The sequence below is a fragment of the Hemibagrus wyckioides genome, linkage group LG09 (genome assembly GCF_019097595.1).
Source record: "Hemibagrus wyckioides isolate EC202008001 linkage group LG09, SWU_Hwy_1.0, whole genome shotgun sequence".
Classification (NCBI taxonomy): Eukaryota; Metazoa; Chordata; class Actinopteri; order Siluriformes; family Bagridae; genus Hemibagrus; species Hemibagrus wyckioides.
This window is the reverse complement of record NC_080718.1, coordinates 13,726,239-13,787,158: the sequence shown is the minus strand read 5'-3', so window position 1 is coordinate 13,787,158 and position 60,920 is coordinate 13,726,239. Positions and strand designations below refer to the sequence as shown.

The 60,920-nt window shown below is 39.0% G+C and overlaps 2 protein-coding genes across 2 annotated transcripts; both read left to right on the top strand.

Annotated features, from left to right (window-relative positions):
- Positions 1–19,285: 19,285 nt before the first annotated feature.
- crip2 (cysteine-rich protein 2) lies at positions 19,286–33,807 on the top strand. Its single transcript, XM_058400101.1, has 8 exons — positions 19,286–19,443; positions 25,555–25,649; positions 29,907–29,964; positions 31,207–31,341; positions 31,545–31,613; positions 31,705–31,799; positions 32,339–32,396; positions 32,693–33,807. The coding sequence occupies exons 1-8, from the start codon at positions 19,401–19,403 to the stop codon at positions 32,758–32,760; spliced, it is 621 nt and encodes a 206-aa protein (XP_058256084.1). The 5' UTR covers positions 19,286–19,400; the 3' UTR covers positions 32,761–33,807.
- Positions 33,808–55,450: 21,643 nt separating this feature from the next.
- Positions 55,451–59,528, top strand: crip1 (cysteine-rich protein 1). Its single transcript, XM_058399742.1, has 5 exons — positions 55,451–55,615; positions 58,149–58,243; positions 58,450–58,507; positions 58,939–59,004; positions 59,169–59,528. The coding sequence occupies exons 1-4, from the start codon at positions 55,576–55,578 to the stop codon at positions 58,977–58,979; spliced, it is 234 nt and encodes a 77-aa protein (XP_058255725.1). The 5' UTR covers positions 55,451–55,575; the 3' UTR covers positions 58,980–59,004; positions 59,169–59,528.
- Positions 59,529–60,920: the final 1,392 nt, after the last annotated feature.

Genomic DNA, 60,920 nt, shown 5'->3' with positions numbered 1-60,920 from the left:
AAGTTTCCAGTGCCAATGAAAACACAGCAAAAATAAAACAGTGTGACATTTGACTACTATTTTTTTATGCTGCATAAACCTATCATAACCATTCTACTACAGGAAATAAATCAACTCATTAGACTTGGTTGTGTACAAATGAGCTCAACAATCCAAACCCTAAATGAAAATTATTTTTCCTCTTCTGCATAAACCTTTTTTCTCCATTCCACTCCTCATCACTGTCCTTACTGTCAGATATGATTTGCCTAACATTCCAATTCTTCTCTTGCTTTCCATCAAACAACTTGATGTCCATTTTTCTGGTACAATGTGTTATAAGAAGTAAAATTAAATAAAAAAAAAAAAAAAGAAATATTTTTATATTATGCATAAATACTTCTGATGACATCAAAACACATTGTCAGCAAAAACTTCCTTAAAAACTACCCCTTATCACACAACATTGCCTTGAGGCAACAAAAAGAAAAACTTATTTTCTCAACATGCAAAGTACCAAAAAAACATTAAACCATGACCTCAATGCTTTCATGCATGCACATATATTTTTAATTTACCGTTAATGTCATTTTAAATTAGATTACCAAAGTAAATAATCTTCCCTTCATCTCACACCATGTGCTTCTGCGACCATGTGGCAGAAAAGGAAGTCCCACCTTCAAATGATGCTGGATAGTGACCAGGGGCGTATCTAGGATTTGAAAACATCAGGGGCTGAGCCTGAAACATCAGGGGCTACTTAGGGAGAGGGGGTAAGCAAGAATAACACGTTTTGTAAAAGCATTTTTATGTAATATTGTTTAATAATAAACACAAATGAACACAAACAGTATGCAACTTTAGAAACTTTCATTCAATCATTTTTCTGACTCCTCCCATCATTTCAGAGTCTTGCTACTAAAAAAGGAGTTCATTAATTTCATTACCTTTTCTCGCTCACACAGCTGTGCCATGCAATATTATCTCTTTTACAGCTTGTGTGTGTAGCTGTGCCGTGGAGATCCTTTATTATTACTATTATTTTACAATAATCTATATTATACGTGCACCTATTATTTCATCAGAATCAGAATCAGAAAAAGTTTTATTGGCAGGGAAGAAACTGTTAGTGGCATGAGAAGGGTCGGCTGCGATCTTGGCTGCGCGTCTCCGGGTCCTGGAGATGTACAGCTCCTGGAGAGATGGGAGACTGCAGCCGATCACCTTCTCAGCAGAGTGGATGACACGCTGAAGCTTGGCCTTGTCCCTGGCTGTAGCTGCAGCAAACCAGACTGTGATAGAGGATGTGAGGATAGATTCGATGATGGCAGTGTAGAAGTTCACCAGCATCTTCTCCGGGAGAAGATTCCTGATTTATGCTGCCACTACTGTATGAATTATTCTTTGTTTATTTTTTACAGCTTCTCTTCTCTTATTGTTCTCTCATCTTTCATCTGTATTGCTGCTTATATCTTGTCTACTTCATGCTCTTGGTGACTTTTCTATACTATTTCTTTGAGGGTGGAATCATCAGAGACTATCTCCGAGACTTGAGTCAATCACCATACTAGTATTTATAGTGCTGAGAATTCCTTTTCTACTGACAGAACAGCCGAATGATGGAGTCTGTTCTGGCCCATTGTTCACCTAAACCATGTCTGTATTTTAACTTAAATACTGCATTAGTTGAATAATAGAAAGTCATGATGTTCAGAATGTAATATCTTAGCGCTTTAACAGTTTATATTTTATTTAGATCTATCTTGGGCTTATTTAATTTAAGGCTTTTGTACGTCTTGGGTATGGAATAATAATCAAACGGGTCCTATATGTCAGGGGTTTTCAGAATCAGAGACAGTGGGCCTCCTTTTTGACACAACATACATTTGTTAGCCTGCTTTTATCAACTGTGTTAACATTAAATATTAGAAGTTAGACTTTTATCTGAATAATAAGATTGTTGTGTTTTCTGACATTTTTATTGCTGTCCTGCTCAAAGGCTGTAAGGTATTTTAGTCACGTGGTGGGAAAGCGGCGCTGCGCAGACCGACAGGTGTCGGACATTAAAGTATCGCGAGATCGGTTCTATTAGAGCCTATTCTATTAAAGTAGAGCGAGAGCGGAAAATATTCCAACGCACACTCCCGCGGTATTTTGGCGCGAGCGTGTGTGTTCGTGCGGAGAGAGAGAGGTCAGTCAAAATCGTGTACAGTAAACGGTAACAGTGCTCAACTAAAACAATCAACATTTCATTTTTTCGTCTACAGTCCGGTGGCAAAATTCAGGATAAAACATTCGGGGCTAGATTAAAATCATCCGGGGCTCGAGCCCTGAATGAATAGCCCTAGTAACGCCCCTGGCATCACCCCGTTCTGCGTTTTCTGGAAGATTAGCAATGCGAAGATTGTTCAGAGACCGGTCTTCTAGCTCAGAAACGCGGGTTTGTAATTTAGAGGTCAGTGAGGTAGTTTCTCTAATCTGTAGCCTGTCCTCGCATTCAGCGGTTTGGATAATATCGGTGCGCTTGTGCAATAAAGTAAGGGAATTGCTCACCATAGAAACTTCCACCTCAAGGTTACTAAGTTTCTATTGAAAAGAGTCCATATCTTCCCGTATTGCCTTTACATCCACAGAAAGTTCACATAGTGTTCCCCTCATGTCATATATTAGCGCTGCTAAGTCCAAACTTTCCGCAAGTGGTTCGCTAGCATCTGTCACAGGAGTTAGCAGAGTCGGTTCGTCAAATAGCTGTTTCTTGACTTTCTTCTTTGCAAGTTTGGAATGTGGAGATGGAGTAGAAGGAGACAACATCCGCTGTTCTCTTCTCTGTCTACAGCTGGTTGAGCTTTCAAACAAAAAGTATCAAGGATACTTACTTAAAGGATTAAGCTGCCATCTTAGCTGGAGTCCAAACTGAAGTCATTATATCCCTTTCATACATAGTGGTCTCTACAGTGGACAGATATTCAAAAGCAGTTCTCTTGTATGTGCATGGGTTTTGTTGTTATAGTTGCATGTAAGCCAACACAGTGGATGCTTGTGCATCGTTCCATACACTGCCATCTATTGGCCAGTCATGGCAAATGCAGTTTTTTCAACTCAAATCCAAGATGGCCGACAAGAAGCCAGAGATGCCGAGCATCCCAGGAATATCTTGTAAATCCTTCTATAGCAGAACACCCCTGCAGGTAGAAAAAAATATGCTAGCATAAAGCAACATCTAAGGATTCGTATAATTGTTAAAATCTCCTGATATTTATTTTATATATGGAGAAATTTGCAATTAATCATGTGTCCACTAAACTGGGCGCCATGCATCAATGGCTATATTTTAACTGCAATTTATACAATTACTGTAACATAGCTGTTTTTTATAAATCTTGTCTGCCGTGACATTTTTAGTGTAAATCAATTTATAGTTGTTATTAGAATGTAATTAACAGGGTTTTTTTTTAAACAAAAACATTTTTTGCATATTATCTATGTAAAGTTAGCAACAATTAGTGTTTGTAGCGTTCAAGTGCAGGGGGTGATGGGAAGGCCTACAGGATAGTGGAGCATATACCATCTGAGTCAAGTGAGGATGATGTCAGTGGCAGTGATGAAGAAAGGCTGCCAGAAAAACAACGAGAAGGATCAGGATTAGCCAATGCTAGCAGTAGTGACAGCGGATCTGAGGACTCTGAAGGAGCTGTGGGTGGTGAGGTTGCTGAAGATGTTGAGGGTGCTGAGGATGTACCACCAGACAGAGCTCAGGGACAGAAAAGAATCAGAAATGTCTGCAAAACGAAAGACAAATTGAGGGCAACCTGCCTTGTTTTCTAGGGGAGTGGAAGGTGAATGTTGAGGGAACAGAGCCAATAGATTTCTTTATTCATCTATTTCCTGAAGATCTGTTGGATGAAATTGTGCACAATACCAACCTGTATGCACTCCAACATGGAAAAGAAAATTTGGCCCTGTCAACGGAATAAATGAAAATTTTCCTGGGAATAAATATGGTCATTCTGAGGTACATTCACTTTGTTGATAACTATTCACAGGAGCCAGGAAATGCTGACAAGCTGTTCAAAATTAGACCAGTGTTAAATGCACTTGAGAAAACCTTCTGTTTAGCAGTTGATCCTGCAGAATTTCAATCTATTGATGAACAGATATACATATTTGAAATCCTAGAAAACTAGATTCAACATTTGTGTATTGCTTCAAAAAGTTTTAGGATATGTTAAAACACAAGAAATCAATAGATTAGCAGAATTAAAAGGCTTTTATATCATAGTTTTCACACAATATATTATTTTCTACTATTGGTTTGTTAAATACATATTTCTTTGGTTCAAAGGTCAAACGCATGGTGTCCAGCTGTGTGGACATGTTTATAACTTTATGAAAAATAGGTTCATGAAAAAAAGGTTAAATTGCTTTGTTTTATCATACCTAGAGAGGAATAAAAATCAGGTAAAAAATCTTGACTAAGGTTCTCATTATTTATGCATGAAAGGGATATTCTAACATTTTTTAAGGATAAATGGAAGAATTATTTTTTATGAGCTTGTGTGTGTGTGTACAGGTGAGAGGACGGACGGCTCTGATGGAAACAGCGAGAAGGGGCTTAGTGGCATTAGTGAGACTCATCCTGCAAAAAGGAGGAAAGCCCAACAGTCTGGATAAACAGCGGCAGAACGCAGCTCAGTTCACAGCAGCTGGAGGATTCTTGCAGGTAATCTATAATCTATAATCATCTCTAATCTATAATCATCTCTACTGTACAGTTATAAAATTCTGTGCTGGGATTCGCGTTCATATCCCTCTGTATAGACACCTGATTTGTTCTTGTCTTACCCACTGAGTTAGCACTTCCCCCTGTATGTGATGTTCAGGTGTTGTGGGTGTTGTCGGCGTACCAGGCAGATTGGAGTTTGGTGAATCTTAAGAGAAAATCGGCTCTGCACACGTCTGCAGCTGGAGGTCACACTGAGTGCTGCCAGTTTCTGGCACAGAGGGGTGTGTTACAGAGCATCAGATCCTCTTTCTCACTGTCTCTCTCTCTCTCTCTCTCTCTCTCTTTCTCTTTTTGTCTCTCACACACACACACACACTCTGTCTCTCTCTGTCTCTAACTGTGATTAATAAGATCATCTTCTTCACCAGGATGCAGCCCAAAGCTGATAAACAAGGGTGGTTTTGTTCCCTATCAGCTTGCTAAAATACACCGCCACAAGGTGGCGATGTTGGAGCTGCAGAAGGCAGAGTGAGCGTTTACACGGTTCTCCAAACCCAGCGTGATTAATCCCAACCAGCTCTGGGCAGTCAGGCTGCACGACTGGTCAAATGAACATGAAAAAGCGATGAGGAACGCCTTCCAGCTCGCCGAGGAGAGCGACACTCCTGTGGAGAAAGTCTCAATGGAAAAGTTTGTGTATGTCATGCGGGAACATCACACTCCTGTGGACCATGTATGCCTGCAGAAGATCATCGCGGACCACAACAAGAAGCATGACGGCATGATGAAGATCAGCGACTTCTTCACGAGACAGGAGTATCTTGATGAAGAGTTTGTGTTGCCGTCCTATGGGATCAAGTGGAAGAAGAAGAAGATAGGTGGGAAAGGTGGAATGAGCAGGAAAGGGAGTAGGAAAAAAGTGAAGTTTATGGTTCCTCTGCCCATCTCCACCTTTCCTGCTGACATCATGGAGAAAAGACCAGCCCGTGGGCCGCAGAGGCTCACACGCCGCCTGCAGATGGCGCTCAACAGCAAGGCAGACGTCAACAAGGTGTCCAAGGCGGGGAAGCCGGCTTTACTGCTCACCTTCAAGGATGCCAGAGAGTATGAGAACATCTGCATCGAGAGAGTGGAGCCAATCCTAACGAAACAGATCAGGTCTCACTTCCTACTGAACTACTGAAACTTTATCTGCACTGATCACAAAAGATTTATATTTAGGAAAACAGATCTTTCATTATTGTCATTTAAACTCACCAAGAATACCAAAAATACAATTTTACATGTTTTTGCATTTTCACATGTACTTGTATATTCTAGCATTTTTATTACGGATAAATGACATAAATTATTTTTCATGAGCTAGTCTCTGTGTGTATGTGTGTATGTGTATGTGTGTGTGTGTGTACAGGTGACAGGACTGATGGCTCTGATGCCTACTAACCCGCTCATCATCTGTATCTCGACAGGCTGCCTGAGAAGGAGTCTGTGAGCCCCTCATTGGACAGCAACCTTGAGGACTGCTGGATGTGGCCAGTAAAGTTTGAGAAGGGCAGCACTCTTCCTTCCACTCTGCATTACATCCAGACTATGCAGGCCCAAATCGACTGAGTGGGGCCTATTGTCAAGGAACACCTGGAGGCAGCCTAGCGTGAACAACAACGGGTGTATATTTTCTCCGCTCAGCCTCAGGAGTTACAGCCTGGGGACCAAGTGATGCTCCTAGTCACCAACACGACTTGGAAATTCCTGGCTAAGTGACAGAGCCCATACACAGTCCTTGAGAGGATAGGACCTGTAAACTACCGGCTCCAGCAACCAGGTAAGTGGGCAAACACACAACTATACCATATAAATATACAGAAGTGGTTTGCACCGGGTCCAGCTGGTGCAGCATGTGAGCAAGACCCCTCTCAGTATGGTGTAACAGCAGTGGCCATACAGAAGCCCGCTGAGGAAGAAGTGGAATGCATGTTGGAAGAGAGGATCATTAAAGAGTCTACCAGCCCCTGGTCCAGCCCCATTGTGCAGTATGAAAAAGAGTGGTTTCGAAAGTAAGGTAAACCAGAGACCCTGTTGTTGAAAAGGTTGTATTGGGATGAATATCACTGTGTTGAAGTAGATTTGTCACGTTTGAGTGTTAGGCCAGGGAAGCCACACCCATTCACATTGAAGGGGACACATCCGCATGTCTCGTTGTCTACGCACACAGATCTCCCGTGGAAGGAGCTTATTCTATCCATCTTTCTCAGCAAATCACATCGGCCCGTTCCATCTTTCTCATCCAATCCCTGCGCCACAAAGATGGACAGACATAGATGGCCACGCCCGTACCCAATTGAATCTTTCGGGCAGAAGTGACGTTCAGAATTCATATTCACGTGATTCAAAGGTGAGTCAGGTTCATGTGAATCAGTGAATCAGTTTGAGCAGAAACTGCATGTTAATTATTTTGTTTTGGGGACTGAAACAGGAAAATTGCTACTATTCATGCTCGCTGTTGTAATTATTAAAAACTCTCAGTTAAAGCATTGACTCTGATGAACTCCATGTGCTCTTTACAGATGAATGAGAAGAAAAGAAGAAGAACAGCTCGAGCATCTACTCTGAGCACCACATCTGACCAGAGACCGAGGTGTTTCAGGGACATTATGGACCTCGTTCATCGCCTGAGTGATGAGTATGATTGATCTCTGACTCTCAGTAATGTTTTATTCAGTTCATTTACACTTGAATAAATAATTAGATGCTGATTTCCTCTGTGTGTGTTTGTGTGTGTCTATGTGTGTTTATAGGGAATGGAAGGCTGTGACCAGCGGCATGACGAAAAAGGTGAGTGTGAGAATAAGGAATAATGAGCAGGATGTAAATATGAGAATGAGTGGGTTAATCTGGCTAATGAAGAGATGAATCAGTGTATTGTGTAATATTCTCTTGGCTTTATTGATGTGAGAAACAGTTAGATTCAGTGATGTGTGTAAATCTCTACAGTTATTCATTCTTATGTGAACAGTTATGTGTTATGTTTCATTTGGTTGAACACGTTGTCATGTCACTGATCACGTTTCATATTCAAGCTGATTTTTTTTCTTCCAAAGGTCTCAAGGTTGGAGTTTGCTGCTACGTCCACTAAAATCGTGACCACCATCGTCTGCTGTTGTTCTGTGTTTACTAAAGCCTCTCAGCAAAAGCTTTGGGATCGAAGCGATTCTGGAGGCAAACCACAAGCTGAAGTAAATGGCCGAGTCAAAATCGAGCAAGTGCTCTGCCTCAGACGCCTCAGCTCAAAGGTAAACTCTACTGAGCAGCAGCTCAGATTTCACTCTTAATATTCACAAGGATCAATTTTACTGCACTGTTTAATCAACACCTTCTGACCAATCAGAATCCAGGATTAATCTTCATTCTTGTTACTGTTCTCTCTTCCCTGTGTGTGTATAAAGATCCCCAGTGGAGGTGTCTGATTTCATCTGCCATCTCGGTCAGAGAATCGTCACAGAAATTAAAGGTGCGATGCTGGAGGCGATCCGGAGTATGGCATCAGGACCTGTGAGTGCTTCATCACCTGCAGAAAATCCAGTCTCACAGCTACAGGATCTCAGCCTCACCTGCACTAATGAGATCTGTGATAAGATCCTGGCCCTGTATTACTCTCAAGAGCTCCACAGATCTGGAGAAGAGACAACTTCAGTAATGTCACTAAAGTCCCTCCAGGACTTCCAAAACCTAATGAAGGGCTTGGAAAAAGTTGTCTCGGTCAGCAGGTCCTCTTCATGGGTCAGTGTATCCACAACCTCTGACTCGGTCTCCACTTCGACTGAAGTGATGACTCCTGGTTCTGCTTCATCAACTCCTCAATCTGAGAGCCCTTTTATTAAGACGTTTATAAAAATAGCTTTACCAGCGGCCACTGAAGTTCTTGTGGAAATGGAGTATAAAGTCGCCAGCTCAACGCCGTCTAAAACCTCTGTCCCTGCCTCCAGTGAGACAGAACCGAATTCCCTGATGAAGCTAGTCGAGCGCGCAGCCACGGAAATTAAGCTGAAATTGATTCATACACTTATTTTCTGCAGCGATGCTGTCGAGTCTGGACCACAATATGAGGAGAAGTTCTTCTCTTTTGCTCAGAAGATCCACATGGACATCCACAAGCAGGTGTTTACATTCATAAATGAGCGACAGCAAGCGGTTTCAGAGAAAAGTAAGACGCTTTTGGACGCCTGTACCGAAACCGATGCCGAGCTCGACGTCAGTATGGAGAACGTCTGGAAATCTGCTGCTGAACAGAAATCTGAACAGTTCCTGGATAAAGCCACTCAGGTTGCAAGTGATATCCTGGTGAAGAGGTTAACTTCACAGATTTCCTCAGGTTTAATTAGCAAGAGCTCTTCAGTCTTTTCCTCACAGCTCCAAAGTCTTCTGGACTGGAAGAGAGCATCCTAGTCACAGAGAGAGAGCCTCTGCCTTCGGGCCAGAAGAGTCAGTACGTTCCTCTGCACCTTTTCACTGTGGTGCGCGATCAGCTGAAGGCTTTCTTCACTTCCTTCTGTAAAAGTGCTGCTGATAATAAAGGGACAGATCCATCAGCACACTCAGAGAGCAAAGAGGACCATGTCATTCCCGTCTACATCGATGAGGAAGGCTCGGTTCACAAGCTGGACGTCGGTTGGAGTTTATCTGATCCTGTTTTGGTAAGACGGAACAGCATGTTACGTCCTGTGCAGTTTCCTTCTTGGCTTCTTTACAGGTTTGTAGATGAGTCCACCCAGGCTTTACTGCACAATGTGCTGAACGCCGGGGCGAGCGACGGAAGGGATGGACGCTCACGAACGCTCGCAGAACGCTGGGCAGGACCATCTCCAACATCTCCAAGACCTTCACCGGCTTTTTTAACACTTCAAAACGCTCCAGAAACTCGTCAGAGTAGACCTGTGCACGGTGACCATTAGCCAACTTACCGTGGCAACAGACACAAATATAACCACAGAACAAAACTACACGAAAATAACTATATCCATTTACAACAAACAAACACATAAATAAAAAAAAACATAGCTGACTCTGTGTGTACTGGATTATTCTAATTATTGTTTTTTCTGGTTTTTGGACCTGGACTTTCTTCTTTCCTCGGCCTCGTGTCCCTCTCCTGGTCCTTTTCTTCCTCTCCTTTTCTTTGCTGCTGCTTTCCTCAGCACCAACTTCAACGTCAGAATCAACTTGTGCCTGAGTCTTCGTTTCCTCATCTCCTTCTGAAAGGAAATCAAGATTCACAATTAAAATTTGATATAAATTTTTGACTACATTAATTGACAGATAAACTTCATTATTATTTATATTTCTATACTGTATTTATTACATCATTAAGAAATAATATGTAAATAATGTCTTAAACAATACCATTATTGACTATTTATTAATTATTATATTAATAATACTTTTTATCAATAAAGGATGAATTTAGGTTTTTTTTACTTGTTTGTATTTATTTATTTTTATGCCTGTTTGCTTAGTTACCTATTTCTTTGAGTAGTTGATGTTTGGAGGGATTGTGTGAAGTTCAGTTTACAGTTAAAGAGCTGTATCAGTGTCATTGCTGAAAATGAAGAAAACCCAATCGGTTGTATGCGAGGCTAAAAGACTTGAAGTAAAGTTGGTTACTGTGTCGTCCGAAGGTGGTTAAGTGATCTTTGCACAAGTCAGAGACGTGAGGAAACTTGCCATCAGTTTCTTAGCCTCAGCTTCAGCTTTCCTTCACGCTGTAGCTGGTGTTTTCACCTGAAATAAATTTGAATTTTCATATTCAAATAAGTCTAGAATTGGACTTTTTCAACCTTAATCTGTTAAAAAGCAGTAAATGAGTAATATGTATGGAGCACTAGGTGGAGCACTAACTAAGTTTTCGAAGTCAGTGTTGAACTTCTTCAACTGCCGTTTTAACATTAATGAATATCAAGTACCAACTTTTGTCCTTTTCACTTTGGTTTTTTGTTCATTTACTCACTCATTTTCTGGCTGGCCCTCATTTCAGTAGTTTTAACAAAGATATCCGTGAGTTGCATCTCTTGTTTTGTTAAAAAAAAAAAAAAAATGCTGCAAGTCTTTTTTTAGTGCCCTTCGCTGCAATCCTCTTCGGTGTTTTACAGATATTTCATGCTCAACACAAGGTCTCTGTTTTACAGATAAATAATATTCAGGAGTCATGTGTACAGATCCAGAGAGAAACTTCTCCTCATGATATAAAAACGTCTCATTAATGTTTTGGACTTTCCCACTACTTTTCCATAACAGCCTACTGATCCTAAAGGTTTGTAAACATGCTTTATCCTGCTCATAATGGTTCTCAGGTTCTGGTCTGTAACAAATTGTCTCTTCTGTGATAAAACATCTGAGAAACTACAAATTAACAGCTCCATCGAGTGTCTATCTGGTTTATTCTCCTGCATTTCCTGTTTGAGACACAGAAATATGGCCATCTTATTTTATGATGAAACATGTTTACAGTGAAAAGGTTTTCATATAGAAGAGGACAATTTTAGACCTCAGATGTGTTTCAGGCTCTTCATTAACCTCTAATCATGATCATAGGAGGTGGATCCATCCAGAAAAGCCATCAGCTCCTGTAGGTTTATTCCTTCCATCCTCCTCTCCACTGTCCATTGAAAAGACACAGGAGTATTCATTCAATTAAATTTTTTATTTATGTAGTGCTTTTAACAGTGGACATTGTCGCAAAAAGCAGCTTTATAGGAACTGAGAAATAAAAAGAGAAATGTTCATTTCTATTCTTTTATGAACATTTCTCTTTTTATTTCTCATCCCTTATGTGTGATTGTAATAATTTCCTTTTAATAACTGTATGCTACATAGTCAAGTGTGTAACCAGGAGCCTTTGAGAACTTATGAGCATGAGAACAGGTCATTTCTCAATTCAGTATAGTTTTAAGGTAAATCTCTTCATGCCTAAGCCGTCAAACGTTTTGTGATCACAGCAACAGCAATCCAAAGTCATGTCCATGTTCTCCAAGTGGTACTGTCCACAGCAATCTGATGTATCTCCAGGTTGTCCACATCTTCAGCAGCAGCGAGCAGCCTCCAAGTGACGAGACTCCAACCAGAAGTAGGGTACCAGAATGGACAGAAGCGGTCGGGAACACTGGAACCTCTAGAGCAGAGAGAGAGAGTACTAGGCATGCTTGTGTTTACGTAATGGTTAAAGATGATGTACTGTACAAGGAGTGCAGGCAGGGACTTACTTGCCTTCTACACTGTAAGTATTGGCCAACACAATGATCTGCTGTCTAAAAGTGACAGTCGTATCCAGTGTCGTATCCCTTAAACCCCTTTGTGTACTGTCAAAAGTATAAGACTTACCAGTGTCATTTAGTGCAGGGGTCCTCAACCACCGGGCCATGGATCATTTGGTACCAGGCCGCAAGGAAACAATAAACTTATGTTAAATATCTGGATCTGTCAGCAACTCAAAATCCTGCAGTGTGAAAGTGACTGAAAAATACCTCGGCGATGACCTACAGCCAACTAGAGAGGACAGCGGGCAGTTCGGGGAGGCCACAATATCAGCAAGCATGGCCTCAGCTGGAGCACAATATTATAGTTTAATAGAGTTGTCCGGTATGAAACCAGTCCATGGTACAATAAAGGTTGTGAAACCCTGATTTAGCGCTTACTTTACACGTCCATTCCCCTATACACAGTTTTAAAACGTACGTGTCGATCTGTTGAATAGAACAGTACCTATTGCGGTCAGCAGATGGCACTGTTGTTAGTATAAGGCCATTGGCCAGTCGTCTTTCATTGGAAGAGTTGGTAAGGTAATATTAATACAACTGTTCCGCCAAATTTAACAGTTTCAACTTGTAAATTTGTAGTTCTGATAAAGTTTAAAAAAAAAAAAACCTTTAATCAATAAAATGTAGGTTTACGTCATAAATATATGAATACACTTTTGTTATTTAGAGGTATGTTGTCATTTTTACACGCTTGCTGTACCCAGTTGGTATAGCTAGCCCTGTATCTCAGATTTGTACATCATTTATTTACTATTTATTTCTTTATATATGTTTTTTAGACCAAGCTCTGAGGATAGGAGAAGAGATGAGACAAGATTTTTGAAATATCAGGAGATGATGTAGGGAGAGCTAGGAAAGAAAAGGATGACCTGGGTGACCTTGAAACAGGCCCTAAACAAGTGAAACTTGCCCAAAATCCAATGACAATGAAATAAAAATTATTTTAAGTTTCAGATGAGGGCACTCAATACTAAGTGGTTGGAGTATTCAGTAGAAAAAGATGCAGCATTTTGTTATTGCTGTGGCCTGTTTGAAAGGCAACATATTTGAACCAACAGTGATGAACTGCAAAGTCAGGGCTACAAAAATTGGAAAAAAGCCCTCAGTTCATTTAGAGAACATGAAAAAAAACACTGTTCATGCTGCCAGCATAGTCTTATGGCAAGGCTACAAAAGTACAAAAGAGCATGGTGATATATGCATGCAGCTGCACTTGGCCAATTTAACTGAAATCCAAGAAAGGTGTGAATACCTATGTCATAGGTATATAACAGCAATAACAGGATTTCTAGCAAGGAAAGGTATACCATTATGAGGGCATAGTGAAAAAGAGTCCAGTGAGAATCAAGGAAATTTCTTAGAGTGCTTCAAACTTCTTTCTCAGTTTGACCAATTTCTTCAGAATTACACAGCTTCTTCTAATTCCAAGTATCTCTCTCCAGTCTCTGAAAATGAATTTATTCAATGCTTTGCTGACGAGGTTACTGAGGAGATCAGGAATGAAATTCAGTTATCTGGCATGGAATGCTGCAATGGCAGATGAGGCAAGAGACGGCAAGACAGAACAACTAGCTGCATGTGTATGATATGTCAACTCAGATGGTAAAGTGATGGAACGGTTCCTGGGCCTTCAAAACCTAAAAGTCTTTGATGCAAAGACAATTACTAACACAATTAAAGCACTGCTTGGTACGATGGTGCATCTGTGATGAGCAGGGTATCTGGTGGTGTGCAGGATCTTTTCAGGGCCAAACACCCGGAAGCCATTTATATACACTGTTACACACATGAACTAAACCTTGTATTGTGTTACACATGCAGGACCATTCAAGAAGCATCTGATTTTTTTTGATTGCCTAGAATGCATTTACACTTCTTTCAACACCTCTCCTGTAAACCATGAGAAGCTGATTGCTGTACAGAAACAACTTGGTCTACATGCCCATGAAATTGTTCATCTTTTGAAAACATGTTGGTCCTGTCAGCTTAATGTCTGTTAATGCAATGCTAGAAAACTACAATGCTGTCTTACTCTGTCTTGAAGAAACTGGGACACCTGTCTGTGAAACACTGAAGGCAAAGCGAACTGTTGAAATGGCACAAAGCTTGTACAACAGGGCAAAGACTGTTTGTCAGGAAAATAACATGGATGATCAGTCTTCACTTCCTCGACACAAACAAAAGCGATTACATGAGTTTGTTGATGATATAACTTGTGGTGTTGATCTTTGGGGACTTTGATAATCTGAAGAGTCATGTGTCGATCAGATGATAAGTCAGCTAAGTCAACACATTCAACGGTTTTCATGTGTAGGGGACAGTATTTTGAAAGGTGTGCAGGCCTGTAATCCATCCTCCAATCCTTCTTGTCACAAGATCTTCTCAATGATGTTGCACTGCATTACAATATAGAGCTTCATGCAGAAGAAATATTTGTGGCACAACATTATCTAGGGAAAAATAAGGACGAAGGTTGCATTTCAAACATGCTGACTGTAAACCTGCTGCAGGTTGCACCAACACTTCCTGTCAGCAGCTGTACATGTGAGCGATCATTTAGTGTCCAGAGACACCTCCACACATGGCAGGGGACACCTGAATGACACCAAAATAGACCTAGGGACAACTTAAGGACACTAAAATAGCCCTAGGGACACCATGAATACCCAAAAACAGACCTGGGGGCACATTAAGGAGACCAAAATAGACCTGGGGGACACCTTAATGATACCAAAATAGACCAAGTGACACCCTGAGCACACAAAACACACCTGGGGACACTTTAAGGAAACCAAAATAGACTTGGGGACACATTGGGCACCCAAGCAAGATAATGAAAGAAACACAATCAAATTGACACAAAATCCAAAAAAATATAAAAGATAAGTTTGTCAGCGTACATGTATAAAATTAACAGTATAAAACAACAACAAACTTACCAACATAAAGAAACCTCTTCTGCATGGAGGAGTGTCCAAGACTCAGCTAGACATTCCAGGAAGAGGTCCAGTGCTATTATTCCACCGGACACTTCACCAAGTACTAATTGAGGGTGTGCCAGTAATTCAAAACCAGAAGTATATAAATATATATGCAATATATAATTTAAAATATATATTTGATTACAATTAATTTATACGACATAACAATATCACAATATATGTTTCAATATGTTATATTTCAGCCTACACTGATCAGCCTTAATATTAAAAACACCTGCCTAGTATTGTGTAGGTCCCCCTTGTGCCACCAAAACAGCTCTGATCTGAGTGACAAGACCTCTGATGGTGTGCTGTGCTATCTGGCACCTTTAGCAGCAGATATGTGGACTTTAGTAGCAGATCCGACCTTTAAATCAGATTGAGACCAGGGAAATTTAAACCCAACACATTGAAGCTCTTCTGTGGGATTGAACAAGACAGGCTAGCTTTCTCTTCCCACCTGCATCAATATGACTTGGGTGCCCATGAACCTGTTGATGTTTCACTGGTTGTTCTCGCTTGAAACACTTTTGGTAGGTACAAATCATTGTATACTGAAAATACCCCACATGTCCTACTGTTCTGGAGATTCTCTAACAAAGTCCTCTATCACAATTTGGCTCTTGTCAAAATCACTCAGTTCCTTTTGCTTGCATGTGTTTTGTACTTCAACACATTAAGAACAGGCTGTTCACTTGCTGCCTAATACACTATATTGCCAAAAGTATTCGCTCACCCATCCAAATAATCAGAATCAGGTGTTCCAATCACTTCCATGGCCACAGGTGTATAAAATCAAGCACCTAGGCATGCAGACTGTTTTTACAAACATTTGTGAAAGAATGGGTCGCTCTCAGGAGCTCAGTGAATTCCAGCGTGGAACTGTGATAGGATGCCACCTGTGCAACAAATCCAGTCGTGAAATTTTCTTGCTCCTAAATATTCCACAGTCAACTGTCAGCTGTATTATAAGAATGTGGAAGTGTTTGGGAACGACAGCAACTCAGCCACAAAGTGGTAGGCTACATAAACTGACGGAGCGGGGTCAGCGGATGCTGAGGCGCATAGTGCAAAGAGGTCGCCAACTTTCTGCAGAGTCAATCGCTACAGACCTCCAAACTTCATGTGGCCTTCAGATTAGCTCAAGAACAGTGCGCAGAGAGCTTCATGGAATGGGTTTCCATGGCCGAGCAGCTGCATCCAAGCCATACATCACCAAGTGCAATGCAAAGCGTCGGATGCAGTGGTGTAAAGCACGCCGCCACTGGACTCTAGAGCAGTGGAGACGCGTTCTCTGGAGTGACGAATCGCGCTTCTCCATCTGGCAATCTGATGGACGAGTCTGGGTTTGGCGGTCGCCAGGAGAACGGTACTTGTCTGACTGCATTGTGCCAAGTGTAAAGTTTGGTGGAGGGGGATTATGGTGTGGGGTTGTTTTTCAGGAGCTGGGCTTGGCCCCTTAGTTCCAGTGAAAGGAACTCTGAATGCTTTAGCATACCAAGACATTTTGGACAATTCCATGCTCCCAACTTTGTGGGAACAGTTTGGAGCTGGCCCCTTCCTCTTCCAACATGACTGTGCACCAGTGCACAAAGCAAGGTCCATAAAGACATGGATGACAGAGTCTGGTGTGGATGAACTTGACTGGCCTGCACAGAGTCCTGACCTCAACCCGATAGAACACCTTTGAGATGAATTAGAGCGGAGACTGAGAGCCAGGCCTTCTCGTCCAACATCAGTGTGTGACCTCACAAATGCGCTTCTGGAAGAATGGTCAAAAATTCCCATAAACACACTCCTAAACCTTGTGGACAGCCTTCCCAGAAGAGTTGAAGCTGTTATAGCTGCAAAGGGTGGACCGACGTCATACTGAACCCTATGGATTAGGAATGGGATGTCACTTAAGTTCATATGCGAGTCAAGGCAGGTGAGCGAATACTTTTGGCAATATAGTGTATATCCCATCCCTTGACAGGTGCCCCTGTAACAAGACAATCAATGTTATTCACTTCACCTGTCAGTGGTTTTTAAAGTGCAGTGTAATCAGTGTATTACATTACATTGTGTTATTTATTGTATGTAATAATTATTGCTTATTTTTATGAACAGTAATTTTGATGTGGACTACACACAATAACCTATGATTGCTGTATGAGTGTGTATGAACTACTGGTATTTTGAACAGAAATACCAAACTGCCCATAGCTATCTGACCTCATGGCTGCCCCACCCTTCTGAGTAGCCTTTGGAAAAGCATTAGTTTCTTCTTATGCACTTAGACAAACATTGACTTGACAATGATATGACAGATTTGTAAATATCCAGGCTAAATATAGTGACCCAGATTACCCAAGCAAGCGCATGAGGTTATGGAGGAGAGGGCAGCTCCCTGAGGAAGGATGTGTGCTGAGAGTCGCCATGTCTGCTGAGCAGAAGCTGTGACAGAGCCATGTGTTCGGTCTGAGGGAAGAGAAGAGAGCTTTACTCTCTAAGAGTGTATTGATTTCTCATGCATACAGTCAGAAAGCCATGAAAACTAGGACTTGTCTGCTTATACAAAAATATTATTTTCTTTTTTGATTGTCAGGCTTGTTTTTTTGTTGTTGTTGTTCAAATAAAAGCAACCTTCTTATTTGAATATAATGTCTCCTTTTTGTTGCTTTAATTGACAGTTCACAACAAAATCTAGAAAAGTAGTCCTCTCTCTCCCTCATTCTTTCTCTGTCTCTGTCTGTCTCTCTCTCTCTCTAATACTGAAATTTTGAAACTAAAGCTGCTAATCTGATCTATACAGGCTATTATCAGCCTACACAGACACTGCTGCTCCCCTCCCAGACAGTTGGTTTCTAATGCGCTCTCAATGGTCTGATAAGAGCTCTTCTACTTTTGGTCTTTTCATAGTAAACTGTGCTCTTTAAATAAGCATCAATATGCTCTTTCCTTTTTTGTGAACTATTCAAAACTAAAATTGCAGATCTCTTCTGTCTCTCTCTCTCTCTCTCTGTCTTTTGCTCACTCTCTTTCAACAGCAAAGGGACACATGCAAAAAAAAAAAAACCACACCCTAAAAATTCCTTTGCTATTTTGAGTACCCTTGTGAAAACATGCACGTATACATTAAAGATTCAGATGTTCCAAATGCCACATGACTTGTAATATGTCCCTCTTACTGAGTGATGCTATGTAGTGTGGATTTAGGTGGAGCCTGTAACGAGGACAGCACTGGAAATCCCAAACTACCTTAAAGGTTCACTTGCTGTGGGCTGTTCTCCCTGGAAAAGAAACGTGTAATCAGTTAGGACAGGGAGCATTCAGCACCTGTTTGGCTCTTAGGTCTGTGGATAAGAACACAAATGAAAAGAGCCATCGGTGAAGCATGCTATACAGATTTAAAAGCAAAATTTTTAGCTTATTTTAGCCGCCTAAATACATATATTGTATTATATAAGTATTATGTCCAGGATTAATGTTTCTTCATATAATTATCTATTTATTTGTGTCCCAAATCAGTATCCATTGCCTGCCTAATGGAAAATTCTGCCCTACAGTGCTTATGCAGCAAGTGTCCGGGTTACCACACAAAGCTGCACTCACAGCAAGCCTACTGACTCGGAAACCCCTGGCACTGCGAGATGTAAACACCACAGAGACTTATCTGTAGACAGTACAACAGTCAAAGCAGATGTGTAGATTTTTCTGTAGTGGGAATCTTTTTAAAACAGTGACTTAACCAGTCACACGGTTTGAGATAGCTGAGAAACAGGACATTTATCTACAGTATGATGCTGGGATCTGCTCAGTGTCATCAGACAGCATGTGGGTGTGTGAGACTAACAACATTTTCACACAATGGAAACACATTTTATTTTGATGAATTTTAAAGGCAGCGCAAATCAGTGGTATAGACCAAAAAAAAAAGATGGTTATTTTTGACCAGTGAAAAAACTGGACCTTAAATTGTCCAGTTTTAGAGATGACCCTTTGAAAACAAGAAAGGAAGTGTTCTAAGCATGACTAGGACGTGCCAATGTCATTCAGAAAGATTTCACATTGCTAACGGTCTGGCGTGTCCTGAAGAATCTCTATTCATGAGCAGTGAAAGGAGCTTTTGTTGCACACCAGCTCAAGGATGGAAAAAGCGAGAGACACAGACCCCTCCTCGGCACTCTGTGTGGACGTCCCAGCCCGGCGACCACACTGTAATTGACAGGTCGTCGGACCTATGAGCGTTTCGCAAATTGTGGGCGGGACCTACAAACAGGCACGCCCGTTGGGCGGGGCTATGCAAATATAGATCTTTTCTCAAAGCGGGATGCTTCAGTGTAATGCTTCTGGCGCGCGACTGAGGAAAGCAGTAAATTGCGGCTAAACACCATTCATCCTCTCTCTGATTCAAAACAGAAAACAAGCATGGCGTCAAAGTGTCCAAAATGCGAAAAGACAGTCTATTTCGGTAAGTTTATTCAATTCGATTTCGTTTTTAAATTAAGTGAGATTTTTTTAGGCTTAATACGTTTACAGAGATGAAATATCTATAGTGGATAAAAAAAAAATGTCCAAATGTGAATGGATTCATCATGGCATCCCGCTTTGTGCCGCTTCTAAAGCTCAATGAAAACAGGTTGCATGGGCTTTTAATACAAATCAGTCATTTACACAGGGGTCAATATCGCGACTTACTCGTAAATCACCTTAGCACTTTAGCATAATACTTTTTGCTTTTAGCTGATGAGATGCGTTCACTTTACACAAAGACAACAATTCATGCAGAACTGACACCTAAGGCATAGAACCTGAACCTGTTTACTTTATTAAGTACAGTTGTGTTAAAATGAGAAGTAGTCACACGACTCTCTATCTTGCAATGTCTTATAACATCTTTATTTTTATTTTTTCAATGGAATTCGTAAATGTTGGCACCTACAAGTACATTACATTACATAAACACACCCAGCCACAGTTATTTGTTTAATTGTGTTACTGAAGAATTTGAATGATATTTCCCCCCTTTACATGATTGTTTCTTTTTCATGTAATTTCCATACAAGTCCTCAATAAATATCTGGTTTTGTTCAGATTCAGAGATTTTGTACTGTGACAATGAATGACCAGGTCTATATTTGCCCTAGGCATTTTTTCCTTTTAATGCCCAAATGATCCTTTATCATTGTACTCTATTGTACTTCCTTCCTATTCCCACTGTCTTATTGTAAGGACCCTTTTCATTGATATTATTTCTAAATTGATCTAATGGTACAGGGTCTGTGGTGAACTTGCTCTCCTTCTTTATACTGCATGGGACTCGGGTGCAAGACTGTAACTCATCCCGTCAGTCACGCGCTTATATAACAAAATCAATTGGTTGAATAGAATCAGGGTTATATAACAGCAATCACGGCCCTATCATTCATCCTTTAGTCTCGTATAAGCAGAACCCTTCAAGAGACTGTTTGGTTACGCTACCCGGACACTGGGTTGTGTTGTTATGTCAGCACCTGATTTCTAATTTGCCTTTTTTAGCATCAGCTACACCGCTGGGTGTAATTACATCGTTTATTTGTCTTTATGGTTCAGGATGTGGCTGCACTAGATTTTCCAAAACCCCTTGGTAGACCCATTGGTTTTGTCTACGTCATAGGGGTGCTGGGCTGGATCAATGAAACAGTGTGCTAATATTAGCACCCAGCTGAAATCATGGCAGCTGTGGACTTTTGGGTGTGTCCCACTCCTCCCTGTCTAAGAGCGCTACCCTTAAAAATATGATGAAGGAATTTCTGAAAGGCTCCCATGCCGTTCATATATCTACCATCTCATCTGCTTGAGTACCACTTGCTTCACTGGACTAAAGTATCTAAAGTAACATTTTATACTATAATTTTACAGACTGACTTGTAAATATTAGATTTTACATTCCTTATAATGTTTAGAGTCAATACTTTATATTTATTTTATCTTTTTTGTATGGTTTGGCAGCAGGAAAGCAAGAAAGGTTTCTATACTATTAAGACTTTTCATTTAATAACTTAGGAATTGAAATGAACTATGGTGTTGTGAACTGGGTGGCAGATATACCATGTAGCCTCTGTGTATAAAACCTGCTGTCCCAAACATCAACAAGTATTTTCAAATGAACTTTTACACATAGTGTATCCTGTTTTAAATGGTTTCAAATGTAAGTGGTGAACCACTGTGTTTAAGAAAACATTTTTAATGTTTAAAGCCTACATTTTATTACTCAGTTTTTTTCCTTTCTTGGTAAAAGCTTCTGTAACTGTTCAACAGCTGGTGTGAGCATTAGAGGAAGACTGCTGCTTTTCAAATAAAAGGCCAAAAAGCCACATTTCCCATTAATTGTCAATCTTCTTTTATGTAGGATGGCAACTGCATTTTAAAACCCCTTTTTAAGATGTCCTCCTTGAACATATTTAAATATTTATTTCAAGCTTACTTTTATTTTTAATGCAGCCAAGCAAGGATGGAAGGAGAGCTTTATTCTATATTCCACTATATATCGTTAATAAATCACTAACCATCACACACCTGCCTCATTACTTGGTTACAGAGTACCACACATGTACATATATTTTTATGTATCTATGAATGTGTGTGTTTTTCTCAGCCTGGTGATTCCACATTGCAATAATCATAGGGCCCGTCATAGGGCCTGTTATAGTGACTTTCCCCTCAGTAAGAAAACCCCACCTTGGCTGGCACCAGACTGGCCTTCGGTAGCCAGGTTTGAAGAGCCCTTGCATCAGCCTGAGAAAGCCAGACACATTTGCAGACCAGAGATTTCCTGCCACACCCACTGCTAATGCTATGTAACGCCTAGGTTCAGAAACCAACTCGAACTTGAAGTCCAAAGCTCCCACTTGCCTGACGAATTTATTATTTGTTTGCAGACATTAGTAGCATGTCTCCTTAAATTAGGTTAAGACCATGGAACGTAGAGAGGCGTGCATTCATAGATCAGAAGAGGCACAGCTGTTTAAGCGGATAATGTTATTTCAGAGCAAATGTGCTGTTAATAATGAGACATTGGAGAGGAGGCACAGGATTGAGCTTACAGTTTTGTAGAGGTTATTTGTGCTGTAACTGTACCGTCAGGCCTTCTCAGTGTTTCTGCAGGGGAAGTAATCAGTAATCATACAGGATCATGCAGTAATCAGTGCCCTGTAACCGGAATGTTAAACAGCAAGCGTTCAGAACAGAAGTCAGATATCATATTCAAGTTCAGCTTTCTTTGCAAATATTGTTAGAGCCCCTGCTATTATTTGCCTGCGATTACTCATTATCCATTTTCTAAATACAGGACCAGCAATCAGGAATTATATTTTTCCCAGGCTCCCTCTTGTTTTTCCTCAGTCTCTCTGGCATAGGATGTTGGAATGCCGACTTCTTGTTGATAATCGTGGAAAAGCAATTAGCCAACCAGAAAAAGAACGTCCTTTCAGCGAGCCCCGTAAAGAGCCTCCGTAAATTACCAGTGCCCTGCGATTTCCGCTCTCTCCATTACCCACTTAAATACGCCTCTTAAACAATTCCCCTACTTGGATTATCACAGGCCACACACAATTAAAGTAGTTGCTAATTCCATGAAAATGTTGCAGTGTCAAATGATCTGAGTCAGGGTAATGGTTAAACTGTTTGCACTTAAGGAGTCTCTGAAAAGAGTCAGCAACCTTTTTAATGAGATAATAATATAAATTTTAGATATTTGTATTTTTATTTGATAAGCAACAAGAAACCTGAATGCCCGCTCATGTAATTTCTTAATTTGTGCTAGATCTAGCACAGGAATTTCGCAGCTAGCAAATGATGCTTGTGACTATTATATCATATTATGTCGCTGTGTTATTATCTGCAATTAGATATGCATGTTGTGCTTTATCCGCTACACTAGATTAAAGCCTGATATCCCCTCATGGATAATCTTACATGGTGCTTCATTGGAGCCCTGTGCTTTGGTGTCCTTCATTCCAGGAAACATGACTCTATAATGCAATTCTAACAACTACAGTGGTCCCCAGTGATGGAGAAATCATTATCTGGGATGATGATGAGTTGTAGTGACCACAAGGTTGACTGTATGTAGCTGAAATGATAGATTTATGCAAAAATAATTGGCTACATGCTGTTTCATGTGTTTAAGGAACTGGATGGTGGCCAATTACTAACTAGCTGGCTGAGACAGTAATTACTACATAGTACAGGCACTCAGACAACCTCTTCTCTCTCCTAATAACAGCAGTACTGTTTAACCACAAGTCTGTATGTCTTTTTCTCCTACTCAGTTTTCTTGGGCCTGGAACTGCCTCATTGCTCAGTCTAACACACTGACACACAGACCCTTGACTCCTAATATCTCTGTGAACATATTAGTCTCTCATTTTTGTAGTAATAATTTATACTAAGGTGAACTGACATTCTGACATTGAATCTCTGGAGAACAGGTGTAGCTTTGTACTCATGGAGGATCTGCAATATAGTAGCCACATTATTACCAGGTCCTTTATATGCCCTTGCCAGAGTCCAGCACTTTTATTGTGCGGTGATGCATTTTGTTTCATAGTGAAAATGATCCCTGTTTCCCTGTGCTGCTCCCACGGGAGAGTCTAAGGACCGACAGACCTACAACAATGCTCCCTCTTCTGGCGGAAAAGCTGTGAAAGAGAAGAGACCCGGAGGAAACGACTTGCCCTCTTCGGACGCTTGTGCCCGGGTCTGATAAGAGGAGGTGTTTCCTCTTGTAGATGAAGGCTGCCCCAGCAGGACTCCATTCTGCATTGTGTACAGGAGGAGATTTATAATTGGAAGGAGTATTCTTAGGACTGGGGTTATGCCACTTGGGACACTCCTCAAGGAAGAGAAACTATCTAGAGGAAATTTGGAGATTTGGATACAAAAGATTCAGAATGAGAAGTTGACAAATTGGCTTGTCCAGCTGCAGCTTCAATTTTAGCATTCAAGTGTTTCAATAGGAGAAGTGCTGTTGTACATGATGCAAAAATTAAGCTGCAGCTGCAACAACAAGGCAATTTCCCTTTTTTCTTCTTTTTTTTAAATAATTAATGGTGCAGTACCACCTTATTTAGATTGGAAATATGCAGTGAGGTCCAAAAGTCAGGGACCAGACTGAAAATCTGGGATTTGTCAAATTTGAAATAAACAGAAGGATTTGGAATATGTTGTTGTTCTTTCGGCTGCTCCCTGTTTGGGGTCGCCACAGCAGATCATTTGGCCGGCATGTTTTTTGATTTGGCATAGGTTTTACACCAGATGCCCTTCCTGACACAACCCTCCCATTTAATCCAGGCTTGGGACTGGCACTGAGAATTAACACTTCTGAGGCTGGGTTAGCTCCCTGCCTGGGATAGAACCCAGGTCGTGGCAATGAGAGCGTAAAAACAAAGTAAATAACTGTTCAATATCTTAACTGTTCATTATTTAAGATTCTTCACTATTTGTAGGTGTCTATTTGTACAAAAGCTCTGATTTTTCTCATGTCTAATCGAATCATATATTCAGACGACACTCTGATTGGATCTGATCTAAATTGGACGGTAAAAAGCTTTACACAAACTTGTGGAGTCCATGCCAGTGTGAGTGTACACTCTCATTAAAACAAAAAAGGGGACATATCAAATACTAAGAAACTCCTCAATTCATGCAAGGATTTAAAAAATTCCTTCCTTGATTTTTCACTCACGTTTTTGCCAGTAATCTAATTTGTAATGACAATTGTTATATTAAAAAAAAATAATGCAAAATAGATGTATCATCACTAGTGCTTTCAGATATTCGGAACCAGATCAACCCTGGAGTGTGTAAATTTCCAGAGCAAATAGCCATATATAATGTTTTAAATTGGACATCACAGTGGTGCACGTAGTCTGGTTCAGAGCTCCAGGGTATAAGTTTCAATCCTTACTTCTGGATGTTGTTTGTGTGGATTCTCCAGATGCCTGTATTGATTGCTTCTGGCTTCAGTGGAAAAATACCAGTATTTGGACTAGCTACACTTAACTCCTAATGATTGTATCTGAGGACTGGCTTCCAATCTGGGTGTATCTGTGCCTTATAGTAATTGTACACTGAGTGACTCTGGATAAAGCCTTAACCAGGAAAAAACAATTAGTAAACAGACACAATACAAGGAGTAATGTACTGCTTGTTGCTCTCTGGACCTGCACCAGTACTTTCTGGCTCATGATGCATTGTCATGTTTGGATGGAGCAGTTCTGACAGAAGTTGTCAAAATCACCAACGTTGCTTACATCAGTGTACTTATTTTAAGCACTTCTACAACGTTGCCAAAAAGAGCATTTGATAAAGTACAGGGACCTCAGTTTCAATATTTATCTTCTCACTAGAGCACAATGTAAATCATAAAATTCTTGAATGTCGCCAAAAGAGCTTTGTTCTTATGATTAGAGTAAACCACTTTGGCTTGCTGATGTGTCGAGTAAGATTTATTAATATGTCTGTACCTCTTTTTTTCCCCCACCTGTTCTCTCTTTCTAATCTCCTTTCTTGCCTCTCTAACTCTCTCTTGCTTCAATAGCTGAAAAGGTGACGTCTCTGGGGAAGGACTGGCACAAGTTTTGCCTGAAGTGTGAACGCTGCAGCAAAACCCTGACAGCAGGAGGCCATGCTGAGGTGAGTGTGTCCAGTGTCCACTGTGTAAAACAGCACACTGAGAGCTCAATGTTACCATTGATCACACTTTTCCCAGGCTAGCAGGAAGAACTATCTTGTTTACTTAATTACTCCAGAATATAAGACTCATCCTAAATTATATTTAATGAAAATAAATCACACACAGAATAAAGTTACACTGCTGTACAAGCAATTTGGTGTAATATCTTTTTTTCACTTCCCAAAAACAGTTTATGCCCAACCCTTTCCTTATTGGCTAATCTCACCTGGATACTGTAGCCTTGTACCTGAAAACTGCTTCTGTAATAATAGAGACTGTTATGCTCATGTTCAGAATCTCTTTGAAATACAGTATTTAATACTGTTGTGTAAACCTAATGATTTATAATCTCATTATCAACTACCACCCAGGACAATCTAGTTCCTCTCAAAGTTCCTTCCTTATGTCATCTCATGGCGTGCTCAGTAGGCATCTAATTAGAAATCTACATTTGATTTTTATGAAGTCGCTTTGTGACAGTATCTGTAGTATACACCGACCAGGCATAAAATTATTACCACTTGGTTCATATTGTGTTGGTCTCCCCTTTTCTGCCAAAACAGCCCCGACCCGTCATGCACTGTGTATTCTGACACCTTTCTATCAGAACCAGCATTAACTTCTACAGCAGTCTGAGCAATAGTAGCTCATCTGTTGGATCGGACCACACGGGTCAGCCTTTGCTCCTCAGGTGCATTAGTGAGCCTTGGCCACCCAGGATCCTGTCGTCTGGTTTACCACTGTTCCTTCTTTGGACCACTTTTGATAAATACTGACCACTGCAGACCGGGAACACTCCACAAGAGCTGCAGATTTGGAGATGCTCTTATCCAGTCATCTCGCCATCACAATTTGGTCCTTGTCTCGCTGAAACCCTTACGCTTGCCCATTTTTCCCCACTTCTAAAGCATCGAATTTGAGGTTAAAATGTTCACTTGCTGTTCAGCACTTTGGTTTGTTTCCTTTGCTACTTCTTAATCCATAGGCCTTGAAATATATTTATGAAGACATCATAGCTAGGGGTGTGTCTTCTGCTTAATTTCGATATATATCTTATACCTTACAGTCATTTTGCTATAGGCTGCAAATTGTTTACTGATCTAATTGTATCACAGTTTTAAGAGTATTCGTTATTGTTATAGTCTGATGTTAATGGTGCTTTAACTGTAACTGAATTACACACTGGACAGTTTAGTAGGTAAGACAGTTTGGTGTGGCATCACAGTGGCATGATTTACACCTAAAACTATATAATATAATAAATATAAATTTACATTGTTCAGGTTTTAAACAATTACTGGAATGGACAGTTTATCAATTTTCCAAAATTAAAGGGCAAACAGCTAACATCTAGAGGGCCATATCTGTAATCAAAATTATTATATATCAATAAATGATCAAACGCATAAAATAACACTGGCATCACTTCACTCTTATTAATTGCAGCACAGCAAATGTGCTGTGAATCACGTGTATGGTGTATGTTCATTTTCTGAGGGCAGGAGTGGTTTATTTGAAGAGGGAGTAGGCTTCAGGGCCCTGGGAACATGACATGTGGTGCTCTGCGTGTGGGTGTGTGTGCTTGTGTGCACACGCATGTGTGTGTGTGTGTGTGGGGGGGGGGGGGTCAGGCCAGTGTGCTACTAGACTCCTTTCTTTTCATTAAAATCAGGATCTCCGTTGGCAGTGTATATTAAATAATTAAATAAACAATGCTACCTTAACTCTCATATTTATTGATTTGTGGTGTAAATTTGAAACCTTTCCTTTGGCCAGACACTTTTAAACTGTCCCATGAGGACATTTAGTCTACTGATTATTGCATGTTTCTTATTTTTCTGTATCTGCAATAATGATCTCTATCTTGTTCTTCACAATCAGACAGTAAAGATTGAGATGAATGTGTGATGTTTTATAAGAGTCGTGTCTAAGCCTTTTCATTTTTCACTCTACAAAGACAGCTTAATGAATATTGTATTGTGAACCCAAAAATGTCTTCTCCTTTATTATTTATGCTTCCAAGAGCTGTAAGCATCTGCTATTTGCATTTAATATAGAAGCAGGGCCTCTATCATCCCCAGCTGAATGCTGGTCTGCATTAGTAATCTCTCAGTGAGGGAATTTATACCTTCAATCCATGCAAGGGCACTCTAATTAAAGTACATGCTCCAAAGTGGGTGCCATGTTTCCATGTTCTGACAGCCAGGAAAGGTAGCTAACATAATCTAACCCAAATGTGCTAATTCAACTAATCCAACCTGCCCCTGGTGTGAAAACACACTGGATCCACCATGACTCTAATAACCAAAAGCCTGTAATATTCTTAGTGGAGATGGATAATATAATGAAAATATGTTTATATGTAAAGTGCTTTAGATGTCATATGGTGTATGTATTTTAATGGGTTGATAATATTCTATAATGTTTATTGATAGTGTTTTATAGCTCTATACCTGTTTCCAATTTCCCTTCACCTGCTGTATACCTTAACCTGCAGACAACAGCAGAGGATGGTTTATGGCTGGTGGTCAGACATCAACAAAAGATTTTTCATTTCATAGTAATTCACAGTGGATCCAGAGCTAGGGGCAGTTTGGTCTAGCCAATCCACCTAGGTGCATGATTTTGTGAGGGAGAAGATAAGGAAAACACCACAAAGACAGAAACCCAAGCTCAGGATTTAACCAGGGATCCTGGAGCTGTGTGGAAACACTGCCGCCTTAAAAATACATATGAAATAAAACAGTTTAGCAGTGAAATCCAATTGGGAATAGTTTAAATTATTTAACTATTGGACAAGAGAAGAAATGAAGGTGACTGTGTCCCAAATGACGTACTGTATAATATTCACTTACCGTACACTATGCATGTACTCTACCATCTAGTGTATGAATTTTAGAAGTGTTGTATCATCTCAAATGGACCACTAACACACATAATGAGGCATGCTAGATTTTGTAGTATACTGTGATTTTTTTAAAATGTTAAAAAATAAACCACAGAATGTGGGCTAATTGAAAAGACATTTGTAAGATGTCTTGTCCACCGGAGTGTTGTCAGAAATCGTAATTTTTTTCTCATCCAACGTCAGCACCTTCTGCACTTCTGTGTTTAATCTGCAATGATTAGGTGTTCTCTTAATTTTTTTAAGCAGTACACTTTTCCTCAGTGCAATTTAGAGGTCTTGTACTATTCAGAATAAAACCCAGCACAGTTCCAGTTGGATAATGCCTCTGACAAATCTGGAAAGATTCTTTTGTTGTTAATAGCAAGCAGTCTTCTAGATGTTCTTGTGTTTTGGCATCCTAAAGATATGGTTTCTTTATAAGACGTCTTCCTCTTGAAGGGCTTGTGGGGGTTGATTCTGCACTCTTGGTAAAGGTGGTGTTGGGTTCCTGATGGAAAAACAATGGCAAATACATTGGTATTAGGTTGTGGGAAGTGAGTGGGCTGGGACCTTCAAATTCATCCCACTGGTTTCGGTACAGAAAGCAGTCTGGCTGAACATGAAATGAAATTAATCCCTGCCTTGAGTGGAAGGCTAAAAAAGCCATCACACCAGAGTCACATTGATGGAACCAGTATAGTGTGCAGTGGAAATAGTTTTAGGCTTATTACCCTGTGCAGTAGTCCTGATGAGAATCTGCCCTTTTCCCAGTCTTGACCATTTGTGGTATAACTGTCTGCTATGGTGAGACTGAAGGCATTTCTGCAATTTTTCCCAGCAGACATCTGCTAACAGGGCCAGTGGCCTTGTTCATGATTTCCTCCTGACATCCTCTCACAGCTGGCCAGTAGTTGTTTCCATGATAACCACATCCCAGCCTCATCCCAGTCACACAAGTGAAGGTTATTCATATTCAGCACACACCTGCTTGTTATAGTTTATGAATCAACAGAGCTCTAGTAACTGCTAACAGAGTTATAGAGAAAGGGGAGACAATGCCACAGGATTTTTTATATTATTTTATTTTATTTTTTTGCCTTTTAAAAAAATCTCAGAGGGAATGGTACTGGAGGTGCTTAAAATGGAAAGTGAGTACCTAGCCAAATTAAAGCCATGGCAAATGAAAACATGCACTAAAAAGCTCAGACAATTAGATTTACAGCTTGAGACACCATCAAACTTCGAACAGATGGAGATATTGATGGAACATAGTAGGTTGGAAAGTTTTAATTCTTTCCTTGCTGACATTCTTCTGCCTCTTTTTTTGCAGCATGATGGGAAACCCTTTTGTCACAAGCCCTGCTATGCCGCCCTCTTTGGGCCAAAAGGTGAGAAATTAGTTCATGACCATGTACAAAAACTAGTATTAACATGAAGAGTCAGTGCATCAATATATAGATGACTGAGTAGGAGTACAAAACAACACTTATTGATACAGATACAGAGAATGAAATGAAGAACCTACTTGGTATTAAGAAATCAGGGGCATCATGGGACATTTTATTTACCTTTGTTTAGGTTGGTTGCTAGCACTGAACCCCTTATAGTGAATTTTATTTTCGATCTATTATCACATTCAGACAGTAGCTTTAATATAGGGAGGCAAACCTGAGCACTTAGAGCTATAACAGTGAGTGCAGTCCTTACCAATTGAATGCGCATGAGGTGCACTTCATATGCAAAGTAGAGACCTAAAACGCGTGCGTCTTAGATCTCGCAGAGATGAAGTTATCTCACATGTGAAGCTTTTTCTGCATGTTTGCAAATACATTTTTGTTTACCACACTTGTTGATACAGCTCAGACCAGCAACCCTCATATTTTACAAAAAAATTTAGTTAAAATGCCGTAAGATGAGGCCGAAGCTGGTGAAAATAATATTTTCTCTCAGCAAAGTTTGTAGTCTTCTTTGCTGTGAATGCCATGGCTGTTGTTTTGTGTCAATAGCTCATTAGTGTAACAGTAGCAATGAGCACAGTACTGAACTGAAACCTGATATTACTATCACACTGATGTGTGCCTATACAGAAGTGATACACGTAATATGACCTCTTGCTCTGTCTTACCTCTTACATTCTTGTAGCACTGAATTGTAGGCAACTGGGTGAGTTAAATGGAATTGAAGTTATTGCAGGTTATTACGTTTCCACTTCAAACTGTAAGCAGTGGATTTTTACAGTGTAACAGGTGCTGAGCAGATTCTGAGTAATAAATAGACAGAACTTTCATCTGTCTGTCTGTCTGTCTGTCAGCATGTAACTTAGTTGAAGTAAAAGGAAGTGAAACAAACAAATGTCATTTCACCTGTTTAAGGTTGTTGCATGTCACAAAAGATCTCAAAAGAGCTCTCTTTGCAGTTTTGTGTGACAGAGGGCCCTCTGCTGGACAATACGTATTAGGTGTTGTTTGTTAAAATGGTGTAGGATGTTGTTACAATGCTTTTATTAATATCATTTTAATTAGCATTATTAATAACACTAATTTTTTACAATTTAAGATGTTTATGATTTTATTGTGTTTCTTTGGAGCGCTTGTCCTTATGGGCGGCTTTAACTTGTGGTACTTATCCAGGTGTGAACATTGGGGGTGCAGGATCTTATGTGTACGAGGCACCAGCCAACAAAGACCCAGCCCCATCTACTGTGGACTCTGCAGCCAAACCTGATGAGAAGAGGGTCTCAGCACCCAGCAGACCTCCTTCTAAAGGTAAAAAAAGAATTACATAGACTGAAATCGTATAAACTCAGTCACTCTGGGGAATTATTGAGGCAACTGAACCCAGCTTTTCCCACAGCTGCAGGCCAGAGGCTTTAATCAAAAACTCTCTGCTCCTCATTCTTGCCCAGTATCCAGTGAAAACCACAAAACAAAAAAAAATGTCTATATGGATTTCTGCTTTTTTATTTCAGCTGGAAGCATCACCACCTTTTCTGGGGAGGCAAACGTATGCCCTAGGTGCAATAAGAGGGTCTACTTCGGTAGGTTTGGTCAATCTCATGTTAATTGGAAACATGTAATCTAACACTCAGTAGTAGGAATCTTTAATAATGCTTTGTTGTGTGGTCGCAGCCGAGAAGGTGACGTCTCTTGGGAAGGACTGGCATCGGCCATGTCTGCGCTGTGAGAGGTGCAGCAAGACGCTGGCTGCAGGGAGTCATGCAGAGGTGAGGAGAAAAAGACTCCGCAGATAAACCCATAGTGTTATCACTGTGATTTCCCTTTTAACAGTGGAAGCAGGATGATCTGAAAGGCCTCACTTGCAACCCTTTTCCTGTGTAATCCATTACTACTGTATACACACTGCTTTCACTGCCACAGAAGAACATAGCATTGCTGACTCCATCAATTTCTGGCCCTGCAAAGTTTTTAGATTTCTAATTTATTTTTTTTCACAAGCCACCTTTCCTCACAGCCACACGCTTTTAATAACATCCTGATAAAATATTGACAGTATAAGTAAAAGTAATTATATTGATTTGATGGAAATGATGTTTTCAGAAATTATTACATTATATTGATCATAAAAAAATTACTGATATTAAACTTTTCCATTTATTGTGTCCCCTGTGTTTTTAAATGGTCAATTAAAACCGTGACATTGTGAGAACCTCAGACTAGTTCAACATACTGTGAAAAGTTCAAACTGTAAAACTCCTGGTAGCAAATGTATCCAAATTTTGATGTATTTGTTTTATTTTGTCAGCATGATGACAAGCCCTACTGCCACAAACCATGCTACGCTGTCCTGTTTGGACCAAAAGGTACAATCTCTTTTTACCCTGTAGATGGCGCTGTTTAATGCATTATTCTCTTCAGCCTGCAACATTTAAATAGATTCTAAAAATACATGGCTTGTGCTAAACTGTAAGAGGTAGCATGCATGGTCTAAACAAATTTTTCAATTTATTGGCTGTTCATAGTTAATACATTTATTGGCTTTAGTTCAGTTTTATGTGTGTGTTTGCATCAGTGTGTGTGTGTGTGTGTATGTGTGTGTGTGTGTGTGTAAAATGACCCTTTGTCATATGACCAGACTGATTCATTGTGCTGCTTTCAGGAGTGAACACAGGTGGTGTTGGCAGCTACATCTATGACAAGGAGGTCAATGCAGAAGCCCAGCCATGAGTCTGCACCCTCAAAACATCGCTGCACTACAGTCACACAACACCACTACAAACACAGTTACTACATGAGCTCACACAGACTCACACACACCTTCTTCGCCACATTCTCCACCACATTTCCCAGCCTCCGGCCATGCTGACTGACAGCAATGCCAACATAGACGCGTATGGGAATCCGATGCCACATAACGTAACCCTACACTGATGGTCTGATAGCCTCATTCTTGTTATACATAGATACTGACTGTCTGAGCATCCAGTTCTGGATATTTGATCTAGAATATGGTAATCTATTTAAAATGTTTTATACACAGATCTTACGCATTTGTCCAACCTATTATTATTATGTATGAGGTACAATGCTTCTACAATAACGTTAATCATATAACACTGTAGAGCATTATCTCTATGGTGGTTTTCCAGATGAATGAATAGAAATTATTACTATTATTATTATTTTACATTTTGCAGACAGCAGATTGATCACACTTCTTGAACCTCATAAATCTACAATAAATAAGTCTACCATAAATCTACAACATATTCACCAACCCAGATTTACACTTTGGCTGCCTATCAGCATTTCTAACTCAACCAAGATGTGGAAGAAATGTACATACAGTAAAATAAATGGGTCAAATCTTATTTTTATGAGAGGAACCAATCCTGTCTCCAGGAGGTCAAAGGGTGTTGTGTGGCTTTGCGATAGATCTCTAATGATCAAGTAGCTGAGACTAGTACTTACAATAGCTGACAATTTTAGCTTATGTCCAACAAGGGAAATATATATCAATAATTTGTTCATTGTATTTCATTAATGTGGTCTGAATGTTGAAGAATTGCTTGCATGAAAACACATGGCCAGTCAGAATTAGCTGTTAGGAAGCTTTAAGTTAAACTTTAATGACAATGCATTCTTTTGGAATGTGCTTTAGTACTTAAAGAGTTATTGACATTATGATTTTATTTTAGTAGGATGAGAAATAAAAACAATGCTTCCACTTAAGCCCAGTTGCTACTGTTCTTAATAAATTTGTATACAACCTTTCCTTGCTCTGATTGTCTATTTAATTTGAACATTTCATAACATATGCAGGTTGCTTAGTAGTTAGCATGTTTGCCTTGCACCTCCGAGGTAAGCAGTTTGATTCCTGCCTCCACCCTGTGTGTGTGTGTGTGTGTGTGTCAGTGTGTGTGGAGTTTGCATGTTCTCCCTGTGCTTCAGTAGTTTCCTCAGGGGGCTCTGGTTTCCTCCTCCAGTCCAAAGGCATGCCAAAGGCTGATTGGCATCTCTAAATTGTCTACAGTGTGAGAGAGTGTGTGAGATTATGCCCTGTGATGAGTTGGCATCCTGTCCAGGATGTCCCTTGACTTGCGCCTTGAGTCCACGGGGACAGATTTCAGGTTCTTCACAACCCTGTGTAGGATAAGCGCTATAGAAAACAGATGGATAAAATGAGTAAATTTTGCACCAGTGACGTTTTAGGAAGACGTAAGTAAATGAATTGTGTTACCAAGGTCAACATGAGATTCATACAGCAGTGTGAATCATAAATTGTTTTTACTGGTTTGCATCTGAGGGTCATATTGGCTTGGCAGTTAAAAAGTCACTGTTTTTTTTGGCTAGGTAGAAACCAAAATAGTGTACTGGGCCCTGAGTGTCTACTCTCATAAGAGTTACTCACCACTGTAGGGTGACAAGGCAAAGAAATTCAGTGCTGAACATGCACACTCCCAAAACAAATGCAAAGTCCTTTTTTTTTTCTTAACCTTTATTTGACCTTTGGGGAAAAGAGTAAAACTATGTATTTCCTACTATGCTACTTATGATTTATCACCGAATGCCTCATTGAGTATGCTGTGTTATTAACAACAGGATAATGTTCACAGCAGCCTGACTGTTGGACCTTTTCTCTACCACACCCAGCTATTAGCCAAAAGCAGACCTGGCAGTACATTTACTGATAAATGTTCACAAGCCCTTTGACATGACATGCAGTGACAAAACCCATCAATCGCACCAAGCTCACAGATAACATCCAGCTGATCTCACCGTTATATACTGATATACTACTTGAAAATGTAGGAATACTAGTCAATAGGAACTTTTTTAATTAGAGTATTTTGCAGGGACAAGGTTAATGCTTTTGAAATGCTCTGTTGATTTGTTATAAATAGCATGATGTTAAGAGGAAAGCTTGTTGACAAAGAAAGATGACAACAAATTGGGATAAGAACAAAGGACTGAATGGTATGACACTGTTCATGTCTTAGTTTCATGGGAACAGGAGAAACAGACAGATTTTCACTGGCACGCCAGGCACACTCACAGTGTGAGAGCCAGTTTTCATCCTGACCTCATGCTGGGACAATGTGATAACAGCTACAGCAGCAGCAGCAACCTACACGTTTCTGTGCACATATAAAACTGCTAATGCTACATATTTCCACTGGCTCTTTAGACCAAAAAATTAAATTTGCACCCATTTTGTGGTGCTCACATTTCTTTGACATGTTTCACTCCATGCTCCACTACTACTAGGGGCAATATTATCAAACAAAAAAACCAAAAAAAACCAAAAGTTTATATCTTCAAAGTAAATGGTGATATCAAACTCATTTTTGCTCTATGGGATGTTCATAAACACAAAATCTGTGTAAGGTTAGTAAAATTCTGTGTAAGCTTGCTTGTTTATGGATGACATAAGACTTACTGACAGTTCTCAGCAATGGAGAAACTACTGAGATTTACTGAATTGTAAGAAGAAGAAGAAGAAGAAGATTATGGTTTCATGGTCTATGAACAGACAGTTTCCTTTTTTCAAAATCCAAAATCTATCTATTTTGTCTACCCTATCTTTTTTTACCCAGTGATATTCCTAATGACTGAGTGTTTATCCCTGACCCATGATTCTCTAACACACACAACTGTAGCATAAAGACTTGCCTCAGTGCTATAAATGTTCCCCATGAAATCTCATAACACTAAAACAGCTAATTTGTGCCACATCATTATATCAAACGATTTGAATCCTGTATCTATCTAGTAACCACTCCTACAGCTAAGGAACACTGAAATGTCTGTCTGTATCTCCACTGCACTTTCTGTCTCATCAAACTCCACCCAAGGAAGTAATGCTGTGGGCTGGATACAGACTCCAGAGCGTTTCAGTTATCCCCTAGGGACGCATTGTTCTTATAACAGATGCAATGCAGTCCTGTCCAAGCAATGCACAGAAGAGTCCATGGTAGTTTTCTGATGCTAGCAGCCAAAAGCAACAGGGTCTGGCAAGATAAAGAGAGATTTAGTTTGGAGAAGGTTTGATGCAGCTGTGCTTATACACCCTTACACAATGGAGACTGATAATGATGACTCAGAATAACTAAAGACATCATTTAAAGCCCTGTTGTTGAAATGTAAAATATTAAAAAGTCAAATAAAATGTTGTTTATGTCTCCACTGGAACACTGTATCTTCTGTAAGAGTATGGCTATTTTCAGTCACATGCTACAGGAAGATTTGTGTAGACACTGACCAAAATTAAGATGTCATCCTGGAGGATGGAAATCATTGAATGAACTAGCAGATGGTCTCTTTTTTTTTTAAATAGTGGATACAGATTGTCTGTTCTAAATGGGTCACTGAGATTCAAGGTCAACCATCTAAAAATGTTGAATTATGCTACTTTGGTCTTGGTTCAGTCAAGTGTTTCGTTGTTCTTTCCTGCTGCTAAACTTTATGAACACACATAACACTTTATTAAGTTGAACTTTTCATTCCAAAAATGTTCCTGCTGGTTTGGTGTTAAGAGTATACAGCTGCTCAATACTGATACCTGTGTGACAGCCACAAGATTATTTAAAGGGAAAAAAAACCAAATCTAGACACTTATCATCTAATGGAGTGAATCTGCAAAGCTCTTAAAAAGTCTGGCAGGAACGATATGAGCTACTGCTTTCACTGACCTGGTTGTAAGAACAGGCTGGAAGACTTTCAACTGGTGCCTGTTTCTTTGCTCTTGTCTGAGCTCAGAATTTCCAGACACCATCTTTCAGCACTACCAACATCCTCTCACTTCTTCTGCATGCCAGTGACATGACTTAAGTAAGCAGATTGGGCTAGATAGCCAAGGATAAACAGATCTGGTCTCAACTTCCTGCTGTCAAACTCATAGATCAAACAAGAAGGCATACAGTTCCTTGAATGCTTCTGCCAAGCCAAACAGAAGATTTCTTTTCCAGTTCTTATTGTTCTGTCATCTAAAGATGGTCCTAATGTAGTTACCCATGGTCTGGGGAAAGGAAATTTCAGTTTTTATCATTCATGTTGCACTGAACGAGTGAACAGGAGGGTGTTTCATATTTGGGTTGTTCCATATTTGGGTTGTCCCTTTCATTGCAATAAAATATCTTCTGAAACTTCAGTGAGGAAGTAATTCCTACAGTATTCCTACAGGAAGTAATAGGAATAATTCTAGTTCTAACGCCACTGGAAAGTCTTATGCTATGTTCACACATACAGAGACCGGCAATGACAAAGCGACCAGAGAGCATTTATTTCCATTGAGAGCTGACGACTTCCAGCAACATAAGCGACAGTGGGCATTGACAACTAGACGTGGGCGTGTCCAGTGACGAGACAATGTTGAGAAAAATTTTAAGTTAAGCAAATATGGAAAGACTTGGTACAGTGACTACCAATAGGAGCGAAGACAATAGAGTGCATGTGATTCGTGGCAAAGAGCACACACTGCTTCCCCTTCAGCTCATAGGTGATTTTTTTATACAAATCCTCCAAAATGTTTCATGGTAGCAGCAAGAAAAGTGATTTTTGAAATGCTAATTGCACCACCCATTAATAAACTTTATCACTATGGCAACCAGTAGTAGGAACACCTACTGGAGACTGCATAGTGCAGCAACTTGAGACATTTTTAAATCCATTTATATCAATAGAAAGTCTGATGAACCCTGTATCTGTAATAACTGGTGTTTTCTATAACTCATTCCTTCATTTTCTGACCTTGAGTTTCCTGCTGGCCATGTGTTTACTTCCAGCCTTCCCACTGCAGCATTTAATCTGGGCCGCCATCCCATACTAGATATCCTCTTCATTAGTTCCATCCCTGAGGGATCACAGTTGTTTTGGTTTAGGAGAACAAGCAACTTGTCTAAAAGGTATCAGAATGTAACTGTGGATGTAGCTTGTTTGTTTTCTAGGCTTCTAGATTTTAGTAGCCCAGAGTAATAGAAGTTACCCTCAGATATCTCTTTCTATCAGTCCTCTATCTATGTTTGCCCACTAGTCAATTAAAGAAAACATGCAGTAGATGGAGAAAGGGCATACATTGCTCCCATCACCAATCTGTACTAAGCAAAACCCATCCCAGTTAGCCACCGCTTTGTCACACACCCCTTTGACTATCACTGCTTTAAAAGTACAGCATTGCCTCATATTCTGCATTATTTCTCAGCGACAATGTTATCATGCAGTCATGAAACACTTTTATTACCTATGTATCTTGCTGCTAAGTTTTCACCATGTCTGGTTTTTCTACCCAAATTAAGTTCAGTTCAATTCACTTCAATTTTATGTGTATAGTGCTTTTAACAAATGGACAGCTTTACAGATTTGTACATTTTTTTGTTTGTACTTCCATTCAGTATTGTTTTGTTGGTTTTGGTTTCTTCCATCTGTTGTAATGAGCCTACAAATTTATTGTTTGTTGGTTTTTTTTATCACATTTATTGTATTTTTTGCTGCTGTGTTGTTGTGTGTAGTTCCACTATGTGTTGTTCTATAACCCATTTCATTCCAATATATATTTCTTCCAAGTTAAATAGCAATAAAATCCACTTGCTCTGTTCTTCAAAAATCTTTACTGAATGCAGAACAGAAATTCAGAACCATGTGAACCAAAGTGTAGTGATTTCCATGGCGATTTACTGCATAACTTCCACATTGCACATTTCCTTTACTTTTGTTTCTCTATAGTTTTTCATGCTATCAATATACACATCAAGTACAAGTGGAAGAGAGATATCAGACTGCAATAACCAGATAGAGTTGTGCACAATATCCTCGGCGTCCTACAGCTGCAGACCTGTTACCATTTCACAGTGCTGCATTCTTCAGCGGTCTGAAAGTGTTCCCACATAAACCCACCCTTTGCTACAACTCTCTCACTTGGGAAAACTTTTCCCTCAGCCGCCCTTTTCTTGTCTGGACAGCGAATCAGAGTTTGTGTTTGAGAGCTGTAGTTGCCATGGAGACGGGAGCGTTCTCAGACGTCCAGCATTCCAGAGTATTTTAAGTGTGCTGACATTTTGTATCATACAACAGCCGTTTTAAATGTCTAATTTCCTGTTCTGGAGGAAAAATTCACATAAATGAGCCGTCTCCTAAGAAGAAGGCACAGGAACCGAATGTAAAAAGGAAAATTGCTTTTCTATTAAGACGGATGCTGAAAGAGACAAATGAAACCGTAAATAAACAGACAATTGAAACCCTTGTCAGGCTACCATGTGATTACCACCTGATTACTGGGTACTTGGGCAGCTAATCAAAAACCACATGACACATATGTGCCGTAACCAGAGACTATAAATGTAACCACTTGAGACTAGAATTGATAAAATTCTACTTTAAAATGTCGACTTTCATTGCTCTTTTCTTAAATTATGGGAAGTCTTTTTATAGGAAGACATACCACTGCAAAAACCTGGCCTTTGATTACTTGGGAATAGCAAGAGTGTAAGCCTTAAAATAGCATACATTTAGTTAAAACACACACACACACAGAGAGAGAGAGAGAGAGAGAGAGAGAGAGAGAGAGAGAGAGAGATGCAGAAGGATCCAGTGTAGTAGTAGATATTTGGTCACAGTTGTAAGGGAGGTTTTCCTTGCCATTAGGGATAAAATAGGGATAAAATAGTAACTTTATTTTTTTTCCATCTCTGTTTCTATACTTCTTTAAAGATGCTTTCAGACAATGTCCATTGTTAAAAGCGCTATACAAATCAATTGAATTGAATTGAAAAACCCAGAATTAGTTGGGAATTGGGGTACTTCATGATGTTTCATCACATGATTAATTACATGATGTAATGCTGCAGCAGTAGCAGAGAGGTATTAAAATATTTCGTTACATAACCTGATAAAAAACTGCTATTTTGGAAATCAGACTAAGAGAATATCCACTGGTGTATTTTTTAACTATAAAATATTTATTCTTTAAAGTCTATGCAATGCAATATATATATATATATATATATATATATATATATATATATATATATATATATATATATATATATATATATATATATATATATATATATATATATATATAACATAATCATAATTTATCGTGATGAGTGAAAACACTAATCACCAGTGAGCATAACAATAACATTAGCTATTTAAATAAGTATTTTATATTTTACTTGATACTATTTCACTATATATTTAATGACCCAGTGTGGTCTCACAGCTTCAGGGTCTACAGACTAATTCATGTTCTCTATGTGACCATAAAATTTTCTTCTGGCTTCTCCCACCTTCTTAAACATGATGGTAGATGGATTGGCTACTCTTACTTGTCCTCAGGTACAAAAATATCTGTGTACATTGTGCACTGCAAGAAACTAATGTCTGATCTATTCCTGTCTTGTGTCCAGAGTTCCTATGATGGGCTGCAGATTCTCTGCAAACCTGACTAGGATAAAATGCTCAATAAAAATGAAAATTTGGATAATGAATTAACTAATATGTTCTATACACTGCTTAGGCATAACATTATGAGCAGTGACAGGTGACATGAATAACACTGATGATCTCCTCATCATGGCACCTGTTAGTGGGTGGGATATATTAGGCAGCAAGTGAACATTTTGTCCCCAAACTTGATGTGTCAAAACTGCAGCTCTTGTGGGGTGTTCCCAGTCTGTAGTGGTGAACAAGAGGGTCATGGGTGGCCAAGGAACATTGATGCATGTGGGGAGAGAAGGCTGACCCGTGTGATCCGATCCAACAGACAAGCTACTGTTGCTCAAATTGCTGATAGAAAGGTGTCAGAATACACAGTGCATCACAGTTTGTTGCGTATGGGGCTGCATAGCCACAGACCAGTCAGGGAGCCCATGCTGACCCCTGTGCACCACCAAAAGCGCTACCAATGGGTATGTGAGCATCAGAACTGGACCATGGAGCAATGGAAGAAAATAGCTTGGTCTGATGAATCATGTTTTCTTTTAGATCCCATGGATGGTTCGGTGCGTGTGCGTTGCTTACCTAGGGGAACACATGGCACCAGGATGCATTATGGGAGGAAGGCAAGCCGGCAGAGACAGTGTCATGCTTTGGGCAATGTTCTGCTGGGAAACCTTGGGTCCTGCCATCCATGTGGATGTTACTTTGACACGTACCACCTACCCAAGCATTGTTGCAGACCATGTACACCTTTTCATGGAAAAGGTATTCTCTGATGGCTGTGGCCTCTTTCAGCAGGATAATGCGCCATGCCACAAAGCAAAAATAGTTCAGGAATGGTTTGATGAGTACAACAATGAGTTTGAGGTGTTGACTTGGCCTCCAAATTCTCCATATCTCAATCTAATCGAGCGTCTGTGGGATGTGCTGGACAAACAAGTCCATGGAAGCCTCACCTCGCAACTTACAGGACATAAAATATCTGCTGCTAACATCTTGGTGCCAGATACCACAGCACACCTTCAGAGAGCTAGTGGAGTCCATGCCTTGAGGGATCAGGGCTGTTTTGGCAGCAAAAGGGGGACCAACACAATATTAGGCAGGTGGTCATAATGTTATGGCTGATTGGTGTATAGTTACACACTCATCTTTTCAGCATCCACCTCTTTCATTTTGAGCACTAAATCTCATGACCATGGTTTCAGTCTTTAGCCAAGGCCAATATCAACCAATCTCAAGCAACTGAAATACTTCTTAATATGAAACAAACATTTCTTGCCTGCAGAGGAAACTAAAGCACAAGATACAGAGGGATGTGAGCACATAAAATTAGAAGTAAATCCTTGTGTTCTGTAGAATGTCAATCTGGGGCCTAATAAGAGAGCCTGAGGAGACATAAGGACACAGACAGAAATATTCGTTCAGATTTATTGGCAAAGTGTGTAAGGTGTGTTTCCAATTACTGCACAATGTCTCCATATTCCATCATTAGATTTACAGGTCGTTTCCTGGGTAATGCTTATTTTACGAGCAAATTTTATGAGAACAACAGTGTTTATTAACAGCAGACCACAAAGGAGTGGCCATGCTCAGATTTGTTGATAGGTCAATAATGACCGCTTTACACATGCTTAACATTAGTCAATATCAACTTAAACCTGACCTAATATACAGCATTTACTGCATATATCCTGCATCTTACATGACAACTTGAAAGTAAAACAATTATTTATTAATGATATTTTCATCAACCTTTCATATGTAAGAATTACTTATACAGGTGTGTAGTGATTTTTGTAATAAAAACTACAGAAATGATAAAATGTCAATATTTATCCTGAACCTACAACCGTTTTGAAGAAACCCACTGATGCTACACAATGCTGGATCCGTTCCAATAAAAGGAGAATGATTGCTTCTCCAGCTTTCAGTCCTTTTTTCCTGCTGTCACACATAATTCACTAGCAGCATATTTTCCACAGCTACTTTCAATCATTATTCTCTCCGCTAAAGCAAATCGGGTCGAATCATTCAAAATAGAATGAAAATTGTAGGCATCGAGATGAAGCTAAACCATTTCTTTGGAGTACAGTAAGTTCTCTCATTCTTTTATAGTGGACTTTATGTCAGGCCAGTTAATCCTAAGCCAGGGATCTAGAGGAAAGAGTTCACACAGTGTAATCGCTATAGCAGGGATCCGTTACTGCAGCTCCTTTCTGTCACAGTCTTTTTTATGTCTGTTCTTCTTAACACTAGTTAATAGTCCACCACCATTATAAAATAACTTCCAAAGTGCCAAAAGCCTTTCAAATACATCAAAACAGTCCTCCTTGGACTTATTACAGATATTACAGATAACTACATTTAATTGCAGCCACACTGGATTAATGTTTTTGCAAGCACATGGTAAAAAAAAAACCAAACCCCAATTCCCAAAACCCTAATAAAATATCTGTAAATCTATATTCATGGTGATTAAATGTGCTAATTGTGCTAATATGCTTTTCGAAAAGCACTAAGTGCATAGGTATTATGATGTGGTTGTGTGTCTGTTCCGACTGCATCTGGTTATGGTGGTTTAGAGCACAGGAACAAATTAGAGTAGATGAATGGTTGAGTGCGGTGCTTATGCACTCTAAAAGCGCTCGTACATATGATCAGCCTGATTACAATTTCAGAACAAGGCAGCTAAATATATAATACTGCAGACTGAAAAATGCGTTAGCCTCTGAGTTCTATTACAGTAAGGAAAAAAGAGAGACAGGGCTGGTAACTCAATGCTGGACTGCACTGTGAAAGTTATTATCCTTTGGGTTATATAAATCAGAATAACACTGATCTATGATCGAAGGCCAAACCTACTCCCTTCTGACTCACAGCACACCAAGATATTCAGACTGGTAGAAAAAGGCTGGAAAGTTGGCGTGAAATGGGTTGGAAAATAGGGTGCCGTATGTCCAGTAGGCAAGACACCAGTGACTTCACACACTAAACAAAGAGCAATAGGGCCCTACCCTGAACTCCTATCATATTAAGTCTGATGTCATCTTTCATCACTCCATAGTTGGCATGATTGAATCAGCTCTCTCTCTCTCTCTCTCTCTCTCTCTCTCTCTCTCACACACACACACACACACACACACACACATCATTGCATCATTCAAGCTTAATGTGAAACCTTTAAAGAATTTGCCAAGTTTCACTGCTTACAGCTCTGCAAATGACTGTTTTTTCAGGATAAATATTTATTGTTCTAATGATCTATTAGCTATTATTATCTATTATATATTAGCTCACTGTGGTGACAGCAAAAGTGTAGAGTGGCTTAAAATATCCATGTAATTGCTTATAAAATCTGTACTGTTGCTGAGTGACTTATAATTGAATATTGTCTAACTTGAAACAAATAGCTTACATTTCCCTCTAAAAGTATTAGGACAGCAAGAACAGTTCTTTTGTTTTCGCTACACATAACAATTGGGTATGATCACGAGAGATGCATATGAGATGATAGAACAGAATTTCAGCTTTCATTTCCTGATATTTCTATCTAGATGTGCACCAGCAAAAATGAAGGAACAGATAGTCTTAAAATGTATTAAAGTAAATGTTGTTGTTCTTCAGCTGCTCCCTCTTCGGTTCATCAGTACTGCTTTCCGAATTCCAGTCTGGTTTCTGATTCTTACTGCTGATTAGTGGTTTGCATCATGTGGTATGACCTCTATATTTCTGCTCTCATACTGTTCTTCAATTAGTCAATTGTGAAACCTTCAGTTCTGCCCTAGGAAAGTTATTGACAATGTTACTAATTGTTGTTTTTGTTGTTTTTCTTCACAGCTCTCACAATGTTTCTGCCATCAGCTGCTGTTGGCCAACATGTTCAATGTCTGGGCGGTTTCTTTTACCACTAGTGTCTGTTTCAGGACATTCTAAATTGTTGTACTGGCTTTGCCTAATGCTTGTGCAATGGCTCTGCCTGATTTCCCACTCATTTCTCAGCTTCAAAATGGCTGTCAGTCATATTTTTCCAATATTTTTGATTACTTGAAAAATGGGTGGGCTCAAACAAAAGGTGCCACATTTTAAGTACTTCAATGCATCTAGGTCCATCGTCTATCATCATATTCGTCTTTTGAACTATAGTTCATATAGCACAGGAAAAAAAACTGGCCTTATTGTTCCAATATTTTTAGAGGAGACCATACATAATAGGTCTGTGGTGGCTGTCTTATATAATGGAAGGCAATAATAGTGTCTGCTAGTCGATATTTACAGACTAAATGGATAGCGTATTTTGTGTCATAACCGACAACATGGGTGCAGCACCGATAAGAATTGCTCTTTGTTCACTGATGTGATGTCACTGCGATTCTATGTGTAGTGTCGTAATCCGAAAAACAGGTAACCCCTCCCTTAATTGTTATCAAAGACAAACGTCATCTCGTTATAGCTATTCACATGCCTTAAACTGTGTAGTGAGGATCAGCAGTTCACCTTGTACCCTACAGGTGTTTGTCCAGCTTCTGTCTTCACTGTGTTATATCAGGGTGACATTTCTGTAACTTCACATGATATGTTCTATCAACACATGGGATTGTTTGCGTGTGTGGATGAACACAGGTGCAGCTGTAACTACACTAATATGACTGAAATACTTCAGGGTGAATCATAGTGTAAATTATGTATTGGATATACTGCCAGTGAATTGTTAAATGTGACTTATTAAAAACATACTCTTGTGTTCTTGGCCCAAAAAGCACAATTCTGATAATTCTGATATAATGGAAGGAGATGCCAAAATTCTGATATTTTATTTAAAGCAATGTGCATAATAAAAAAGAAAAAGAAATGTTTGTTAAATGAATACAATGTTGAAATGAAAAATTCTTCAGAAATGTATTTGATGCACTTGATTTCACTGTATATGATTCGGTCTAGCACGAAAGTCGATTCAGGCCAAATTCAGAATCATTCAGCTCAGTTCACTTTAAAATGCATTGTCAGGTAGTGTCCTAATTTTATCTCTGTAAGTAACAGCAATTTTAATTCTCTTTACTACGTTAATTCTCTCCCCAAATGCTTTATCTCCCTCTGACACCTCACACACACATACACACACACATATTGATGTGATTGACTTGTCCACTGACATGTCAGTTTTTAACTATATTTCATTTTGCTTCATAATTTCTCTACGCTTGGAACTCAGTGTTGCTGTATCACAGATTCATAAACCAGTTGATTTGATTTCTTTACACCCCTAGTTACGGGTGTGACCATACAGATTGTTACTGGGTGCAATTACAAACTGACTGAAAGACATATCTGATCTGAATTACAGGATAATCCTGCAATTGTAACGCAGAGGCATGAGGTAATATGCAGGTGCAAGATTTGTTCACTGGACCGTTTCCAGCTTTTACAGTTGCAAGTAGAAAATGATGCTCTGTATTGGAAATAAACTAAGGAACTGAACTGTTACATCCAAAAAGCAGTTTTTCAGCTTTTCATTAGCATAAATGTGTCTACAGAACATCATCAGCACTGAACCAGTGTCAGAACTCCTATATAATGAGAGACAGGCCTTTCAGATATAATACACTACAAAACTACACTTCTGCATCATACTGTGTTCTACATGTGCAGAAATACACTGTGCTCCAATCTAACATCTGCATTGCCTTCACAGCAGAGCCCTGGGAGGAACAGGTCAAAATACTTAGTTCAAAACACATGACAACATTTCACTTCCTGTTTTCATTCTGTTCATTTCTTGTTACCATAGCACCGGAAACAACCCTAAACAAATAATCACTGGTTGCCAGGAAACATGCTTTTCAATCTGCTGTTTGCTAATTTTATGTTTTAGGGAGGAAAGTTAGCTATCTGCCAAGAAGTACACAGATTTATGTGCGGCAGCCTGGGAAAAGCCTTCACATGGTGAAAGTTTGATCATTTCTGTTCTGAAATCTTTGAAAAAAGCCTTTCCTGGACTGAAATATGCCTCTCTGTTGTGTATATTCTGAACCAGGAGTAAAGTTATAGTCCTAATGTCTGGTTTCCCCTACAAGTGAAATTGCAGAACATTGCATTATATATATATTCCATTCCACTTGTAGTGTAAAAATGCAAAATGCAGTTAATTCATTTAAAAATGATATATAATCATGATATATTACAAACATGTCCATAAAACCCATGTCTGTCTTAAACCAGACTTTATTCAGAGCCTACAGACTGACAGATAGCAGATATTTAATGATTAATAATAATAATAAAATCCTTTGTTTAATATACAAAGGACAATCACCATTTGTAGATCATTATGTATTTACATCACAAATAATTTGTATGATTCAATAATAACTCTAATATCATCTTTATATCTTTAACTCAATTTAATATTTTACTACATTTGTAATCTAATCTACTGGACAACCAACACATTATTGACACTTCAATAAATTATTAATAAGAGGCATTGGAATCCAAGAGCTTCATCAAATCATGACATTGACTAGAGCTGGCATACTGTAGATTTAGGCAGACATATTGTTTTTACCTCCTCATTTTTTAAAACTGCTTCCTCACCTAATGTGGTCTTTGCAGAATAATAGCCAGCACAATATAATACATACATAAACAAGTTAGAATGTTATAAACAGAAATCCTTATTTAGGCCCAAACTTGATTTTTCACCACATTCGGCTGCTTGCCTGATTTCAGCAGTGACAATCGACAGGCTTTCGCAGTCCTCCACACATGCTCTTTTGCATGAAGCATTTACATGAACACCATCCTTCCCACAATTCCCTACAATATACAAAATACATTCGTGTAAACAATGAAGTGTAACAGAGAACACAATAAACTGAATTTATACAGGATACATACATATACATAGTTTTGCATAGAGAAATATGACTTGTCTTACGCTTGAGTTGGGGCATGGAAGTGGAGCAATCACACAAGGACAGGTTGTTAAGCAACATATGTTATGCAATTCTGAAAATTAACACAACAGGCTTAGTAAGAGTGAAAGAAAGCTTCACAGCCTGACTTTTGGAAGTGTAACGATCATTTACTGCTGTAGATAATTACAGTCTTACCATGTTTAACTCAGTAAGTGAAAATACAAATAGGTAAACACTTCAGGTTTCCTTTTCTTCATTTAGACCCACTATATATATACACTACCACTCAAAAGTTTGGAATCACTCAAAAATGTTATTGTTTTCCAAGGAAACACACACAAAATTAGTCTGAATAGTCTGAATATATATAAAGAGCACTGATTATCTCCTCATCATGGCACCTGTTAGTGGGTGGGATATATTAGGTAGCAGGTGAACATTTTGTCCTCAAAGTTAATGGTTTAGAAGCAGGAAAAATGGACAAGCGTAAGGATTTGAGCAAGTTTGACAAGGGCCAAATTGTAATGGCTAGACCAGTGGATCAGAGCATCTCCAAAACTGCAGCGGGATGTTCCCGGTCTGCAGTGGTCAGTATCTATCAAAAGTGGTTCAAGGAAGGAACAGTGGTGAACCGGCGACAGGGTCATGGGTGGCCAAGGCTCAATGATGCATGTGGGGATCGAATACATATATATGCGATATATATATATATATATATATATATATATATATATATATATATATATATATATATATATATATATACAGTGAAGACACATTTAGGTATGAAATCAAAAAATTAATGAGACAAGAAGAGATTTCCTGATAGTTACATCTAGGTGTATTAATGGCACTTTTTGTTTGACATCAAAACTATCAGAAGATGTGACTGAGAGCTGTTTCTTGTTTTCCAGGTGTGTCCTTTTAGATTGACTGTTTAAACAATTTATAGCGCAGAATTTATATATTTGTGGTGTGAGTCCTGAGTTTCACCTGTGAAGACTGAATTGTTCTTAAAAATCACAAACCAACAGCCCAGAGAGCTGTCTGTGGGAGAAATGCAAGCCATTTAGAAGCTGAGCTGAAAAGAGACAAAATCAATCAGAGATATTACAGAGGCACTGGCCATAGCCAGTACAACAATTTGGAATGTCCTGAAAAAGAAACAAACTACTAGTGTATTAATGACTAGACACCAGACAGGTCAGCCAAGAAAAACAACAGCAGCTGATGACTGAAACATTGTGAGAGCTGTGAAGAAAAGCCCAAAACCAACAGTAAGAATCTGGAGGCCAGAAGTACATAGATGATCCACAAACGTTCTGTAACCAAGATGAACCTCTACCAAAGTGATGAAGTGTGGAGAAATAAAGGATTTGCTCATGATCCAAAACATACAACCCCTAGGTTAAGCATGATGGTGGTAGTGTCATGGCTTGTGCTTGCATGGCTGCTTCTGGAACAGACGATTGATGAAACTCATGATGGTGGCAACAGAATTAATTCAGAATATCTATAGAAACATTCTGTCTGATGATTTACAGAGAAGTGTATCCAAACTAATCAGAAGGAACTCATCATGCAGCATGACAATGACCCAAAACACACTGACAACACAACAAAGGACTTCATCAGGGGAAAGGTGGAAGGTTTTAGACTGGCCAAGTCAATCAGCAGAGCTTAAACCAACTGAGCTGCATTTTTCATCCTGAACAGGAGACCGAAGCAACAAACCCCCTGAAACAAACAACACAACCTGAACAAATACAAAGCCAGAAAATCATGACAAAAAATGGTTGCAACAATTTAGTGATTTCTGCGGATTATCAGCTCGATGCAGTTTTTGCGATCAAGAGATCTGTAACCAAATAAGTGTTATTTACTTAATATACTTTAGGACTATCTGTTCCTATACTTTTGCTCACCAAAAATCACCAATTGGGTGGGCTGACACCAACACATTTATGTCAAGTTTAATAGTTTTTTCCCCACATCCTGATTTGTTCTGACATGAATGTCCTCTGAAATTTAAGCCATTCCAGATGTTGATTTTCAGCACAGTTTCATGGACCATTTGTATTTGGAAATAACATACAGCAAAAGAAAACATTAAATAAATAATGAATGAATGAACATGCTGCAGGTACTGAAGTACAAACTGGGAGCTTAGACTGAGACACATAGCTTCTTTTAAATGCTTTGATATGCTTACTGCTCACCTATGGCCTTACTATTTATCATGTCTGAACAGGTCAGGTGTCAGTGTTAAAGACATTCAACAACCAAAAATGCCAGAACAACCACATCATAGGCATGTTCAGATGAACTGCCATAGTTGCTATGGTCTTGTGTTTATCTATTTATGTGGTGTGTGTGTGTGTGTGTACTGACTCATTATTTTTTTTTAATCATTTTGTAATCTACTTTTTCCAGTGCACAGAAAGTCAAGACCAAACTCAGACTCTTCACTTCATTTAAGCTAGTCTAGCTCCCAGCTCCACTTACAGAAGTCATGCTTATAGCCTGGACAGTGTTTGTCAGTTTACATACCATAATATAAGAATATCACAGAATCGTCCGTGTTCTGTAGTCTTTCAATCCCACTAAAGTATGATCCATAACCTATATGATCCTCCAAGTAAACTCAAAACCTTAAGGTGGAAAAATGTCAGGACGTGGACAGTTTCTAATTGTTCAGTTGAATGAAATACTGTAAGAATGACGAGTTTCCACACATACAATTCTTGTACAGATTTAATGCTGGGTTCAGGTTGAATTTCTGTTTTACTTTTAAAATAAGATCACTAAAATACGATATATTTTCTTTCCAGTGCTTAAAATTGGGACTACAATGTTTTTAGACAACAGGGAAACATCAAGGCAATACATAAACTAGCTAAGGACTTAGACTTAAAATTTACCTAGGTAGAACATAAAGCAAACACAGGGTTATTCTATATATACCACGTCTCATTATTGTGTCAAAAAGTACATTATATAGTATGTGAAAAACTCTTCACATATCCTAGCTTGTTCAGAGGTTGGAGTTAGAGTGCAGGGGCAGCCATGATAACAGCAGAGAGGAACAGTGCCATGGAACCTTGGAAGTGGTGAGGCCTAAACCCTCAACCATTCAGATTAGTAACCCAGAGCCTTAAAAGCCCAAACCCAAAGCCTGGCACCTTTCATCCCTACATACCAGCACACACTCTGCTGTAGGTTGGCACCTCTTCAGGAAAGAGGAAAGCCCTGCAGGTTCTGAAGTCAGACACTCCCGCTGAGGTTAAGAGGGGGCTGTTGAGCATTGTATGAAGAAGAGAGATGAGAGTATGAGAAAAATCATTACAGAGCTGCATGGTTTCCTGGACATATTCTCAACAGTAAGAGGAAATCAAATTAAATGGAAACATCCTTGTAGGTAAATATCCCAGCTCATAAAGCAAATAAAGGTGCACACACAGTGTAGGAACATAATTATAAGGGAGAATGAGGGGGAAAAAACAGGCTTGAATTGGTGATGAAACAGAAGCAGGGTGATTTACCCTTGAGGATGAACAGAGATGTGAGGTCATATGTGACTTGGGTGGCATTATACACAGATCTGGTGCCATGAGGCAGTTAAGTCTGATTTATTTCTCCTCTACTTAGAACCATCATTCATGGAACATTTTGAAAGACATTCTTGGAACGGATCAGTGTTTCCTCTGTTATTGGTGAATGTTGCTTATTAAACAACAAACCAAAGCATTATTAAACAATTACACAGATTAAAAAGCTTATATTATCTGAGATTATAAATATTTTAACATCAAGGTAACAAAAAAAGGAATATTCTGACAATCAACATACCACAACAGTTAGATCATTGTGTGTGTGTGTGTGCTGGAGACATATTTTTCTGAACTTTAAAAGCAAGTGGTTGACATGGCGTATTTGAGCAACACATGGGTCTGGTCTGGGGCTTTGTTATCATTTCTGGAACTCATCAACAACTATGAGGAGCGGCCATCGGAGGTTTGCAGCCTTATGCAAAGAGACCACATGCACGCAAATCATGTAGGTTCAAAGCTAAGCTGTACAGAAAAGAAGTGAGCAGGTTTTAGTGTCTTTACCCTTTTGCATAACCAAAATACATATGAAAATATGATACTGTATATTGTTTTACAGAAACTTACATATTGTATTTGTTTTAGAACATGTTATTATACCTGATATACTGTACATATACTGTACTCTTTTACTATTGCCGAAATGATCTTTTCATAAATATAATGTCTTAAAATACTAGTCTGAGGTACACAGAGTTGTCACTATGCAGCACATGAACAAACTCACTGCACTAAACACCTATTTATGAAGACATACTCATTAAAGGAAATGAAGAAAGTGTGGAGCTTTGAACAGGTTAAATTATTGCGTTTTCATTGTTGCACTTGTACAAAACATTTCTGTCTTCAGTGTCATTTTTATTGTTCAATAAAGCATCATTTCAGCTGCTTGTATTCTTCAGACTGCAATAATTTGGGAGTACTGGAGGTTAAGTATTGTGAAGCCTGAGAAATATCATTTGTTTCCTGAACAGCATAGCTGAACAAAAGAATGGACAGTGAGATGTCATCCAGTGTTAAGCTGGAATTAGAACAATACCTGCCTAGGGAAACTCATAAACTGTATAGCCTGAGCAGGAAATGAGCAGCAAATGTCAATAAACTCGAAATTTCAAATAACTTCCAAACAAAGTACAAAGGGTGCAAAATTTGCCTGGGAGCACCTGCAGCATCCATATGTACGCATTATTTATTCATAAACCTAATGCTGCCAATGAAGGCAACTCATGGATGGGTTTGTCAAATGTTATATCCACATCTAGGCTTAGATACTCAGCCAAATCTGATTGGTCAGAAGATGTTACAGTAGTATTACAGTACAGTAATGTGTTATTACAGTAACAGCTAATTCAAAGGGACTTGTAATGTGGACAGTCCACAGAAACAAACTAAAAAAAATGCAGTTTTCTGTGAAGAGAGTGGTAATTTAGCACTGTCAGTTTTAACAGTCGGTGGTAAAACTAAATTGCATTTTGTGTCTCATTAACTTCATGATAAAGAAAAAGGAGAGGCTGGTGAAGGAACACCTGTTTAAAGCAGTTATAAGTGATAACAGAAACAAACTTTAAACTTAACTGAACATTATTAGGAATTATCAGGAATTATAAATGGAAAAATGTACTATGTGTCGTTCTTCAATAAATAATTATTAGTGGGAAATAATAAAATAATTCAGTAGGTGCTTTTATTGAAAATTAATCCACTTTGGTATTTTTCTAATAATATTCTCATAATAACCGTAATGTTGCTGTAAAGTTTGGCATTCATATGTACAGTATTTTTAACTCTGTGGTCAAATGGGTAATTGCCTGTACAAACCCATAAAGCAAAGAGAAAAGTGGAAAACCAAACAGCTGAGGGAGAGACACCATCAAACAGCTGGCCTTAACTTGAACAGTATAGACACAGTGTCGACAATGTTTACTGATACTTTGTTCTCCGCAAGGCTTATTGGGTATAAATACTCACTGACTCAATACAATATTAAAACGTTTGGCTATAACCTTCTTGCAAATCATAGGTTATAGTTTAACAGACATACCACATAATAAAGAAGACATTAACCACAAGTGCATCTTTGAAAGAAAAAAAAATTTACATTAGTGATTATTTCTGACCACAGAAATCCTGTTTACTAGATATTTTTGTTTGGTGCCCTGTTTCTCAACCCAGTAGTGACAGCGAGGTGTTTAAAAACTCTAGCAGCCCTGCGCTCGTACCAGTGCCATACATACTCCCATGCCAATGATCTATCTTAACTCAGTGGTGATCCCTTTTCACTGATGGACAGTGTAAATTGGGTTAACAAACAGTGTATATTAAGAGAAGGTTCTACAGTGGGTGATTCTATACCTTAACAGCTTTGTATACCTATAAAACCTAAAGCAGTTATAAACTAAATCTAATATAAGAGATTTGCAGATTAGTTCTCTCTGAGTATAAGATAGAGTTTATTAGGTAGGGGCTAGTTCTCAGAGATTAGTTCTCTCTGAGTATAAGATAGGGGTTATTAGATAGATGTTAGTTCTCAGAGATTTTTTCTAAGAGTATAACATAGGGGTTATTAGGTAGGGGTTAGTTGTCAGAGATTCTCAGGATGGATGAATTCATGGATGGATTTAAACAGTCAGTAATTCTCTCTGAGAACTAATCTGGACAGTTACACTTAGTAGCATTGATTTTCTAGCCTGAAAAACATAACTTATGTTACTAAGCCCTTGCAGTGGAAGTGCTTGGTAAAAGTGACTTCATTCGTATTATATCATATGAGGAAGTTTGGTCAGGATCAAAACCAGAGGTTGATGGCATACATATGACATATGCTTTGTCTTTTTTTCCCCTGTAAGGTTATAAAATAGCCGCACTATAATACTACACATATTTATAGTGAGTGTATATAAGATTGTTAAGTGTAACAATACACTTACACTTACAAAAGATAACAATATAAAGCATAAACCCATGTAGATCTATTTCTAATCTTATCATTTTCAAGACAGTATGATCTTGTGTATGTTGAGTGAGTCTTAAAATACAATAAGTGGAGAGAGGAAACAAGGAGTAGATACAAGGAATGTGTGATTGGATGGACAAGACAACCAACAGCTATGGTTCCATGATGCACTACTGAAATTTAGTCAAGTCAAGAGTTTTTTTTACTGTCATTTCAAACATATATAGCTGGTGCAGTACATAGTGTAATGAAACAACGCTCCTCCTTTATGTGCTAGGTAAAGACATAAAGCTACATAAGAAAACAGGGAACAATCACACAGTTCCACATAAAGTGCATGTGTGCAAACCTGTGCAGACAAGAGACAGTGCAAAACAAACAGTACATTACAGACAGTACAAACAATACGAAACACACAATACACTACAAAACACTACCCTACAATACAGTGCACAGAGAGCAGCGCCGACCAATATACTGTCCTACAAAGTGTATGTGAAGATGCTTCGGTTGTTTATGTGCATTAAATTATTTGATAAGCATCTTATATTATTAGATCCATACCTCAGTTCCATCCATTTTGTGCCATTTATCCTACACAGGGTCACAGGGAGTCTATCACAGGGACACAACCCTAGACAGGTTCCAACCCACCACACACACACGCACACACACACACACACACACACACACACACACACACACACACACACAGCAGACAATTTAGCTATGTCACTCAGCCTCTAATGCATGTCTTTGGACTAGGCGTGGAAACCAGAGCTCCAGGAGGAAACCCTAGGGAGAAGATGCTAACTCCATACACAGGGCCTATGTATTATTATATTATATATTATAAAATGGCACCTTTTTATTGCTCTAAAAATGTAGCTTTACTTAATCTGTACAATGTGAATTTTAGAAAATATTGGTTATGAATTTGGAAAATAGTGAATAGAGATTACTGTTGCTTGATATGTAATAACAATGAACTTAATCTGCTGCGTTTATAATGTTTTATTAGATGAATTTGGAGCTATTTTTTCCAAGTCCTGTTATTGAAATTTGATTTACTCTGGCTTGGAATAAGCGTCATCGCAAAAAAGTGTTTTAAAAGTTGAGAATATATGGAAGAAAAGCAAAAACTGTCCTAGTTTTATGTCATTGAAGCATGGTTTCCAGTCAATCTGGACAAAAGGGTATGCAGTGCTTCTAGAGAATATAGAAAATGATGAACATTTTTCCTTTATAAGAAAATAGTCAACACGTTGAGGACTTCAGAAATGTATGTGTTAAGAAAGCTTATTAGACAAGCTGGAAATTCAAAATAAGTTCCAATATATCAGATTCCACATTAGTGTTTTGATGAGGCAGCGGACAATAACTTCAAATTAGTTTGCTCTTTCTCCAACACACACACACGCGCGAGCGCGCGCGCACGAGCACGAGCACACGCACGCGCTGAGAGCCACCCCTTCCCCGTGTCTCTCCTTCGCCCAGTATAAAAGTGCGGATGGCGCTGAAGTCGAGGTCAGTGCAGGTGGAGGGTTAAGTAACCGCTGCTGCAGCTGCGCAAAACTGTCCATCCGGAGCTATTTCATTCTAGCGAGGAAACCTTACTGCAACTGCCAACATGCCTAAATGCCCCAAGTGCAGCAAGGAAGTGTACTTTGGTAAGAAAACGCGTTTCTACTTGTTATTTTGTCAGAAGAGGACGCAAAAAAAAAAGAAAAGAAAAACCTTCAAGCTAAGTAGCTAATAAAACCTAATATGTTCACTGAGCAAAAACCAAAAAAGGGCGTGGCAAAGAAAAGTGCTCTAAATTTTAACTCATTTCCTGTTTAGCCGTTAGGTAATGCTAGCTTTTTTTATTTGAATTTCTCAAGTTGAGAGAGGATAAAATGACAAGAAAGTCATCACATTTATTATAAATATGATTTGTTCTAAGAAGCTGAAAATCACTGACCCGATACTTCTGGTTTCTATTTGTGGGAGGAGGTTGATTTAAAGGAAGATATAAGTTGCCTCTTAAATCCCTACAGAGCACACAGACAGAGCAGGTCCATCACATCTATCACAGTGGATCACAGAGGAGTTAGATTGGATGTGATGGGCATCTGCTTCATGTAGAGCATTTCTCTTAGACAGGTATCAGGAGAGTTCTGCCTGAGGCGTGTAAATTCACCAAGTCTCCAAAACAAAGCACTAAGCTTACTCTCTCTCCGTAACATCTGGCTTCTGTCAGAGATCCGACAAAAGAATGAACTGATCCTCCATTATTTATTTATTTATTTTCCTTTCTCTTCTCTATACATGAACTGCAAACCCCACCTTCGTTCATTCAGTAGCTGGATTCATTCTTGTCAAGGTTGTTATTGCTTCTAGATATAAAAGTAGCTTTTTTTTCTGGATTCTCGGTGATCTGTAAAGAGTTTCTAGCACATATTATTTACGAAAGTTTGAACGAATTAGTAGGGACGGACATTTTAACAATAACATTTGATACTTGTCAGTAGTTAAAGCCAGCGAGACTCTAAAGACATCCCCAGCAATAAACTAGACACTAGAGTATGTATATTCAAAGCATGAGTGTTTCAAGATTGCTGTTTTTGCAATACTATATACTGCAATGGATATTTCTATTATGCCGTGTAAGCATTTTCAACTAGTTTGTATTTCAACATTCGTTTGTATTCAGTAAAATGAAGTAGCATGCACCATGTTAATGCCTGATAACCTTCTCATTCATTACACCACTAATGTTCGGTTGGACCTCTAATCATCCTATTTCTGCTTCACCAGTAGAGGCTTAATGTTATCATCTTCCAGGGACAGAAAAAAATAATAAGATTAGAGGAATACAAAAGCCTTCTGCTTTCCTCCCACAGCTACAGCAGCAGTAGGAGCAGTTTAGGAGAAAGCAGAACAGTCCCCATCGTGCATGGAGATTTACTGCTATTTACCTGAGAATTCTTATTCATCATGCACTATTTCACAAAAATAAGCATCATAAGAGAACGTTAGAGTGTTATCTAGTCTAATTGGGCTAATTACAAAGTTGTTGCAGTGTGTACAGGTTTTTACTGTGCAACCTTGAACTATTTTTGCACTTCCTCTCAATGAACGCTTTCCACTGAGCACTGAAAAAGAAGTGAGACTGCTACAAAGCAAGACAGAGATCGTTCAGAACAATGTTTAGTCTCTGATCCAGTGTTTTTAGGAAATGTCCATATGAAAAACAGCAACTACAGTCATTTCCATTCACTGCTGTCATTTCCCTTCCTGTCATCCTCTGTTAGAAAGATTTTCCATAATTTTGTGTGTGCGTGTTTGTGTTTGTGAGAGTGTGTGTGCTTTGGATGAGCTTCCCTGCTCCTTAGTGTGTGTCACTGGGAATTACCAATACTGTGATATACAGAACAGACCATCTGTAAAGTCCATCACACTCAGTAAACTGATGAGGACACCATGGCAAAAAAAAATGGACCATGCTTTTTTAGCAGTTTAATACCCCACGTTCCTTTTTAAACTTTCATTTTATGCAGGCGATATCGTTTTTCTGATATTATGAACTAACTAGCTTTACTTTCTACCCTAAACAGCCTGAGCAGATACATTGTCCTTCAGGCCTCTTCAACCAAGCAGGATATGCCTATTAGCATTTAATCTTTTTTGTATTGTTTAATTTTATATTTGCATTAGATTTTAGAGGTTGCCTTCCATGTACTGATTTTTATGTATGTACAAAGTCTTTGACATTTTTTCTCTTCATTTTTCAATGGAAAAATCTCAATGGGGTTGCAAGCATTTGCCCTTGATGCAGTGCAGACATTTTCATACACAAAAGCATGTGCAGACTTCAACACTAGTAATAAGTCAGAAGCATGACATTCTGTCCTTGTCTTGTTTTATGATATTATCATGGGAGTTGTTTTCCTGTCTCTTACGCTCTGGCCCACAGATAAAGCCTAGTTTATTGGCCTTGCAAGGGAGGGCTTGCAAATTCCTCAGAGATCATTGTTTTGCGCAAAATATATTGACCTAATGTCTTTCTTACCATAACTTAGAGACAACTGAGTGGGGAGGAAATACATTAGTCTCAAGGAGCAATATTCGGATAGAGATGTATTTGTAGTAGCAGGATGAAGAAAAGCTCACAATGTTAACCATATCTTAGAATTACAATAGCTCTTCTCTGTGTTTCAGCCGAGAGGGTGACATCTCTGGGTAAGGACTGGCACAGACCCTGTCTGAAGTGTGAGAAATGCAATAAAACCCTCTCTGCAGGTTCGCATGCAGAGGTAAGAATCACATCACCAGCAAATCTTTACATAAATGTAACGTGATACTGATTTGAATCTACGGACTGTTGATTTTGGCGTCACGCTGCAGTCAAAACAATGTCTGGAACTACTAAGTTCATCATGGGGAAGGGTGCACATGTGGGCTTTACTCCATGTCCATATAGCACATCTATTTGCTATAAATGAAATGTGTTTTTTCTCAGCATGAGGGAAAGCCGTACTGTAACAATCCATGTTACTCTGCACTCTTCGGACCCAAAGGTGAGTAAATATTCATCATCACATTACCACACCTTTTGGCTTATTGCTTGGTCATTTGATCAGGGTTGATTATCAACTAAAAAAATATGTTTAGGAGATATAGTGTCCTCCTGAAAGCACTAAATTCATTTTACTGAGCTCTGAGAGCTAATCTTTCAAGGCTTCTTATCAATAGCTGTTATCTTGTGCCATATCATCATTCACACAATGTATAGAAATAGGCTGCTTCTTCCATAACTGCACCCCAAATGTTTATCAGCACTTTAAAAGAGATCCTTCTTTGTAGGGCTGGTAGGTATATAGTGTAAGCTTGCTGTGGTTGATGGTTCCTGATAGAAGACCTCTACTGTCAGTGCTTGCCAACTATTTGCCAGCATGCTTACATTGAAGTCCCTCTCATTCTGTTTTGTCTCCATTTCTCCATCTCTCAGGGTTTGGACGTGGAGGCACTGAGAGCCACACATTCAAATAAACCCACACTTGGGTGTTGGCTTTAGGTGAGTACTTTTAGAGGTAAATACCCTTTAATTATGTTGCTCAAGACAGAAAGGAGATAAAAATAAACATTCTGTAGGTCTTATCAGTTGCTCTATTAAATGCACATCTTATCAATGCCCACTGATAATGTGGTGTTTATATTGGCTGTGCCTTTTCCTTCCAGGTTTCCTCCCTCTACTAGCTGGCAGGGGAAAGTAGGACGCCATGCCTCAAGTGTTTTTATCTATATATAGCTCAACCAAAGAAAAAAAGGTGACCAAGCCATGGCCAACTGTGTGGTGATTCCTGAGATCTAGATTACGTCTGAATTTAGACTAAAATGTTTTTTCACTGAAAATTCTCCACTGGCATTACATTTTAGTCCAAACCCAGGCTTAATGCAGTGTCAGAATTGAAGCCCAGTAGGTTTTAGTTTGGTGAATGTAATGTAGTTTGATATACATAAAACCATGTAATGATGTTTGGGATAGTTCTGAGGCACTATACAAAATCGCTTTTGTAATTAAACATTGAGTTGTTAACATTCACGTGAAGAAGTGTGTCATTTTCTCACACAAACTTTCAATTTTCCCATCATACACATTTCTGTTCTTTGACTTTCTTGTTTTTACAATCCTTTTGCGCATCAGAAGAAGAAACAGTACTGCCACTTAAACTACTACATGTCCTGAAATCAACTCAGCAAATTAGTGCCTACAAACTGCATTATGGTCTTCAATCTTTATAAATTGTTATGCTCCAGAGAGCTTTTAGAAATTCGAATTAATGTCCTACATTTTAGCAATCATTTCCTCAATAATAAATCACCCAGCAGCAAATGACTGAATGGCATTCAATCTTCGGATGTATTTAAGTGCCAACATTTCAAATAAAATATCCTTATATGGTAACATTTTCACCTCGCCTACATATGGAATGCTCACATCTGGAATGTTCCCACACTCACACTGAGAACACTGACTCAACAGACGAGTCTTGAAATGAGTCTCAGTTTCAAGCACTCCCAGAATTGATTGGTTTGAGTTAGCCGGCCTCTCCTGTCGTCAACTGCCCTCCTCTGTGCGCACATACAGCACCAATGAACTCCTGCAATCAAAGGAACATTACCATGGTAACAAACCCAAACAAAACCCAACACATGCCCTGCCAACACCCTGTCCCTTTCACATGCCTTTGCCCTCTAAACAAAGACCCTTTATCTCATAGTGTGAGATACTGTCCACAATGAGCCAAAGTGATAAAAAAAGACATCTGTCTTGGCTCTAACCACATAATCAGTGTCTGTTTTATAACAATGTTAATATGTTACAAGTTGACTATGTGGATGCAATAATCAGTATAATCTTTATTTTATTCTCCATGAGTTCACACAGGAAGGATATGCTCACCACAGAACTTGAATTCAGTTTTGAGAAAAGGATGTTGCTAAATCAGTAACTGATACTTTAAAATACTTAATAATAATAATTATAATAATAATAATAATAATACATTAAAAAGGGTAGTTTATCAGTAACTTTTTAATGTAGCTTCCAACTGTGATTTTTATTTTTTAATATATCTACATTCTGACATTGTGACAAACGACGTAAAATGATCCTTTCCAAAATTGTTCAGCCCTATGTGGTTTAGTGCAGGCAGTAATTAACCCTGAACAGACAAACTTGAACTGCACACCAAAATCCCCAGTGTTCAGTTAACTAAAGGAAACCCTTGACTAAAAACGTTTTCCCATCATTGGGAAAAACATATTATATGCAAATATATATAATTGGTATTAACTCCACTGTAACCCTATAGCATCTAACATGGATGGATGGATGGATGGATGGATAGATAGATAGATAGATAGATAGATAGATAGATAGATAGATAGATAGATAGATAGATAGATAGATAGATAGAACAGCTGTAT

What these genes read in the sequence shown, in the direction of transcription:
- crip1 (XM_058399742.1), top strand. Translation starts at nt 55,576, where the DNA reads ATGCCTAAATGCCCCAAGTGCAGCAAGGAAGTGTACTTTG. An exon ending in CTGCAGGTTCGCATGCAGAG is followed by an intron (nt 58,244 to 58,449) that starts GTAAGAATCACA and finishes GTTTTTTCTCAG; the next exon opens with CATGAGGGAAAGCCGTACTG. An exon ending in TGCACTCTTCGGACCCAAAG is followed by an intron (nt 58,508 to 58,938) that starts GTGAGTAAATAT and finishes TCCATCTCTCAG; the next exon opens with GGTTTGGACGTGGAGGCACT.
- crip2 (XM_058400101.1), top strand. Translation starts at nt 19,401, where the DNA reads ATGGCGTCAAAGTGTCCAAAATGCGAAAAGACAGTCTATTTCG. An exon ending in CGAAAAGACAGTCTATTTCG is followed by an intron (nt 19,444 to 25,554) that starts GTAAGTTTATTC and finishes TTGCTTCAATAG; the next exon opens with CTGAAAAGGTGACGTCTCTG. An exon ending in CGCCCTCTTTGGGCCAAAAG is followed by an intron (nt 29,965 to 31,206) that starts GTGAGAAATTAG and finishes GTACTTATCCAG; the next exon opens with GTGTGAACATTGGGGGTGCA.